This window comes from Myxocyprinus asiaticus, chromosome 37, assembly GCF_019703515.2.
Source record: "Myxocyprinus asiaticus isolate MX2 ecotype Aquarium Trade chromosome 37, UBuf_Myxa_2, whole genome shotgun sequence".
Classification (NCBI taxonomy): Eukaryota; Metazoa; Chordata; class Actinopteri; order Cypriniformes; family Catostomidae; genus Myxocyprinus; species Myxocyprinus asiaticus.
Window position 1 is genome coordinate 22,656,478 of NC_059380.1, and position 72,089 is coordinate 22,728,566.

At 38.1% G+C, this 72,089-nt stretch overlaps 5 protein-coding genes across 5 annotated transcripts; 2 read left to right on the forward strand and 3 right to left on the reverse strand.

Annotated features, from left to right (window-relative positions):
- Positions 1–16,695: 16,695 nt before the first annotated feature.
- On the reverse strand, positions 16,696–18,868 carry LOC127427688 (NADH dehydrogenase [ubiquinone] 1 alpha subcomplex subunit 11-like). The gene is made up of 4 exons (XM_051675428.1): positions 18,710–18,868; positions 18,196–18,288; positions 17,026–17,148; positions 16,696–16,887 (listed from the first exon to the last, which is right to left on the reverse strand). Exons 1-4 carry the CDS (start codon positions 18,786–18,788, stop codon positions 16,775–16,777), a joined length of 408 nt encoding a protein of 135 aa, XP_051531388.1. The 5' UTR covers positions 18,789–18,868; the 3' UTR covers positions 16,696–16,774.
- A 4,322-nt stretch (positions 18,869–23,190) lies between these two features.
- snapc3 (small nuclear RNA activating complex, polypeptide 3) lies at positions 23,191–27,007 on the reverse strand. Its single transcript, XM_051675375.1, has 9 exons — positions 26,765–27,007; positions 26,615–26,686; positions 26,419–26,500; positions 25,290–25,394; positions 25,029–25,178; positions 24,260–24,342; positions 23,957–24,115; positions 23,694–23,801; positions 23,191–23,599 (listed from the first exon to the last, which is right to left on the reverse strand). The coding sequence occupies exons 1-9, from the start codon at positions 26,995–26,997 to the stop codon at positions 23,452–23,454; spliced, it is 1,140 nt and encodes a 379-aa protein (XP_051531335.1). The 5' UTR covers positions 26,998–27,007; the 3' UTR covers positions 23,191–23,451.
- A 1,198-nt stretch (positions 27,008–28,205) lies between these two features.
- Positions 28,206–32,638, forward strand: LOC127427683 (vimentin-type intermediate filament-associated coiled-coil protein-like). Its single transcript, XM_051675418.1, has 2 exons — positions 28,206–28,691; positions 30,376–32,638. The coding sequence occupies exons 1-2, from the start codon at positions 28,501–28,503 to the stop codon at positions 30,728–30,730; spliced, it is 546 nt and encodes a 181-aa protein (XP_051531378.1). The 5' UTR covers positions 28,206–28,500; the 3' UTR covers positions 30,731–32,638.
- A 2,363-nt stretch (positions 32,639–35,001) lies between these two features.
- Positions 35,002–37,223, reverse strand: larp6b (La ribonucleoprotein 6, translational regulator b). Its single transcript, XM_051675374.1, has 2 exons — positions 36,324–37,223; positions 35,002–36,238 (listed from the first exon to the last, which is right to left on the reverse strand). The coding sequence occupies exons 1-2, from the start codon at positions 36,363–36,365 to the stop codon at positions 35,129–35,131; spliced, it is 1,152 nt and encodes a 383-aa protein (XP_051531334.1). The 5' UTR covers positions 36,366–37,223; the 3' UTR covers positions 35,002–35,128.
- Positions 37,224–41,551: 4,328 nt separating this feature from the next.
- LOC127427686 (growth arrest and DNA damage-inducible protein GADD45 beta-like) lies at positions 41,552–43,126 on the forward strand. Its single transcript, XM_051675426.1, has 4 exons — positions 41,552–41,758; positions 41,867–41,968; positions 42,070–42,289; positions 42,393–43,126. Exons 1-4 carry the CDS (start codon positions 41,715–41,717, stop codon positions 42,504–42,506), a joined length of 480 nt encoding a protein of 159 aa, XP_051531386.1. The 5' UTR covers positions 41,552–41,714; the 3' UTR covers positions 42,507–43,126.
- The last annotated feature ends 28,963 nt before the right edge of the window (positions 43,127–72,089 follow it).

The following is a 72,089-nucleotide window of genomic DNA, read 5'->3' on the forward strand; positions in this document are numbered from 1 at the left end:
CTTGAAGTGGCGTCTGTTCACTAAGTGGTGTTCTTCCCGACACGAAGACCCCAGAGATGCGCAGTCAGGTCAGTGCTTTCCTTTCTGTAGGAGAGGCTGGAGGGGCGGCTGTCCCCCTCCACTTTGAAGGTGTACGTGGCCACTATAGCGGCGCACCACGATGCAGTTGACGGTAAGTATTTAGGGAAGCACGACCTGATCATCAGGTTCCTTAGAGGCGCGAGGAGGCTGAATCCTCCCAGACCGCATCTCATCCCCTCGTGAGACCTCTTCGTGGTCCTTCGGGGCCTATGGGGAGCTCCATTTGAGCCCCTGGATTCAGCTGAGCTAAAGGCACTCTCCTTGAAGACTGCCCTCCTGACTGCGTTCACTTCCATCAAGAGGGTAGGGGACCTGCAGGTGTTCTCTGTTGGCGACACGTGCATGGAGTTCGATCTGGGATACTCTCACATGGTACTGAGACCCTGACCGGGCTATGTGCCCAAGGTTCCCACGACCACGTTTCGGGAACAGGTGGTGAACCTGCAAGCGCTGTCCCAGGAGGAGGCAGACCCAGCAGAAAGGGAGCGCTGTCTCCAAACAGCGGATCACCCACTGGGTCATTGTTGCCATTGCTTTGGCATATCACGCCCAGGATGTGCCGCCCCCCTTGGGGCTATGAGCACACTCTACTAGGAGTGTGGCAGCCTCCTGGGCTCTGACCAATGGCACCTCTTTAGCAGACATCTGCAGAGCAGTATGCTGGGCAACACCCAATAAATTCGTGAGATTCTACAATCTCTGGGTTGAACCGGTCTTGTCCCGTGTGTTGTCAGGTATGAGCAGGTAAATTGTGGGACAGCTGGCCGGGTGTACCCCTTGCATATAACGCCTTTCCCCTCCAGGATTTGAAGACGTGCGCTTTTTACCCCCAATCGTGTTCACGAAGTCGTGGACCCTGGATGTCCTTCCTCCTTAGCCATGTGGCAGGCGAGTTTGTGGAGAAACGTTGCCAGCCCAGTACGTGTGCTAACTTGGCCTTGTACAGGGGTAGGTGCTCCACATGCGCTGGTTGCCCATATGTAACCCCATGTGATGTATCTTCCGCGAGAAGGTTCCCCCGTTGGTGAACCCATGTCTTCCTTGGGCAGAGACCCCTCTGCCCCCAGTCGCTGTGTTTGTAGAGCTCCTCCCCCCCTGGGTAGGACCTACCACGGGGACTTCTCCACGTGAGACACTGCTGACAAGACTTGGTAAGACCATATGATGTATTTCCACACAATTTCCTCCCCCTCAGGTAGGGTGTGGTCTCTGCGGTGTCTTCCCCTTGGGAGAACCCCCCCACCCCCACCCCCCCAACGCGGATGCTATATGGCCTTAAAAGGTTAATATTCCTTTTAAGGAGTTAATTCTGCTTGATCTGGCCCATAAAATTACCTTCTTTGGTTTAACTACATGAAGTCAGATTGATTCAGCCATATTACATAATATCTTTGACTTGAATAAAATGTATTTATGTAATAATTTAAAGGTTACCTCATGAAGCTAATTTTTTAAGTAACTTGACCAAATATTGTTACAATGTGTTGTGGTTAAACTTTGAGCTGGGTGGTTTGATTCCTGCCAGGAGTGACCACTTTCAGAAATACAGTTAACCACAGGTTGCACCAGAGGGAATGTCCTGGTGACATGTGCACAAACTACAGAAATGAATTCCACCGGCCCTGGTTGTGTAGTGATAAAAACAAGCTAAAAAGGCTTCCTATGAATTGTTTGCAAATCTTACAGTGATAATCCCAGTTTCTGCATTATCTCACAAAACCATTAGAACCTTCTCTAGAAATCATGATTATATCTAAAGATGTTTTTTGGCTATTCATCTTCAACAGACTTCAGGCATTTTCAGAGATAAAATCAGATTTATAGAGATATTGTGTTGCAAAAGGGGTCAAAGACTCTGTGTTAGTCCTATTGTGAACAGCAAAAAACAGATGTTTTTGGTATCAGTGTTGAATTGCTTTGTCACACGAGAATATGATGACAGATTTATAATTATTTTAACACAAGCCATTATTAATAAGGCATTTCTTCAGGCAGAGTCTTTAAAAAGCACTTTGTACACCAATATAGCAATGATGAAGAATATATCAAATCAAATATCTGTTCTGCTTTAGGAACATTTTGTTCCATATTCCCCCTTCTATTAGTTGACAAATATTCAGAGATTTGTGCTTTGTTTCTAAATTCACAGTAATGTTTACATACACTGAAAGGATCCTCTTGGCATTTTTAAAGTATGCACAAGTTCATGCTGCCAGGGCAGCCAAAAGAGACAATAATATTGCACTGGCCTAGAAAAATCACTAAACAGGCTGCATGGAGAACAGTTGTAATTGTCTTTGGTAGATGTATGCATGGCAAATCTACTCAGTATGACCAAATGCATAAATTCTAATAAGCCAAACATTAAGGTGAGTTCTCTTTATTGCACGACTGAATATCATTTTACCTTGTGTCCTCTCATGTGATTACAAACTGATCTGAGGTGTTCTGGAATAGAAGTCTGCTTTCAGTACTGGATATACATATCTACAAAATGGCCTGTGTTTTCGATGCCTGAGATTGGGAAGAGAATCCTTTAAAAGAGCTATAATCTCACCCGTAGGGACATATGCCTCATCATTTTCTGCAGACGTTGCATCCCACATGTTTGTGTGTGAGGATATGTGCATTCAGATGGGTGTGGATTGTGAGTGGTCAGATTTGAGAAGTTTGGTTTCAGTGTATTGGATTCCCTACACTCAGCACTCTGTAAATTATTCAGCTGTGGCACTGGCTTGGTTTAGAGTTTTATTAGCTAAAGACCAATTTCATTATTTCTCACTCTTGAACTAAACAAACTCTTCTTTTATACCGAGATGTGGATGATTTTTGTTCTTTGGTAGGGTGGCCAGACGTCCCGTTTTCCCTGGGACAGTCCCGTATTTAAGCACTTTTTCTAGTGTTCCGTATTTTCCCCTCTCCTAAAATCTCTCTATCGCCTATGCGGCTTTCTCAGTCACAGTATTCTAATCAAAGGTAGCCAAGGATACGGCTTGTAAAACCAATAAAATCACACCATGTTAACAGAATCAGAATCAGAATGAGCTTTATTGCCAAGTATGCTTACACATACAAGGAATTTGTCTTGGTGACAGAAGCTTCCAGTACACAACAATACAAAAACAGCAACAAGACTTTTAAAAAAGAATTTAAATTGAATAAAAAATAGATAAAAATTGAAAATAAAAAAAAGTATATATAGAATACACAATATATATATATATATATATATATATATATATATATATACACACACACACACTTATGCTTTTATCCAAAGCAACTTACAGTGCACTTATTACAAGGATAATCTCCCTGGAGCAACCTGGAGTTAAGTGCCTTGTTCAAGGACACAATGGTGATGGCTGTGGGAATTGAACCAGCAACCTGATTACCAGTTATGTGCTTTAGCCCACTACACTGCCGCCACCACCCTCTATACATACATATACACATACATACACATATACATATATATGAAGTACATGAATGGATTAAACTATCCAATCATAATCCCCTATCAATAGATGTCCAGTAAGTGAAATGATTGAAGAGTCAGTTTGAAAAGGCACACAGATGATATTGGGGCAGGAAAAATGTCAAGGAAGCATGCATGTACATTTAATGAGGATCTTCAAAAAGAGTTTAAATTTCTAAAAAAGGAGCCACAGACTGAGCCTAGTAAAGTGAGGTGTGAGATTTGTGGAGCTCGCTTTTACATCGCCATGGAGGCCGCACCAAAATTTTGCAGCATGTTCATACGAAAAAGCATGTGAATGCTGCTAAAAGTAAGTTTGCCACACCAATTGTTAGCAATGTTTTTGTAAAGCAAAGTTCTGAATCTGACAAGGTGCATGCAAGTGAAGGATTTTTTGCTTATCATTCTGTTGTGCACGGCCATAGCTTTGCACATTCATGACCTGAGAAAAGTCTTGCAGGTCAGGCTGGAGGAATCTTTCATACCCTCTAACATTAAAAAGCAGTTGGATGCCCTGGTTGAAGCTGGTGACATGCGAGCGGATGATTTCTTTTGTGCAGTGAGAAACTTTTATTCAGCATCAGTGGATTACCTCCAAAATTGGAGCCGCTCATTGGAGAACACAGAAAAACTTGAGTGGGCCCTACTGAGAGACATCCCAGAGTGGAAAGACATTCAGAGTAGCCTCGAACACTTCTACTCCAGAATTCCCACTCTCAGTTTGATTGAAGAAACCATGCTCTTTGATGAGTGGGCTTGCGTGACAAACATTGTCACTTGTTGCATCACTGAGTGGAACATGAACAAGATGGCCAAGTCTGTCATGGACAGACATTTTTCGTGAGCTGGAGAGCAAGACCATCAACTTCGGAGTCTTAGCCAAGGTCGTGGAGTTTGTTTTATGCCTACCTGGGACATCTGCATCTGTGGAGCGTGTGTTCTCATTAATGAATGCAGCATGGACACCAGATAAATCTCGACTCAGTGTAACAGTCATGAAGGCAATGCTTTTCATACATCTTAATTTTAGGCTGGACTGCTCTGCATTTTACGATAAACTCTTGAAAGACAAGCGCACACTGAGAAAAATTGCTGCCAGCGAAAAGTACAAGGTGACAACAGTCACAGATGCGGATGAACCCTCTACTTCGCATTGACCTAGGTAAGGATACATCAATTTCATTTTTGCTGGGAAGGGGCTGTTTCGTTTTCCACAAGCAGGAATCTGGTCACCCTATTCTTTGGACAAACAGTGTAATTAAAAGCATAATAAATCAATGATATAATAACACTTAAAACCAAGTAAAGCCAAGTGGGGCTATGCTAAATCCACAAATGCCACAAACATGCTTATGTTTACTACAGCTGGAAAGCTCTTAGCATCAGTGACTGAAATTCCATTGCACAGATTCTCTGAGGTTTGTAGTAATGACATAATATGTTGTCTTCCAGTCAACAGAATTGTCTAGAATCTGAATGGGCTTAATCATAATAGGCTGGCATTTATAGTAACAGTGCCCTATTTTCTTATCTTTCACTGGCCCTTTGAGATGTGCACAGCCATTCATTCTCATTTGTCCTGTGAGGGACATTATTAAATGTTCCAATCAAGTCAAAGTTCGCACCTTACAGCTCTCTAGTTCCCATAGGTTTGAAACATACTCTACGCAAGGATATAAACACTTCTAGTTACGCAAGCTGAATTACATATGTTGTTCCATTCCAACATTTTTCAGAAAGCAGTAGACTCTTTGCTAAGTTAGTTGTTGCTCGCTCAGACAGGTTTTAAGGAATGTGACAAAAAATTAATTGGAGATTTCCACAAACAGCATTATTTTCAGTAAAATCTGCTCATAAAATAGAAGAATTGAATGTATATTAGGCTAATATTACTTTAGCTGGAATGAAGTGTGACATTGCAAAGCATTACCTCTTTTCTTCCAGAAACGATTATGCAGTAACATGATTACAAACTGTCCAAAACTGTCAAACATACACTAGACTTCCACAAACTTACATAAGACAAGTGCTTGTCTGATAATTTGGAGGATGGCAACAGTTGCTAGGGTAGGATTGGTCAATAATGTTTTTAAGTTAGGGCTTAGCATCATAATGCAACGCAAGTACCCATTGCAGGTAATTCTATCTATACCCTAATAAAGCAAAAATGGTCAATAATGGGGTCATGACATGTCATTTTTATCATTTCAGTGTATTCCTTGAGGTCATATATTTGTAAAACATGATCATTTTCCACCCTCATTCTGACCCACTGTCAGAAATGCTTGGTTTTGGTGCTGCCTTTCCTTTAAGACTTGACAGTAAATGCCCACTGTTATGATTGCCTCTTGACTCACCTGCTGTTCTTTGCCAACTCACTGCTTACTACTAGCTACAGAAGTGACAAGGTAAAGTAGGTGTTGATGTGTTGCAGTGCACACCTGAGATGCAATGGTCACTCCGCTGCGCCTCGTGACCGCATTAGCACCTCGGGTGTGCATTATTTTTCAATAATTCAACAGTCCGTAGTCAATTATTCCTTACATATATGATGCTTCAAAAGACAGTAAGTGCAAATTCCAGTATTCAACTGTGAGTGTAAATTTCAACCCAACTTCAAGTACAAATAAATATTAAAGGAATATTCCAGGTTCAATACAAGTTAAGCTCAATCAACAGCATTTGTGGCATAATGTTGCTTACCACAAAAATAAATTTGGACTTGCCCATCATTTTTTATTTGTATTTTAAATCGAGATTGCAGTGAGGCACTTACAATGGAAGTGAATGGGGGGCAATTTTTTAACATTTAAAATAAAATTAAAAAAATCTCAAAAGTATAGCCACAAGACAAACAATATTCATGCAAACATGTTTTTAGTGTGATAAAATCACTTACCTTTTCTGTGTAAAGTTATAGCCAATTTTTCAACTGTTGCTATGGTATTGTAATATCAACAAACCCTAAAACCCTCAAATGACTGTAAAAATGACCATTTAAACAAATTTACAGCTCAAATAATACATTAAATTAAACAGAATAATTAATGTAAGTGCTTTTATAAAATAATAAGCTTCCATTTTCTGCCTTTTAAAGAAAATATTTTTTTGTGGTAATTAACACTATGCCACAAATGCTGTCGATTGAGCTCAACTTGTATTGAACCCGGAACATTCGTTTAAGTTCTCAAATTCAAATCTACAAGCTCACGAGTTTTGCTTACTACTAGCTACAGAAGTGACAAGGTAAAGTAGGTGTTGATGTGTTGCAGTGGAGGTGGTCAGATGCAATGTACAATGAACTCTTATATGTCAAAAGATCAAGGAAAATTTTACTCCTCATGTCAAGACACCTTCAAAGGAATAGTTCATCCAAAAATGACCATATGACTTTCTTTCTTCTGTGGAAAACAAAATCTGTTTTAAAGAATGTTGCAATCCCCGATGTCCATACAATGGCAGCTGATATTCTTTAAAGCTTAAAAAAGTACTTAAAAGTTTCATAAAATAAGTCATATTTCAAGTCTCGGGTGTGCATTATTTTTCAATAATTCAACAGTCCGTAGTCAATTATTCCTTACGTATATGATGCTTCAAAAGACAAAAACAATAAATAAAGTGATCCAGCAGTGTCATGCAATTGTTCTGTCTTTCTGAATTGTTTATGACATTCAAGATATGATAGATAAAACGAATGTTTTTTTTTACTTTAGTTGATTATGAATAACATCACATTAACTTGTTCAAAAATATTTATTTCATGTTTTACTTATTAGATTTAATCTGCAACACATTGCGAACTTCACACATTCAATTGAGATAATGATAACAAAATATATAATTTTGGCTTACATTAAATACACATTACTACATATGCATCATACAGTATACTGTAAAACATCAGTGGATCTCCATAAGAAAGACCTGTGATCTTCAATGCCATACTGCGTCTTCTCTCAAATACAGTAGGAATCATTGTGGGGTAGTGTAAATCAAAGGAAATAATGAATGAATGACAGTAAAAATGAAATGAGGAATGTGTATGTCATGACAACTGTAACATGATTGACAGGTCGGTGTGGTCGTGCACGTGACAATGTGACCAAGCGGTCTTGTGGTTTCAAGACACAATTTTATGATGTGATAGCATGTCTCAATACTCTCTAGCTACACACTGTAGCTTGTTGTACACTCTCTAGCTACACACTCAAAAGTGTGCACCTTTACAAAACAAAAAAGTAGATACTCTAAGGGTGTAGTATAAGTAGGCCAATCGAGACACAGGGTGAGTGTCTGCCAGCGGGAGTTCGTTAATCACTTGACCGTCGGGACTCCCTGAGTTAATGGTTACAACAAGGAGAAAAAAGATCCTACATGAGAGAAAAAAATCGTTCTGTCACCGGGGTGGGCTCTTGTGTTCTATTCAAGTGACCAGTGAGCTTCTTCTTTTACTGATGAACTGACAAGACGCCAGGTTGATCTGAACATTTTCATCTGCGATCACACTCAGCTGCATATCATCACAAACGCTGATTGTAATCCATAGTGATTCTGTCACCAAGCGTTTTTCCACCCTAAAATGAGTAAAGAAATCAGAAAGTGGAGGCACAACATTCTGTTTTTATTAAACGTAATTTCTTTGCTCACTGAAAGCTGCATATGGACATAAGTGTGCTACGGCAAGCATCGAGGGGATAAATACACAATCACAAGCCTTCACAAGGTAAAGTTATTCCATGAATCACTTCCTAAATCACTCCTTTGCTATTGTTTATGCTCACACGGTACTCCTGTTTTTATTTCGGCGAGCTCCACGTGACAGGGAATCAGAGAGAGAGAGAGAGTTGAGGTGAGCTGGTATGTCTGTCACCCCCCCCACAATTCTTTAAAAAAGTGTGTCATCACTGCAAAACAGTCTGCATGAGTGACAACCTCAGCCAAAATCAAGTTGTTTTGAGGACATTGGACATTTGTGACAACTGCAGTGGAATTCAGAACACAGGTTTTTGATTATTGTCTGTAAGTGCAAATTCCAGTATTCAACTGTGAGTGTAAATTTCAACTCAACTTCAAGTACAAATAAATATTAAAGGAATATTCCAGGTTCAATACAAGTTAAGCTCAATCAACAGCATTTGTGGCATAATGTTGCTTACCACAAAAATAAATTTGGACTTGCCCATCATTTTTTATTTGTATTTTAAATCGAGATTGCAGTGAGGCACTTACAATGGAAGTGAATGGGGGGCAATTTTTTAACATTTAAAATAAAATAAAAAAAATCTCAAAAGTATAGCCACAAGACAAACAATATTCATGCAAACATGTTTTTAGTGTGATAAAATCACTTTCCTTTTCTGTGTAAAGTTATAGCCAATTTTTCAACTGTTGCTATGGTATTGTAATATCAACAAACCCTAAAACCCTCAAATGACTGTAAAAATGACCATTTAAACAAATTTACAGCTCAAATAATACATTAAATTAAACAGAATAATTAATGTAAGTGCTTTTATAAAATAATAAGCTTCCATTTTCTGCTTTTTAAAGAAAATATTTTTTTGTGGTAATTAACACTATGCCACAAATGCTGTCGATTGAGCTCAACTTGTATTGAACCCGGAACATTCGTTTAAGTTCTCAAATTCAAATCTACAAGCTCACGCGTTTTGCTACTTTTTTTTTTTTTACCTTCATAATAGCTTTCTTTTATGTGTTCATAAGTGCATGAGAGAAGCTCAATCACTCCACAGCTCAAGCTGTCTTATAGACTTCTTTTATGGCACTTTTGGCTTTTTTTAAGATTCAAAATTAGCCACTATCAACTGCTAGTGTATTGAAATCACTGACTGGAACATCCTTTAAAATACCTGCTTTTGTGTTCTGCAGAAGAGAGAAAACATTATGGGTTTGGAACGATATGAGGGTAAGTAAATAATGACAGAATTTTCTTTTTCTTTTTTAAAATCTGTTTCAAATGTTCTTACATCATTACAATCTATCTTGAAAGGATTCTACCTTAGAGGGGGTTTCTCTTTTAATTAGGAAGAGAATAGTTCATGGTTTCAGTAAATGTACACTGGATGTCCATTAGGTTAAGTAGATAGAGGACGTCAATAACTCTGTCCATCACACACTCACAGCAAAACTTCACCAGTAGACATAAACAGCTATAAATCTTTATTCTTTGTCAATAAAAGTTTAATTAAAGGCACATCTTGGACCTCTACGACTGTATGAATCAGCTGAATAAATGACTCTTGCTGTAATTATGAGGCCACTAGAGTGGCTTATCAACATACGAGCCATAATGGAGAGAACATGCACTGATATCAGAAATACTTCTAAATGTTCATCTCCTCCATTAATGCAAAGTGCGTATATCTTGGGTCAGGGTTGAGCAGACGTATTATGAAGAATAGACAGCCTGATAGAGCTCTCAGTGAATGCCACTCTCTCTCTCTCTCTCTCTCTCTCTCTCTCTCTCTCTCTTTCTCCTTTGATCTATTGTTTTCTCAGAGAAGTTTATTGCAACGAGAAACTGCAGAATCGGACCCTGACACAGAAGAATGATGCTCCTGATGCACAAGAGCTCTGGGTCGATGGTAACTGTTTTTGGTCTTCCGCTGAGACAGAAGGAGTTTCTACATTTAAAATGCTGAGTGAGCAGTTCTCTTGCATCTCCTAATGCACCAGGAGACGGATGCAGTCTTTCGGCCAAACCATGCAACATTTTGATTTGAAATTCAGCACTTCTGACAAAGATGAACCATTTCAACTTATGCTTTCATCAGAAGGGAATTCAAGCCAGCGAGCTAATCAATAAAAGCAGAGTGACAAAAGAAAGTTCACATCAGCTTCTTTTTCCTGCAAACTCATTAGAATGGAACAGGAGGACACAAGAAACTGCAGGACTGATCCATCATAAAACAGTCAGCTGCATGTGTACACAACTAATTCAAAGTTAGTTGTGTGTTCTGACAATTGTTGTTATTATTTTTTTTTAATAATTATATCATAGGAGATGTTATTATATGCCTCCATGGTTAAAAGCAGCAGAATCTTATTGTAATTTACACTTTTCAACAACCCACAAATGGCTTACTTATAGTTGTCTTTGCAAATTAAAACTGAGATAAGTATTTTAATACTGAAGAAATTAAATCACCTTTAAAGGAACAGTTCACCCCAAAATGAAAATTCTCTCATCATTTATTCACCCTCATGTCATCCCAAGTGTGTATGACTTTCTTTCTTCTGCAACACACAAACATATTTTTTTTAAGAATATTTCAGCTCTGTAGGTCCATACAGTACAAGTAAATGGTTGCCAGAATTTTGAAGCTCTAGAAAGCACATAAATGCAGCAAAAAGTAATCAATATGACTCCAGTGGTTAAATCCATGTCTTCTGAAGCGATATGATAAGGGTGGGTGAGAAACAGATCAATATTTAAGTCCTTTTTTACTAGAAATCTCCACTTGCACTTCCAGATTCTTCTTGTTTACATTCTTTGTGCATATCTCCATCTACTGGTCAGGGTTGGTCAAAGGTGGAGATTTATAATAAAAAAGGATTTAAATATTGATTTGTTTCTCATCCACACCTATTACATCGCTTCTAAAGATATGCACAGTGCATTCAGAAAGTATGCAGACCCCCTCATTTTGAAAATGCTCTCATCATTTACTCACCCTCATGCCATCCCAGAATTGTATGACTTTTTTTCTTCTGCAGACACAAATTAAGATTTTTAAAAGAATATTTCAGCTCTGTTGGTCCATAAAATGCATGTGAATGATGAACTTTGAAGCTCCAAAAAGTACATAAAGACAGCATAAAAGTAATCTATACAAATCTAGTGGTTAAACCCATGTCTTCATAAGTGATATGATAGGTGTGAGTGAGAAACAGATAAATTTGTAAGTCTTTTTTTGTATAAATCTCAACCTTTGACCAGCCCAACCAGTAGGTGGCGATATGCACTAAGAATGCGAATCGCCAAAAAACAAAAGAAGAATGTTTTAGTGAAAGCGGAGATTTATAGTAAAAAAAAAGGACTAAAATATTGATCTGCTTCTCAACCACTCTTATCATATCACTTCTGAAGATATATAAATAATAATAATAAACCACTGGAGTCATATGGATTACTTTTAAGCTGCCTTTATGTAATTTTTGGAGCTTCAAAGTTCTGTTCACTATTCACTTGCATTGTATGGATCTACAGAGGTACAACGGGGCTAAAGGCTCTGCGGGGTAAAAGGCTCCATTGATTTATTTTCTCCCAAAACACTAAATAGCAACAAAAACTACCACAGCACTTTTCTAAACACCTGTTTGTCACTATAAACTGGAAAATTTTCCTGTTCCATAAGATCTATGCATGTGGTGTCTATAGGTTGATATTGAGGCAATTAGATCTCATTTGTATTATTTTTTTAAATTTGTTAATTTATGTAGCTAATGAATATCCCTGGAATTTGCACATTTCTTTTGAGACAAAATACTTATTTATAATTTTCAGTTTTGTTTAAGGTCATTAAATAAAAAAAAATTTAAATTACTGTCTAAGTGAAAGGATAGTATTTGGAGTAAAAAGCGCCCCCTGTTGCAGGAGCTAAAAGCTAAACGCACATTGCTTTTTGAAGTGGGGCGAATAGATTTGTTATGAAAATTTTTTTAAATGGGCTCACATTGACTCATCCAATCATAATAGAGATTAGTTTGTTTATAGAATACTTGAGATGTAATAAAATGCCAAATGTGTTTGAAATTAACATGAAATAGTAGTTAAGTAGATATTTTGAGTAAGCATCATCTTAATTTACTATTCAAAAAAAGCATCTTGCTGTCTCAAAATTATTTGCATTAGATGAAAAATTGTGCCCTATAATTATTGTTTATAATAAAATTTTATAAGTAAAATTTTGCCCTATAATTATCTACACAATATCACTTTAAACCCCCTAGGGGCCTTTTACCCACACTTGGGGTAAAAGGCTCCAGCAGCACCTTTTTTTTTTTTTTTAAAAACTGCATTTTAATCAAAACAACCTTCTGTTATTATTTATTTTCACACAAATTATGTTGCTTCATCAATTTTCAATAAAAAAAGTTTTTTTCTTATTTTTTTAATGTGCCTCCTTTTTTTTTTTTTTTTTTTTTTTAAATGTTTTAACCTTGATACACTTTGTGAGCAGAAAAAAGCACATTTTCCTTAAGGGGTGCCTTTAGGTCCATTGTACCCTACACATATGGGATGGCCTGAGGGTGAGTAAATGAGAGAATTTTCATTTTTGGGTGAACTATCCCTTTAAACTCCTGCTTGATCTTCAGCTCTGTTGAGAAAGTGGTTTGAATTCTTTACATCGTGGCATTGGCAGTGTTGTTGGAGTTGTAATCTGCTCAATAAAAAATTGGAATTCAATAGTTTCCAGCTCATTAGTACAGTCACATGATGTCATGTTGTGCCAAATTTCATATAACAACCATAATTAGTCCCATGAGTGGAGCCATTAACACAGGGAGGTTGATTTGACAGGGCCTTTTTCAGCACTTCAGTTTTTTCTTTTCCAGATCTAACAAATTAAATTCATGTTTTCTTTTATTGTCACCTCACATTTCAGAAGTAGGCCTATGCCGAATTCAAACTGCCCAAACGTCTGTTAAGTGATTATAAATTGCCATTAGTCCTGGAATAAATATTATTATACAGAAGTGGTCCATTTGGGTCTGTATATGTTTGCTAAGCTTTCCATAAAAAGTTTTGCTCAGCAACTTCTGCATCATGATCAAATTATGAGCAAATTGTTTCGAAGGGCCCGATGAGGAAACGTCTGCTAATTATTACGCCATTTGGGTTTTAGCATGATGGTTGGACACTTTAGTCTCCGTGGTTGTCAACAGAGAAAATGCCAAAACAAACAAATCAACCTCCAAGATTCTTGTGTTTTTCCCCGCTTGTTCAAACTGCTGAGACCAAATAAACTGCATACAGCTGTTTCTCACATCTCATTAATAATTTTAAAGCCTCCCAGTAACCGCTGTGCTAATCACCTGTAAAAACGGTCCAGTGAACTCAACGGGTCTCTAATAAAAATCTAACACCTTGGAACAGTCTTCACTGTGGTGATAATTGAGCTGTGCGGGGTCTTTAAACCACACACGGTATATGAGGAGGCTCTCAGACACTGTTTGATTTCCAGCTCTGAGTTCCACTCACACACATCTTCTCTGTGCCAAACAAGACCACCCCAGAAACATGGTGTGTGCGTCATTATACATCCTCCATGAAGTGAACCAACTGAAACAGCTAAATCTCTTATGGAGGCTCAGACCCCTAATATGAACTAAATTTGGTGAATCATATTTCAGATGTTACCAGGTAATTAATAAGTAAGCCAGAGCAGAATACTAGGTCACAGCTTCACCTTGTGGCTGCAATAAGAATTCCCCATTGGGATGCGCTCCATTTAGAAGTTATCATCCCAAAGCCATATTCCTTTCGAAGACTTTACCCTCCACTGTGACAGCTTCGGTAGGCCTACTCACTTTTTAAGTCATTTTTATTTGCATTTCTGTTTGAGACTACCCTACAGTACTTGGCTACCATGATGGTTCTGGAACTAAAGCTTCCAAAAATTGGCCTGCTCGTTCAGAATAGACTTTGACACTACCATAATAGTCAAGTACAGACTAGTTGAGATCAGAGATGCAAAGTGCAAACACACAAGGGGTGAGAAGTGTTCCAGGGACATGTTTCCCAGGGTATTTGAACAAAATTTAATAGAATAAGCTAATTTCAAGTACTTATAATGGTTAAATGTATAATAAAATAACTGTCAGGATATGAGATTAGTGTGCCAGTAATACATTTCTCATAAAATAGCTATATAAAAAAGAAAAGTGCATTTCAATGACCACTTCCGTTTTACATGTGAAAACTGAATGAGGTTCAAGAAAATTTTATTTTCTGGATATTAATCATGACGTCTGTCCATGTTGAAGTCAGAAGTTTACATACACATTAGACAAATACATTTAAACTCAGTTTTTCGCAATTCCTGACATTTAATCGTAGACAACTTTCCCTGTCTTAGGTCAGTTAGGATCACTACTTTATTTTAAGAATGTGAAATGTCAGAATAATAGTAGAGGGAATGATTTATTTCAGCTTTTATTTCTTTGATCACATTCCCAGTGGGTCAGAAGTTTACATTCACTTTGTTAGTATTTGGTAGCATTGCCTTTAAATTGTTTAACTTGGATCAAACATTTTGGGTAGCCTTCCACAAGCTTCTCACAATAAGTTGCTGGAATTTTGGCCCATTCCTCCAGACAGAACTGGTGTAACTGAGTCAGGTTTGTAGGCCTCCTTGCTCGCACACGCTTTTTCAGTTCTGCCCACAAATTTTCTATCGTATTGAGGTCAGGGCTTTGTGATGGCCACTCCAATACCTTGACTTTGTTGTCCTTAAGCCATTTTGCCACAACTTTGGGAGTATGCTTGGGGTCATTGTCCATTTGGAAGACCCATTTACAACCAAGCTTTAACTTCCTGGCTGATGTCTTGAGATGTTGCTTCAATATATCCACATAATTTTCCTTCCTCATGATGCCATCTATTTTGTGAAGTGCACCAGTCCCTACTGCAACAAAGCATCCCCACATCATAATGCTGCCACCCCCATGCTTCACAGTTGGGATGGTGATCTTTGGCTTGCAAGTCTCACCCTTTTTCCTCCAAACATAACGATGGTCATTATGGCCAAACAGTTAAATTTTTGTTTCATCAGACCAGAGGACATTTCTCCAAAAAGTAAGATTTTTGTCCACATTTGCTCTTGCAAACTGTAGTCTGTTTTTCTTATGGTGGTTTTGGAGCAGTGGCTTCTTCCTGCTGAGCAGCCTCTCAGGTTATGTCGATATAGGACTCATTTTTCTGTGGATATAGATATTTGTCTACATGTTTCCTCCAGCATCTTCACAAGGTCCTTTGTTGTTGTTCTGGGATTGATTTGAACTTTTCACACCAAACTACACTCATCTCTAGGAGACAGAATGCATCTCCTTCCTGAGCGGTTTGATGGCTGCGTGATCCCATGGTGTTTATACTTGCATACTATTGTTTGTACAGATGAACGTGGTACATTCAAGCGTTTGGAAATTGCTCCCAAGGATGAACCAGACTTGTGGAAGTCCACAATTTTTTTTCTAAGGTCTTGGCTGATTTCTTTTGATTTTCCCGTGATGTCAAGCAAAGAGGCACAGAGTTTGAAGGTAGGCCTTAAAATACATTCACAGGTATGCCTCCAATTAGCCTATCAGAAGCTAAATTAGGTTTGACATCATTTTCTGGAATTTTCCAAGCTGCTTAAAGGCAAAGTTAACTTAGTGTATGTAAACTTCTGAGCCACTGGAATTGTGATATAGTCAATTAAAAGTGAAACAATCTGTCAGTAAACAATTGTTGGAAAAATTACTCATGTCATGCACAAAGCAGATGTCCTAAACGACTTGCCAAAACTATAGTTTGCTAATATGAAATCTGTGGAGTGGTTAAAAAATTAGTCTTAATGACTTCAACCTAAGTGCATGTAAACTTCTGAATTCAACTGTATAAACAACAACGGAAGTATGATAAAGAGGGAAAGATTGAACATGAAAAGCAAGTGTTGTTTTTTTTTATTAACATTAGATGTATTTTTATTTTAGCTTCCGACTTCACTGTACCTTATTTGTAGCTTGCCAACTTTACATGTACCCGTAGCTTGTTATTTTCATAAATTTTCTTAAGTAATTCAGTCATAACTTTTATGTAAAAGCACCATACGTGAGAACAACAATTGTGGATTAAAAACTAGAAATTTCAACCATTTGACAAAGTTATTGAGATTGATGGTGAAGTGCTTGCCACCATATTATGAGATAGGACATTGTTCTTAGACTTATAGAGACACTATAAGGTTGTGTGGCAATTGATTGTTATACTTTGGTCAAAGAGAGAATATTGAATAAATCAGTACTGATCCGGGAACAGTTACTACCACTGTTACTGACATGATGCAATGACTTCTTGAGAAAACACTCCTGGTTGTCTTTGTGTTTAAAAGATTTTAAAGAGCCAGAGGCAGTTTTATTTTTAACTCTTAATATATTTATTCCAGCAATATACAATATAAACACATCAAATCCAAGGGGACATATCAGAGATCACAGCTTTGGGAGTCCTGTTATTCTCCAGCCCTCCATTTTTCCAACCTTGGTGAGCATAGCCACAGTTCCCAGACCCAGACACGCTGTGGTACCAGTGATAGCACTGTGTGCTAAACATAAAAAAACAGTCAAAGTAATTAGAAACTCTTCATTTATGAACTTATGGCAACTGAGATGTTTTGTTAATGGACTAAATGATCTCAAATCATTATGAAGAACATGAATAGTGTTGTGTTTGAAATATTTACTCCGTGCCCCGAGGAAAACACCAGAAGCACATCCACCAATGAAATAGTTAGCTGGGTCATCAGGTGCATCTCTGGCCTGTGCGCTTAAACAGGTGGATATTCCAAAGATGGCACCCATAGCAGCTGAAAGGTAGCAAACAAGAAGTCAAATCAAGTCATTTTATCATGCTAAACACAAAAGTGTATCATCTATAGAGAATGGTGTAGCAGACGAATCTGGCTGTTCAAGTGCTGTAGAAAAACTCTTAATGCATCATGAAATGGTACTGAAAAACAAACATCAAAATCACGGCCCCGTAGTTTTGAAATTGCACACCGAAAATAAACATTGAGTGCATTTACATGCACACCAATACACTGATAACTCCCCAAAATCAACTTATTTAAAATAACAAAAGCAAAAAAAACGTGATTACATGAGATCTGAAATCATCGATTTAACCTCTGCTTTTGACATTAAACAGTGGAGGCATGCGCACAACAATTGCACACATTGGATGAGCCGGTAATAATGCAAATAAAGGTATTTACATGCAACAGGCAAAATTCTACCCGTTGGAATTGTTTTTTTTTTAAGCTGTTTCTGAACATACACAAATAAATAAATTTAAGAAAAGCTGTTTAATGCATTTACATGACCACATTGTCAGCTTAAGCATAATCGGTGGAAGAACATGCTAGTAAATGCGCTCACTGTGATATGTTTGGTGTCATCTGATATAACTAATTTAACAAACAAGAATCATATATATATATATATATATTTATTTATTTTTTTAAGAGCACTTTGACTAAACTTTGCTAACTGACCCTTCACAAATCTCCACCCCCCTTGGTTACGGTTGCTCGCTCTGACAAGCTCTGCAGATCTCAGAGCTTTTATCCAATTAATCAAAGAAATGATCAAAGATTAATCAATTATCAACATAATCACTAGTTGTAGCCCTAAATTTCACTTGTTATGATTTTATGAATTTCCAAGACTTTGTCCTTTTAAATTCCCTGCTATTTCCAGTTTTTCCAAGACCTATGGGAATCCTGTGCAAATGAAGCAGCTTTAAAACAGAGCACCGCAAATACAGGACAACAGTGACCAAATAGTATCTGATATGGCTAAAAATAATGTTTTGTGAAGAGCAGTATATCAATATAGGATATTTTCTCTCATACCCATGGTGACAGTGCCTGATGTTGCTCTGGTCAAAGCCTCAACAGCTGTCTCAGGTTGATATGCCACAATGTGGTAGGCAGAACCGACCAACCCTGCAGAACAAAAACAATTTTAAAGCCCATCAAGTTTTGCATGATGAAGACACCCACTCCCTCTTGATCACTTGACCAAATAAGTTTTAAATATGTATGAATATTCAGATGAGCAAGCATGACACATATAAACAACTGGATTTAACTAAGTCAGACCAGCTCTGGAGACCTATTTGCAACCTGAAGCCAGAGCAGCTCGTAATGAAACAAACCAGCTATCAGATGGGTTATGTTCAGAAAACGAGAATATTACAAGACATTAATGATAACAACAGTGTTATTGTATATTATTATAGTTTACAGGACTAACTACCGTACATGCTAGCAGCTTAGCCTTGTGGGAACACACGCCGTTCACGTTTCAAACTCCAATCAAAGGGCACGTTAGAAACACGGAAGACCAGATATACATCAGACTGACCGATAGCGGTGGCTACTTTCGTGGTGATCCATGTTTTGGCGATGCAGTCTTTGCCCTCTTCTAGATCCCAGTAGCCCATTTCTGCCACTGCATCAAGGACACGACTGAAATATCGCGAGAGATTGGGTCTTCCTCGCTGCGATATTTTGGATGTAGTTAAAGAGTGTTCTGTCCCCTCCGGTGTGGAATAGAAATACAATTCTTTCTTCTTCTTTCTTCTTCTTCTTCGTCTTCTTCTTTGGGTTTTACCGGCAGCTTGCATCCTTAATGTTGAACTACTGCCATCTTCTGGAGTTATATAACTCCTAAATTGTCCAGTGGGTCATATTCTCCCCATCAATCCTGTTCTTATTAGGAAGCTGTTCAAGCATCTTCTGCTTTGTCCATTCCCACCACACTCCAGTATACTCTTTACTCCTCTTCCTGATATTCCAAATCTTTCCATTTCTTCCATCATGTCATTTCTTTCTTTCTTTATTTTTTCCTTTTTAAACGCCATGCCAGCTTCAATGGCTATATTCATGGCGAGAGCCAGTTTAGTTATTCAAGAGTAAAACTAAAAGAGGTGTTTAAGGTAAATTTTTTCTAAAAACCTTAAAACTACATTTGGATTTACTTGATTGAAAACCTTTTCAAAAGTGTCAACAGAATAAAACAGGTTCCTCAAGTGTGTAGAAGCATTACAGTCCAGTAAGACATGTTTAATGGATAGTGGGCTCTGACAGGATGGGCACTTGAATTTTCTCCAGATAGTAAAAATTGGTGTGTGAGCCTTGCGTGTCCTATCCGGCATCAAGTATAAGTGACTTGATCCCAACGATTATTAAAAGGGAATACATGTCTTGTCCCAACAACAGGATTTATTTCCCATAATTTGTTGGTTAAACATTGATCCCATTCTGACTGCCATTTGTTTTTAGTGTATATGTTTTTAGGTCTGTGAATGGAATAGAGCATTTTACTGGTTCTGAGGATAATGCTTCTTTGGCAGCTCTATCTGCTTGTTCATTTCCAGAGATTCCTGAATGGCCAGGTGCCGAGCAGAAAATAATACTAAAATACTTTGATTCCAGAGATGACACTTTGTTTAAAATCTTCACAATTGTTGGGTGATCGGTTCTTATAGACTCCAATGCTTCCAGACATGATTTAGAATCAGTTATCATTAAAAAGGATTTCTGTGGAACAGTCTCAATGAACTTCAGTGCTAGTAATAAAGCATTTGCCTCTGCAGTAAAAACTGAACTTTGGTCGGGGATGCATATGCTTTGACACAGTTGACTTGTTGCAAAGGCTGCTGCTACTTGATTTCCAGATTTGGATACATCTGTGTATACTGGGATATATTGTGGGAACACTGCTCTTATATCCAGGAATTGTTGGTAAAATTCATTCGGATGAGTTTTTGATTTGTGGTTTCTTGTTAAATCCAGATGGATTTTGGGCTTTTTGAGATCCCATGGGGGGATTTCACAAAAAAAGTGTCTGCTCCAGAATGTTTAGATCCACTTTCAGATTCTCCAGATGGGTTTTTACACGTAGGCCAAATGGATGAATGTGACTTGGTTTTCTTTCATATAGTATTGAATTTTGAATTGAAAAAAACTGCTGGATAGGATGGATTTTCTCTATTTGTTTTCAGTTTGATTGCATATTGTAGGGTCAGCTTTAGGCATCTGATTTCCAAGGAAGGTTCATTGGCTTCCACATATAAACTTTGAATTGGTGATGTTCTGTATGCTCCTAAGGCCAGTCGAATACCTTGGTGGTGAACAGTATCTAGAAGTTGTATATATGATCTCATGGCTGATCCATAAATGATGCTTCCATAGTCCAGCTTTGAGCGAATCAAGGTTCTGTACAGATTCATAAGAGTTGAACTGTCTGCTCCCTGTTTGGTTTTGGATAAAACCTTTAAAAGGTTCATAGCTTTAAAACATTTCTTTTTCAGTAATTTAATATGAGGTATAAAAGACAGCTTGCTATCAAAGTTGATACCAAGGAACCTGTTCTCTTTAACGAGTTTGATGGGGACTCCGTCCATAAACAGCTCTGGTTCATTGTGCAACGAACAGAGCTGACAGAAATGCATACAGACAGTTTTTGTTTGTGAGAACCTGAAACCATTCTGAGTTGACCAGGAGTGCATTTAGTTTATCTTCAGTTGGATTTTTCACTCGATAGTATGCATGTACTTGCTTCTGTAGCAAACACAGATGTCATCTGCATATACACTACAATGAAAATCAGAACCAATGACTTTTGCCATGCTGTCTATTTTAATACTAAAGAGAGTTACTGATAGAATACTACCTTGAGGTACTCCAAGTTCTTGTTTATGTAGATTGGACAAGGTGTTTGCTATCTTTACTCTAAAAAGTCTGTTCGATAAAAAAATATCAATGAAGGTTGGCAAGTGTCATTTCTTTCTGCTTCATATTTCCTGCAATTGACAAGCACATACTCTACTGTTTCTGATACCTGACAATGATCACAAAAGCCGGTTGGATGTTTTCCTAAAATGTGAAGTGTACTACTCTAATTACTGTGTCCTATTCTTAACCTAGTCTTGATTGTTTCCTCTTTTCACAATATCAACTCTATTTTGAATGGAATATAAATGTCTTCCTTTTATCTCCTGATCCCACTGCTGCTGCCACTCTTTAATTATTTCTCTTCATACAATGCTCTTTCCTTCTGATTTTGAGATACTAATATTTGTGTCTGTTTTCTTTTTTAACAGCTTGTTTGAAATACAGTAATGTAACTGATCATCGACCTTATTCACGCTAGCGCCATCTTTGATTTTGAATGGAATGACAGCCCATTGAAGAGACTGTAAGTCTATCCCTCACAGCCTCCTTGTCATTCCCATTAAAAATCAAAGATGGCACTAGCGTGAATAAGGTCTATATACAGTATACATGTATAGGACCATTCTTTATTTCTAATCTAAATGCTGCCATACATGATGATCAATTAAAAAATTCTGTTTTAATAGTTTTTTTATGATGTTAAAATCATTGTGGATTATGGTTGTCTTCAAGAAATCACATTATTTTCTGAAATATTCATAGACAAATCGCTGAAATGTAACTATTGATAATGAATTCCATTATTGAAAGCATATAAAGTGAAAACATTATAACTGTAAGTGAAATAGTGTAAGATCATTTAAAATATTCACTGCAAACAAAGAAACAAATAATAAATATTGCTGCAAGCAGCGATTACGGGTCCAAGTTTGTACAAATACAGTTTATTATCTGCATACCCATATTAAAGTTGTTTTAAAAGAGCAATTTTCAGCTTGAATATTTTTAGTCCAGAAAATCTTTTGAAACCACTGTTTCATGAGCACATTTTTGTGCATTTACCAAAATAACTCTGATTAGCTTTTTATAGAGAGAATTGTAGAGATTACTCATCTTACACGTACAAAACAGACATCAAAAGTTCAATCTTAGAACTCTTTAGTGAGACTAAATAATTGCAGTCTCATATAAAAGCCTTTTTACAGTTTCCTGAATTAGCAACTTACATTAGTGATTTATTCTCAAAATATATTTGTTACCTTTACCTTACCTACAGTAGTGTAGCTGTAGATGTGTATATTTTAAATTAGTTTTAGCTTTGTTTGAAATTATTTTGTTTAATTTGATAAAAACAAGTTCAGGTTATCTCACTCATGTATGTGTGTATTAGCATTCATGCTCTAATAATGTTTTCATAAACCCTGCTTTGGCCATATTAATAGTATTTATCACAGAACTTCTACTTAGCAAAATTAAATAACACAACATCAATGTACACATTACTGAAGATTATTCATTTAGAGTGCACATTTCATAATATTATTTTTACCTTTGTTTATGTGCTATTACTAAGCTTATTTTATTATTTGCAAGAAAAAGACAAGACTAATATATAGTTAACTGAGGTACACCGAAATGAGTTTGATAAAAACTAAAGGACTATAATACTGTTATATCCCTAAAGAGAAAGGAATATATTGGACTAACGCATCTTTCTTAGAATCAGTATTCAGAAATCCCAAATCCCACATTTTGGAGTTGTCACATTAATCCATTATTATCTGCCAGGGAAGGACCACATTAAAAAATGTTAGTGTTTTTCACACTGTCTTGATTAATTTATTGCAAGTTAAAACAACCTTGATTTCACTGTTTCTCCATAGATCTACTGTATCTTAAAAAAAAATAAATAAATAAAAAAATAAAAAAAAACACAAACTACATTTACTTTAGTACTGGTTCAAATTATTTGATTTTTCAAACAAATTTAGATAAAGCATAACAGCATTTCAGGGGAGCAAGCCATTGCAATTTTACAAATTCCATGCAGCTATTGCTTTCAAAGCCATAATGTAAGGTATACTTGCTTTATACTTTAATTTGAGCAAATTTAGTCAAAACAGATATTCCTTTACCTGATGTTATACAATTGCATGGAGAAGGATGCCAAATTCATAAAGGATTTATTGCTTATTTACATTGTCATTTTTTTTATGAACTATTGATTTGCTGCACACAACATACTTCAATTCAGAAATCAAACAAATTTTTATTTATTTTTGAATTTTAGCGGTGAACGTGAAATGTCACAATATAATTACAAACATAAATTGCGCTATAACAGCATATGGAGAACACCATTTCTTGCACTGCTTGTTTAAACACTGTACAGCAGTAAATATAATTTTTTCTGTTAAAAGTATGGGATCAGTTAAACGTGCCTGGATCAACATAGGCATAGGCCAGGAAATCTCCTACTTTGTTCCCTTTATCATCATAATGAAACATTCGAAAGCACTGGTCACAAAACAAGCAGGGGTCCGTGGGGGCAAGACGATCATTGACTGTTATCCATCTGCCATACAAAGATAAAAGACTTCTTGTCAATGTGACAAAATTAATTAAATATTTGAACATTAAATAACAGGCATTTTAAGCTTACTGTTTACCTGCTGATATAAAGATGACACACAGAGCACTTCCGGGTCACAACTCTGTGCTTGTGGGTGATGAGCGGGTAGAGCTTTCTGTCTAAACAATCATCCTGATGGACAAGTCTAGGATGGAAACCGTATAAGACGGAAACAAATCAAGTTAACTCTACTGTTCATTCGCTATTAAATCCATGACAATGACTTTCAAAAATCTGTTACTTTGTTACACAGATTCCCAATTATCTTGAAAGAGAAGCATGAAATGAGAAAGGCCTGACCTGATGTCAGTGAGGATGACAACATGCTCACAATCGCCCTGGTGAGTGTAGAAATACGGGTACCCAATTTTCATCTTCAGGTCGTAGAAAGAAGTGTCCTCCATCTTAGCTGTCTTGAAATCTGGGAAGTCTCTGGTTCGGGCCCACTCACATGTGGTCCTTCAGCAAGTAGACAAATTATATATCTGTAAAAACTGCAACTGGCTGGTTTGAGAGAGCAACTGTGGTTATTTCAACAGTGGCTTTATTTAGAGTCTTATTCATTGTTTCAGTATTGTTAAACTACTTCACACTAGGTCTTACGTGCTGATGTCTCGACATTCTGGGAACCGTGTGTCATTGAAGAACGTTCCATTGAAGAAAAAGAAAGCAGACTTGTAATGATCCTGTGAAAAAAGGAAACAATAATAAAAAAATTAAAAAAAAATGCAATACCCTGCTTGTTTTTTTTTTGGGGGGGGCGGGCAGGGGATTTTTTCCCCTTTTTCACCTAATTTGGAATGCCCAATTCCCAGTGCGCTTTTAAGTCCTCGTGGTCGCGTAGTGATTCGCCTCAATCCGGGTGGCGGAGGACGAATCCCAGTTGCCTCCGCGTCTGAGACCATCAACACACGCATCTTATCACGTGGCTTGTTGAGCGCGTTGCCACAGAGACATAGTGCATGTGGAGGCTTCACGCCATCCACCGTGGCATCTGCGCTCAACTCACCACGCGCCCCACCGAGAACGAACCACATTATAGCGACCACGAGGAGGTTACTCCATGTGACTCTACCCTCCCTAGCAACCGGGCCAATTTGGTTGCTTAGGAGACCTGGCTGGAGTCACTCAGCACACCCTGGGATTCAAACTAGCGAACTCCAGGGGTGGTAGCCAGTGTCTTTTACCACTGAGCTACCCAGGCCCCTACCCTGCTTGTTTTTAATTTATCAGGAACACTTTTATGCTATATGTTTGCTATCTATGCAAATATCAATTTTGTCCAATTTAGGTTATGTTAGAATTATACTGACCACTGTGTCTTTATGACATCCTTTGTGTATGTGTGTGTTTGTGTGTCTTTGTCTTTAACCTTGCTGACGAACTGTGGCACCATGTCTGGAGTGTTGCTGAACTCTCCAAACACCTGGAGGTCACTGACGCAGCAGATGGCATCTCTAAGATCGCTGAGCCTCTGAGAGCCCAGCACATGTAGGGTCTGATATGCCCTCACATGCTTAAACTGGCATAAAAATAAACATACAGTCCAATCAGAAACACCTTATTAAAATGACTAATGCATATTGTTACATGAAATTAAACCTGTCTTTGTATTAATTTGTTACACACATACCCGCTGAAACAGAACGGGATACATGATATTAAAGGTTAGGATGATTTCACCCTCTGGGACCAGGGCTGTGAGATTATCTGGCTTCTTACCCACAGATATCATCTCCTGTATGATTAAGAATTGGAATAGGGGGTAAATGTTATATTCAGTCTGTGTATTTATGTATATGATTAAAGAAATGTTCCTGGTTCAATACAAGTTTAGTTCAATCGACTGCATTTGTGTCATAATGTTGATTACCACAAAAATTAATTTAGACTCGCCTTTCCTTTTCTTTAAAAAAGCAAAAATCTATTGATGCTGACTACCACCCCTGAAGTCGCGAGTTCGAATCCAGGGTGTGCTGAGTGACTCCAGCCAGGTCTCCTAAGCAACCAAATTGGCCCAGTTGCTAGGCAGGGTAGAGTCACATGAGGTAACATCCTCGTGGTCGCGATTAGTGGTTCTCGTTCTCAATGGGGCGTGTGGTAATTTGTGCGTGGATCGCGGAGAGTAGCATGAGCCTCCACATGCTGCGAGTCTCCGCGGTGTCATGCACAGAGAGCCATGTGATAAGATGCACGGATTGACTGTCTCAGAAGCGGTGGCAACTGAGACTTGTCCTCCGCCACCCAGATTGAGGTGAGTAACCGCGCCACCATGAGGACCTACTAAGTAGTGGGAATTTGGGAGAGAATGGGATAAAAAAAAAAAAAGCTAAAATCTGGGTTACAGTGAGGCACATACAATGGAAGTCAATGGGGCCAATTTTTGGTTTAAATACTCAATTTTTTCAAAAGTATAGACACAAGACATAAACAATATGTGTGTTAACATGATTTTAGTGTGATAAAATCACTTACCTTTTCTGTGTAAAGTTATAGCCAATTTTATATCTTCATTGCAATGACGACATAATGTCAACAAAACCTAAAATCCTAAAACGACTATAAAAATGACAATTTAAACAACTTTACAGCTCAAATAATACATGAGTTTTAACAGAAGAATGAATGCAAGTGCTTTTATAAAATTATAAGCTTCACATTTCTGCCTTTAAACCCTACAAAAATTGGACCCATTCACTTTCATTGTAAGTGCCTCACTTGCGAAAATGTTTTCACAGCATAGTTGTGTTAGCTGGACTCACCATTTCATTGGCATAGACTTCATGTCTGTCAACATTGTATCTGGTCAGAGTTTCTTTATAATCTTGTCTTCTCTTGCGTAATCTTTATATAAATAAATAAATAAATAAAAAACAGCAGCTTACGTGATATTTTAAACAGGTTTAAACAAATTAAATTAAATTAAATCAAATAATGGAAGAAGTAACTTTCACTTACTTCAATGTAGAGAGATGAGAATCTAATGGTACGGTGTTTGTGTCTTCATGTCCACTTCTGAGAAAATCAACACTGAGAGGACAGAGTACATCAAACAAAAATAACAAAACCTGATAAAACAAATATAAAATTACATTATCTCTATAATACCTGCAGATGCTCTTGAGTTCCTCCAGTGTCTCAGGATCAATGCCCATCTCTTCAATAAACTCCACGTCCTGTATTTCTGGGACTGTGTCACTGAATGAATACACATCCGGATTCAATACATCCAGCCACAAATCTCTACATCCACCAATGTGAAACTCTTTAGAGTTCACGTCCAAGAATTCATAAACAGGCACATTTTCATGTTTTGCTTTAACACCGCCGCCTTCCGCCATTTGTAAAACGTCATTGGCGCAGGCCAGGGATTGTGGGTAATGTTGTTTTAACAGTCAGTAGAGTACACGAGGGGTGCTAATTTTTTTTCTTTCTTTCTTTCTTTTTAATGCTTTATTACAACGTCATAACAACGTTTATCAACACAGAACAAATGTGAGATCAAACATAAAAAATAAAAATAAAAAATACAGAAGTAAACAACACGGGGTAGGCCTATTTGTTTTATTAAACATTTCAAATGTACAAAACATTTAGACTTTCAAAACAAACAGTACAAACTAAAACAAAGAAATAAAAGGGCATCACAAACAAATCAAATTTATCTGGCTTTCTTGTTTCGTGAATATTTTATAGACTCAACATAAATGACAAGGGCTGTATGGAAATGATCAGAACTGGGTTTTAAAGGTATAGTTCACACAAGAATGAAAATTCTCTCATCATTTTCTAACACGCATGCCATCCCACATCCCAGATGTGTATGAATTACTTTCTTCTGCTGAACACAAAGATTTTTAGAAGAATATCTAAGCTCTGTGGGTCCATCCAATGCAAGTTAATGGTGACCAAAACTCTGAAGGTCGTAAATGTAATCCATACGACTCCAGTGGTTAAATCCATATCATCAGAAGATCCATATCTTCTCACCCACACCAACTGATAGGGGTGGGTGAGAAACAGATCAATAGTTAATTCCCTTTTTTACTATAAATCTCCACCTTTGACCAGTCCCTACCATTAGCGATATGCATGAAGAATACAAATCGGCAAACAACAAAAGAAGAAGATTGTCAAAGCGAAAGTGGAGATTTATAGTAAAAAAGGACTTAAATATTGATCTGTTTTTTACCCAGACTTATCATAATCCCTTCTGAAGACACCGATTTAATCACTAGAGTCATACAGATTGCTTTAATGCTGCCTTTATGTGCTTTTAGGACCTCCACAGTTCTGATCACCATTCACTTGCATTGTATGGACCCAAACAGCTGAGATATTCTTCTAAAAATCTTTATTTGTATTCTGCAGAAGAAAGAAAGTCATACACATCTGAAATGGCATGAGGGTGAGTAAATGATTAGAGAATTTTCATTTTGGGATGAACAATCCTCTTATCTTTGGCAGCAGGAAGTGCCTGCCAACTCGCCGCTGCTTTCTAGTCTCTGATTGGTCAGCTGCTCTGAGTTTCATTTCCGGGTCAGCAGCTACAGGTTGCTGTTGAAGTTGGTGCAGATGACACGTCAGCTGGCTAGAAAGCAGCTACAAACTGCCCCACCTGCTAGAATACGAGTGTCATAAATCAGTGTGCTGCATTTAAACATACCTTCCATACTGTCACTCAATTACAGGCGCGCGGATTTACAGAGTCACGCATGTCGGCACTGTAGCATCATGCATGTTGAGATTGAGACTTACAGACTCATTAAATCCGGACCCAGTCGAACCAGCCCAGGGAAGATGAGTTACCGCGGGTGAAAGAGTTTACCGGACCGGTGTTTGACATGTCGTCCCCATCGCCGGTGCAGATCAGAGAGGCGAACGCGCATCTGGCTGCGCTGCACAGGCGGGTCACAGACATGGAGCAGAGGCTGCAGGACGCGGAGAAGACCGTGCGGGAGCAGGCGGAGAGTCTCATCCGCAAAGATGAGCAACTGAGAGCCGCCACGCAAGAAATCACAGAGGCCAAAGACAAGTAGGGAAAATCTATTTAAAGTCTTAGCACAGTAGTTTTGATGGATTGACCTCTCAAAGTGTTATCTGACATGGGAAATAGGGGTGGGAATCACAAAGTAACTGGCGATACGAAATACGCTATTTTTATTAAACAAACACCAATAGAAAATATAAACCTATCTAACATACATGTCAGCACATGGCTCCAGACTGAGAGCAGTGGCACTGGTGCCACCAAGTTCTACAGATGGTGGCACCAGTACCTGATTTGGTAGCAACAGTAAAAAAATGTATATATTTTTTTTGTCCTAAAAAATTAAATAATTAATGACAGAAACTAATAAAAATAGTGACATTATATATTTTATTTTATTTTGTACTGAAATGTACATCAGACAGTATTGCATTGATTTTGACTTGATGCAACAGTAACATTTATATATATATAGGCCTACCTAATTTATATAGGGCTAAATTGAAATATTCTGCGTGTGATCCTACTGATTAAGCAGTCATCTCTTTGAATTTCTGAAGGCAAACAAAGCCATTTACTTTTTCCTACAATCGAGCAGATTCTAGTACAGATTTTACACTGAAAAACTGATTGCTTGGTCCATAATAATTATGAAAAGTTGCCATAGTTCCTTCATTAGTGTCCATAATTTTAAGTGATATTTGTAACTAGATCACAGGTAGTCGCTGGTTAAACCAAGCATGGCTCCTTACTATAATAGTAAGTATCTTCAACAAAACTATGGCATTTTTGTTATGAAATGACAGAAACTATACATTTAGAAACTATAAAAACTAAATAGAAACTTTTTGGAACTGATATAATTGTAACAGAAATTAATTATTTAATAGGACTGTATAAATAATATACAAATATTTAGTATAACATATTGCACATCTGCCAAAACACCATTGTTAACACAGTAAGTGTTTACTATAGTAAATCAGTGTTTCCCATTAATTACCTAGACTGTGGCGGCCTGCTGTTTCATAATGAACCGAAAATATTTTTACACTTCTCATAATAACATAAAAGATCTCTAACGTTGTGTTTTGAGCCGTTGCTTTTTTTGGGCAATTTCAAACATTGTATAACCTTCATTCCTCAAAACAGTGATTGACTGACAAGTTTCTAGAGAAAGCTGTGTCTTTTTTGCCATTTTTGAACTAATTTTGACTTTAAGATATGCCAGTCTATTGCATACTGTTGCAACTCAAAAACAAATACAATGTTAAGCTTCATTTAACGAACCAAATAACTTTCAACTGTGTTTGATATAATGGCAAGTGATTTTTTTTAGTACCAAATTAGCGATTAAGCATGATTACTCAAGGATAAGGTGTTGGAGAGATGGCTGCTGGAAATGGGGCCTGTCTAGATTTGATCAAAAATAACTTTTTTCAAATAGTGATGATGCTGTTTTTTTACATCAGTAATGTCCTGACTATACTTTGTGATCAGTTGAATGCCACTTTGGTGAATTAAAGTACCAATTTCCTTCTGAAACAGCAAAATCTGTACATTATTCAAAACTAATATATATATATATATGTGTGTGTGTATATATTATATATAATGTGTGTGTGTATATATATATATATATATATATAATGTGTGTGTGTGTATATATATATATAATGTGTGTGTGTATATATATATATATAACAGTATATCTTTCTTTTTCATTTAGAGAGATTTCCTTTCTCCATGAGAAGCTTTGTCAATCAGAGGAATCAATCCATAAACTAAACCAAACCATTAAGGAAAAAGATTCCCTAATCGGACAGTTGCAACATCGATGTCAGCTGCTGGACAACATCTGCAAAAGCCGTCCATTACTGGACAGCATGCTGACTCAGATGGCTGAAGCAGAGAGAATGGGGCCTGTCAGTGACTTGGGGAAGCCCACAGCAAACAGCTCTCTCATGGACGGAGAGTCCAACTGCAGCCCCAGTCGCCTCTCCAATCACAAAGAATTTTCACTCAGTGAGGACGACTCTGATGATCAGGAATTAGATGGGGTTGTGTTTGGGACCACAGTTTGAAAGTCACAACTGAACTGGTCCTTGTCTCAGGTTTAGTGGCCTGTGTTTTGTTGATGGTTACAACTAATTCAGTGTCTCGAGACACCATTTGGTAATATATCCATTTTAGAGTAATACAAGTTACAGCGGTGTGGATGTGAATGGAACTTTAGTGTGCAAAGAGAACGCCTATACTCTGGCTGAGCCTGCAGCATATTTTAGGTTTGCACCTTACACAGTGTTTTTATTTTAATTGTATTTTTTGTTTTTTTACTTTAAATTACCAGTTTACAGATCTGTAGTTTCAGCCCAAAATATTTTTTTTTATATAGTTAACTTGATTTACTTTAAGTTTTTAAACTTGCATATTTTGCTGATTTTTATATCTTACCGATGTCAGAAAAAAAAGAAAAGTTTTTAAAATTAACATCCAGTTTAAGTAATGGCGATTTATTGTTACATGCAGTCTGCAGTGGTATATTGTGATAGTGGAAGTTTAATGTTTGAGACATTAAACTATAGTAATAATGGAAAAATAATTTGTAAACAATAGCTGTTTTGGACAATGATCCCTGTTTGGATCACTTCAAAGTCATGTACTTTTCAATTTTGGTCTATTTATTTAGCCGTTTTGTTTGAGCTTCGCGATACCTAATGACCAATTTTAACAGTCATCGATGATGTACCATAAATCACAGCTTACAAGTTATGCATGTTGGTTAAACTCTATTCTATCATGTGTGTGATTGTTGACCTCATCTGCTGTTCTGGTCATAGAGCTGGTTATAATTGCATCAAGTGTCACCTGTTGCATACACCCCATTTATTATTATGCTTTGGTAACTGAGCAGCTAGACATTGTTTTACATCATAAGACACATCTGGCAATTGAAGTACAATGCATACAGTATTGTGAAAAAGTTTTAGGCACTTGTGAAAAATGTTGCATAGTGAGGATGTTTCAAAAATAATTACATAAATAGTTTTCATTTATCACTTAATGTCATACAAAGTCCAGTAAACATAAAAAAGCTAAATCAGGTTACATCATATTTAATGATCTGGGGAAAATCAAAAGTAACACTGCTGAATCATCAGAGCAGTCCATGAAATAGGAGTTCTTGAGATGTCCTACCACCACTGTGCCCTTGAGCAAGCACTGAACCTCATGACTGCTGAAGTGTGACATCAGAGTAGTGGTGTAAACTACAACTGCATATAATTAAGTGATCTATGCAGTTAAGTTGTTCTCTGAAAACCCTCTTAATAAAACAGTTATTGCAAAAATAGTGCTCCAACAGATAAACAGGTAGCAATTTCCAACAAAGCTCAAGCTACTGCTAATAAAATTACAGGTCCAGGGTTGAGAAGAGAGTCTAAAAGCTTTTGCTTTTATTTTAATTATTTTGGTCAATAGCTATGTAGCTGTTTGTGTACAGGGAATGGTGAATAAACCATGTTACATAGGTGTATAACAATGGTCCCTATATTTGCTATCAGTTCAATTTTACTGATAATAATGTGATGCTAATACGGTACATATAGATATGAATCTTTCTCAAAGTTCATTTTGTTTGTTGTTGTATAATTTGGCTTAGCAAAAAGGTCTATGCAAGTCTGTTGTATTTTGCCATATTTATTATATTGAGTTAAACTGTGTGATAATTGCGTAGGCAGCCATAATCTATTGAATTGGATTGTACTGTTGATGGGCATTTTTCATGCAAGTTTTCATGTAAAGAGTGCAATTTATCCCATTGGTGTGATGGTTACACAATTTTCATGTTAGTTTTTACAGTTAAATGTTGTACTGCATTACAGCATGGTACTAGCATATTGGGGCATGTCATATCTGTCTTGCTAATGCCCTGTGTAGTGAGTATGGTACATTTTTTCTTTACAGATAAAAGTAAAACAGTGCCTAAAAGACTCATGGTTATTTGGTCAATTAAATTATTTATTCTGAAAGATTCTAATAAAATATTTTGTTATTCATCAGTGCTAAATCTCAATTGTGTGCTGCTTCCTCAGAAACTCTAAGTTGACAGGGATTAATTCGAACTGTAAATCACAGTATTAAAAGGATAGTTCACCCAGAATGAAAATTCATAATTTACTCACCCTCATGCCATCCCAGATGTGTATGACTTACTTTCTTGTGCTGAACTCAAATGAAGATTTTTATAAGAATATCTCAGCTCTGAAGGTCCAAATAAAGCAAGTGATTGGTGATCAGCACTTTAAAGCTCCAAAAAGCACAGACAGTCATAGTAAAAGTAATCCATATTACTCTTGCTCGAGCACTGCAGAATAGAAGCGAAAGGGTGAGATTTGCCTGGAGGAGCTTTTTTTTTGTTTTTTTTTTGTTTTGAAAGTCAGGACATCAGCATTTCGTTGCTCTAGTACCACTCAATCACGAGCATATGCTAACATACTCTAAAAAAAGAAAGATGGATTGTCAAATAGGTCTATAATAAGACAGCCTGATCACAAATACAAAAAATTACAGATGGAAATAAAGACTTGTGGCCTGAAAAATGACAAACTTCTGCTTTTACATAGGGGGAAAATTAAAAAGTTGGGTTATGGTACGTCTTTCTCCTCTTTTTAAATTAGTAACCTATAGGCCACGCAAAATTTCGAAAATTCATATGGGGTGATAATATATCACGCTTGCAAATGCCCTATGGGTAATGCACAAACAGGACATAGATTCCTAGAATTGTATCCAAATGTATCTGCTGATTTGGATTAAACAGTGTTTGGTAAGTTACTCTAAAAGAGTAATTAATTACTAACTACTAATTACATCTTCAGTGTAATTAGATTTCTGTACTAATTACTCTGTCAGAAAATGTATTGCATTAATTATTACCAATTCCTTTCTAAAACCCTGATCAACCTCAACCAGATGAAAAATACAAGGATAGACTTGAAACTGTTATTTTAATTCTTTCAAATAAATCAAAATCAAATATATTATTCATGAACTGGCCAAATAATTTAAGGGTGCAGCGTTAAATTTGAAAACCAAAATATAATTTAACATTAGATGTTTAAAACTATTGTTTTATATAGAATTGTTCTAGTCTATACAGAATTTAACGCAATTACATCAGAAGTAAATGTAAATAAATTACTGAAAAATTTAGTAATCCCTTTTTCAATGAAAAAGTAACTACAGTAATTAATTACTTAGTAATGCATTACACCCAACACTGGGATTAAAATGTCCCATAAATACTTACCAATTTAAATTGTTCAAACAAGTAAAATAGTAACTAAAGTTGTAAAGAAAATGCATGATAAATGTAAAGAAAAACATGTTAAGATAATGCAATCATTTATTTATTTTCGTGTTGTATTTAATTCAGGGAATAATGCTTTCATGTTGTTGAAGTGTTACACTTTTCTGCTTAGGGCATTTATCTATCAAAACTTATTTAAAATGAAAAGAAGAAAAAACACTGAAAGAGCTTGAGTGATAACTGGGCACAAATGTTGCTATGGTGCAGATGCGAAGCAGGTTTCTTTCCAAGTGAATTGGGGTGCGAGAGAGGATGTCTCATATGAAAGCAAAACCAATTAAGCTTGTGAACAGCGTTCTGTTGTAAATAAACAGAGCTGCACTTCTGGTTGTATCTCATCAGTTCTCGCATGAACGTGCTAACACGCTTTCGTCATGTGAGAGTCTGAGTGTGCTCGGTCCTCTCATGAACATGCATTGGAAAGCGACTGGAAGTAAACAATTATAGTGAAAAGGACTTAAATATTGATCTCTATCTCACCCAATGCTATTGTATCACTTTAGAAGACATTAATTTAAATATATATTGGAGCATTAAAAGGTCTGATCACCAACCACTTGCACTGTATGGACCTACAGAGCTGAGATATTCTTCTAAAAATCTTAATTTGTGTTCTGGTGAAGAAAGAAGGTCATACACATCTGGGATGGCATGAGGGTGAGTAAATGGGTGATCTATCCCTTTAAGGGTTTATACTAAAAACCTGCTTGAAACTGCAAAAATGCCACTAGACAATTACTGATATCATACAAGACTGTCTAGAAGGGTTATTACAGCACCACAGAACTAACTGCAGCATGCAACAACACTAGGTCATGTCAAACAATCTGTGGAAGTAAATAGTAAATATTTTAGTAGTAAAGCATAAAAATGTAAGAAAGGGGCAATTATTGTTTTAGTGTGGAGTACAAATTCATCTTTATTTATTCAATATTTAGTTAAACATTTTACATGACATTAATTTATTTCCCTTTTCATTAATAGGTAAAGTTAGGCATATACATGTCAATAAGTAATTATGTTGCATTAAAAAGTGCCATCACCTTGTACTGCAGAATACAGTTGTTAATTCAACAGGACAACAGACTTCATAAAGCACCCATGGTCGGGGTCACTGGGGCAGCAGCACCTTTCCTCTACCGATGCAGTTGTGGAAACCTTTGGTCCCATCGGGTCCAACAGGCTGGCGCACAACCAGGACACTTAAAGATCTAATTATCTGGTTGGGTGACAAAGAATCGCCCATCTCTGGCTGAACGACCTGAGAAGCATGTTTACGTCGCTGGACCCACGGACTGCTCATGAACCCCATGTCATCTGGAGAGAGATCACCTGCACTTTTGCACCTACTGAAGGGGGAGGTACCAGCTGCATTGGGGGTACTGCTGTAAGGATGTGTGGCCAACGGAGAGGTCATCTGACTGCAAGGAAAAAGCTTGCGAGGCAAGAGGGGGCTACCCACAGGACTGCCAAGGGGATTCCTGTAAGCGTCAGAGCGGAAAGTCGATATCCGTGGAATAGCAAGTGGGCTGCCATATAGGGCCTGAGGGCGGGAGACACTGCGGTTGGGCCGGGGCGAGGCAGGGGCAAAATCAGACTCGGAAGAGCTGCAAAGGGCAGAATCTTCTAGGGAATAAAGGAACCTTCTAGACTTTCTGTTAGGCTTTTGACAACAGCCAATGTCAATACCTTCTTCTGATTCTTCCACCATTAGGCCTTGGCTCCACCCTGGCTTACGAGTTCCACGACTACCCAACAGGGCCACACAAACGCCTCTTCCTCCTTGCAGCAGCTCTTCTGCCTTTAGGGCTTCAAAGGCCCTACGTGCACCCTCCAGATAATCGTACTCCACCACAGCACACACTTTGTGCCCAAGTTCAATGTGTATCTTAGTGTAACGTTTTAGTTCCGCAGGAATCTCTTTTCCTGGGCGCAGAATGCGGAGGGAGGAAATGGTGCCGTAGGGGGCAAACACCCGCATGGCAGCTTCCATGACGCCCAGCTGCTCCACACCAGGTGACCCACTCACCTCACCCTTGACTGCAGGAACACCATCCAGCAAGTTCCAGGCCAGCAGCAACTTGCTTGTGGGAGTGCACAGGAGCCAATCAGGCACTGGGGTCATGCGTCGCACCTTGGTACCAGTCTCGTTCACTTCCAGCTGCTGAGAGGTTCGTGCAGCTGCCAGTGTGGTGCGCCAGTCACGAGTGAGATCTTTAATCTATCAAAGAAACACACCGCAAAGTGTCCATAAATGATGGTACTTCAGCTGATCAGATCAGGAGGAGTTTAGCATTTCTTCTCACCTTTTTGAAAGATGTCAATAGTTTCAAACTAACATAACCCATCTTGTTCCTTTGGACATGTTTCAGCAGAAAAGCATCATGAGAGAGATTTTCATCAGAAAGGTAGTTCTCAAGCTGGGCAGCAATTTTATGTCTCAGATCATCATTTGGTGGCGTCCAGAGTTCATCCTCATAGCATTCTTCCTCAAACACATCAGTCAATTCAGTCAAACTCCTAAAAAATGTTTTTACTTAATTATTTGAGAGGTGGGTAGTTGATGCATTACATGAACTTCATTTTTCTACAAAAGTCCAAATTTAAGGTTAAAATTCTTACAAATGTATGGGGAAAATTGTATTTTACAGCTGCTGCGAATGATCAGCATGCAGTTTTTAATTGTTCAAAGTTTTAATCACCTATTTGCCTTCACAACAAATATTCTATGTGGTGCTCTAATTAATAGGAGTGCATGTACAATAAATATACAAGAATCAGAAGGTTGCCATTTAAAAGGGCTTTACATGTGTACAGCACACCACACTGCTTGACAAATCAACTTCCCAAAGTATTTCATGTACCTAGATACATGTGTGGCATTACTTTGTTCCTTTTCAATAAGCACAAATATTATTCATTTTCACAGGTCAAAAGTTTTTAACAACAACTGTTAATTAACCGGTGTCTTACCCGTCCAAACTGTCATTTAGCCCGTCATCAGTGTATGAGAACGTCCCTTTTGAATGCTGAGGCGCAGTGTCTTCACAATGAAAGATGTCCGTAAAACTGGATGAGGACATGCTGTTAACACATGTGTTAACTTACTAACATTGACAAGGACTTACTTTTAAAATGGATTATTCCACAGCAACGCTGAATGCTTAAAAGGAATATCGGGTTTAATACAAGTTAAGCTCAGCTGACAGCATTTGTGGCATAATGTTGATTGCCACAAAAAGTAACCGACTCGTCCATCGTTTAAAATATAAGAAAAAAGCAGCAGCAGCAAAAATCAAGGTTACAGCCAAGCACTTGCAATGGAAGTAAATGGGGCCAATTATTTGAGGGTTTATAAAAAAGGCAGAAATATGAAGCTTATAATTTTATAAAAGCACTTACATTAATTCTGTTAAAGCTTGTGTATTATTTGAGCTGTAACGTTGTTTAAATAGTCATTTTTGCAGCAGACTATAGAATTGCCGAGATTACGGTGTTACATGGGCATTGCAAACAAAGTTGTAAAATTGGATATAAAATTACACAGAAAAAGGTTAGTAAGCAATTTTTCATCACACTAAAGTCATGTTAACAAGCATATTGTTTATATCTTTAACGTTTACAGACTGGCCCCATACACTTCCACTGTAATTTTTTTTTTTTTTTTTTTTTTTTTTAAGGAGAAAGTCGAAATGAATTTTGTGGTAATCTATATTATGCCACAAATACTATTGAATGATCTTCACTTGATTGAACCCGGAATATTCCTTTCCCTATCTGTCGAAAACACTTTTCCAATCCGTTTTCCAAAGAAGCAACAAAATTGATGATGCATTCTTGACATATAAGCATTGAACTGCAGATGGCGCACCAGAACAGTGAATAGATTCACTTGATTGAGCTCATCTGAACAGCTATAGAGAGAGAAAGAGAGAGAGAGCAGTTCGACATACAAAAGCATTTTAGAGATGAAAAACCTCAAACTGTTTTGAGGAAATAACCCGAAAATGTCTTGAGGTGTGGTAACTGTGGTATAAGCAGAATAATTGACTACTGACCGCTGAATTATTGAAAAATAGACTACTAATGTACACTTAAAGTGTAGTCACCTGTGCATTATTTGCTCAATAATTCAAAGGGCCGTCGTCAATTATTCCGTACTTAAATTTTAGTTGCTGAACTGAGTAGTAAGCAGCCTACCTGACGTCTTCCCTGTCTGTTCCCCGGTATACCGCCACACCTGAAGGCAGGTGATCCCTTTTAGGATACTGATTAAAACCTTTCTACGTCACAATTGAGAAAAGCTGTCTATTGGGTGACACCATACACGTTCTTTAACGAATCCTCCCCCAGTTTTTTTTTTTTTTTTTTTCCCTTTCCTTAAAGAGTTTGAACACTTTCCTGATCTTCCAGACTGTATGGGTACCTACAATCCCCCATAAGCCACATTTCGTCATTTTATTTTATTTTATCTGTGCTAGCATGCAATTTTTATATGAGAATGAAATGTAAAATGGGTGAATTCTTCTGTAATTATTAAATCTCGCCTAATTACTCAATTACACATCGTTTAATGAGTGCGTGTAATGAGCGATTTGATCCATGGATGTTTGGGCACTCAGACGTTAGAGCCAATAGACATTAAGCAAACCACCATGGGCTCGACTTATTTGTGTAATGGGGGCATGAGGTGTCAAGATAAAGTGGAAAGTGTATTCCTAATGAATGAGTACCACAGGGGATCCGTGAGACAGTGTTAATGTCAGTACTACTTGTGAACCCCCTAGTCAGCTTCCTGTATATTAACATCCCCTGTGTTACGGACAAGTTGTTTCCCACTTGGGTGACATTCTTCAAAGAGCACGATGAAGGTAGTCTGAAGTCCTGCTAATTATCTAACGTTATTCACAGCCAATAAACACACGATCATGTGTACCCAAGCATATTATAATAACTGTTGCCTGTGTAGACGTGACTCAGTGTGACGGGATTTACAACTGATTACTGATCAGTTGCACGCGGGCACAAAATCACAATGTTTTGTGAACTACCAGCAACTATACTGCACGTGCACAAGCATAAATAGGGTGGTGGTCAGGGTCTTTCCCCAGTCAAGTGGGCATATGTATTTTACTCCTTTGACAGCCAAACTACAGAGTAAATTGTTGCTCTAAAAGACCCAGTAGAAAATTGCAACACACACACATATGTAGGGTTTTCATGTTTTATGAGGACTCTCCATAGACATAATGGTTTTTATACTGTACAAACTTTATATTCTATCCCCTACCCCTAAACCTAACCCTCACAGAAAACTTTCTGCATTTTTACATTTTCAAAAAAACATCATTTAGTATGATTTATAAGCAGTTTTCCTCATGGGGACCGACTGATTGTCCCCACAAAGTCAAACATTCCGGGTTTTACTATCCTTGTGGGTATTTGGTCCCCACAACGTAAGGAATATCTGGACACACACACACACACACACACAAACTTGTTTTTATATCATTGTGGGGACTCTCTATAGACTTCCATGCATTTTATGGATTTTATACAGATCTAATGATAATTTCTATCCCCTAACGCTACCCCTAATCCTAACTCTCACAGAAACCTTTTAGCATTTTTACATTTTCAAAAAAACATCGTTTAGTATGTTTAAAAAAGCCATTTCTCTCGTGGGGACCGCTGGCTGGGCCCCACAAGGTAGGTGATCTCAGGTTTTACTATCCTTGTGAGGACATTTGGTCACCACAATGTAGTATAAACATGTAGGCCTACACACACACACACACACACACACACACACACAAACTAACAAGCAATCGTGGGGAAAATGGTAGCGATAAACCAAGAATAACGGCATGTCTTTGTAATTTTACTTCATTTAATTTATTGTAAAATATGGCTCTGTGGTTTCCCACTGGTCACAATTTCGAGTGCTTACACGTTTACTTGTCCTGCAATCATGATTTATATGAGGCAGAGCAATCTTATCAGTTAATCAACAATATACCCTTTAAACATTATATGTACAAAATATGGTATTTGTATGTGTATTAATGCAGGTCTTGCTTGCTTCCTTGGAGCTTTGACACTCACATCATCTTTCAGAGGAGCACAGTGAAAAGTATGGCTCTGGTCACTCGTTTAAAAAGATTCACATGAAATCAAGACAGTCTGCACATTTATTTATATTTAACAACACCGTGTAAAATACATCAACCACTATTTTAGACCCTCCAAATTTTAAGCTAAATATTTGATCTCAATTGTAACCGGTGGGATCCAATGGGTTTTTACAAATGTACCGCAATAACATTTTTCACCAGTAGGCGGCACTCGTCGATAGAAGATTGTACTGATCGCTGAAATTCTTGGATTGAACCTCAAAATACATGCAACGTGACACTCTTAATTGAGGATTTAAGTTATACTTTTATTACAACTAATTCAACTTTTACACAAACTTTCATACCACATTTCAAACCTTTTTTTTTTTTTTTTTCCAAAGGAGCAACCTTATGATGATGCATCGGTTGACATATAAGCGTTGAACTGCAGATGGCGCACAAGAACATTGTATAGAGTCGCTTGACTGAAATTGATTTGATTTATTGATTTATTTGAAGGATTTCATATTCAGCAATACAATTCCAGATTCTTAAAAGACACATAAATGCACTCACACATGCAAGGCATATTTTAAAGTATTGCTCTTGGGGTAGCCTACATGCACAATTTGGTACTTTTAGCCAGAGCTGATTCTTAAGGTTTTTATTTTTTTTTATTTTTTTAATCACACGATTAAATCGGTCTAACAATTAAGCTCCCCCTAAGATGTTGCCCTCAGTGTTTATGCATCGCTGCCCGGCGGTGTGTTTCGTAACTCGAGCACAAAACAAAGATCCCATGACAACATCAACAGCTCCGATCCTGTGACTGTACCGTCTATAATAAGCCGGTGGAACTGGAACAGCCTGGCTGATGAAAGTTCCAGGTAACAAGGCGACAGAGACTCTACTGCCTTCTAGAGCGTCTGCTGCAGACGACTTGTGTTAAGATTCAAACACGCCATCCATTTATAATATTAATGCATTTTTTGACACCTGCCCAAATGATTCGATTTGTGCTTGTGGGAAACATAAGCCAATCACAATTCCTTTCCCATATCACTGGCAATTGCAATTCAAAACTGAGTTTACTCGTTTGCTGCATTAACTCTGTGCATGATGCAATGGATTCGGATTTAACTGCAACATGCAAAGCGAAAGCAAATGGGAAACTCCATTATTTCCATTAGGAAATTCCATCGGATGGACTCCGTAGCCAACAAACAAATTGAAAGCTACCAAGGTGCATGTTGTGCTAGTTGTTTGGTTTGGTTCCGCGAAGCAGCCCACGTGGGGTGTAGACAGGAGTTCCCCCGTTCACCAATAGCTAAGGGACGCTTGCCGAACCATTTTAACCAATGAGAGAGAAGAGAGCGGAGAAGCCTATGCTGCAAGGCTATATATATAGCGAGTTTCGCCACTCATCGGCAGAAATAACTCCTCTCATACAGCGAAACGAACGAAGGAATACAACAACCCCAAGCAATAATTGGATTAAACTCTTGACCACACACTTTAACTGGATTTTACCATTTCGGAGCTTTTCTGGAGACTTGTGGATTACTATTATTTGCAAGCAAAATGACCCTGGAAGAAGTCGTTGGATGCAATATTACTGATAAAAAGTAAGTTATTTCCTTGCATGCCTGCATAACCAATGCTGATCATAGTGGTTCTCACTGTAGAAAATCATAAGCTGGTCTCTTACCAAATTCGCATGTTTTTCTTAACAGAATGGACACCGTGAGCCAAGCATTAGAGGAGCTGCTGGTAGCAGCACAGAGACAGGACTGTCTTACAGTCGGCGTTTATGAATCTGCCAAACTAATGACTGTGTAAGTATAGAACTCGACTGACTTTTACACTGCAGACCGGTGTGACTGATGCGCTCCTTGTTATGCACATGAGGCTGATTGCATTTCATTTTGATTCACAGGGATCCTGATTGTGTCGTACTGTGCGTTCTGGCCACCGATGAGGAGGACCAGGATGATATTGCGCTGCAGATTCACTTTACGCTTCTTCAGGCGTTCTGCTGCGACAACGACATCAACATCCTGCGGGTGTCCGGTCTGAGACGCCTTGCGCAGGTGCTCGGCGAGCCAACCACCTTAGATAACAGCGAGCCGAGAGACTTCCACTGCATCCTAGTCACTGTAAGTACACTCAAGCTAGCATTTGCACAATCCATTGCTCATGCAATATCGAACGCTCTGATCATCGGCATTGGCTTACGTTGCATTTGATGCTTTTTCGCAGAACTCCCAGTGCCAACCTCTGAAATGCCAGGCTCTGAAGGACGTGGGCAACTACTGCGAAGAGAGCCGTTGCAAAAACCAGTGGATCCCTTATCTGTCCCTACAAGAACGCTGAATAACTCGCGATGCCATTGCTGCAATAAAAGAATGAAGTCATTCTATACGAATGAAAGCAAATGAGCTCTGCAACAGCCGCCGTTGACTGCTGCGTCATGTAAAGGGGCTGAAAGAGAGAGTGGAGCTCTTGGAACTGTGCGCACGGTACATTCCACCCTGCCCCTGCATCTTATCCTCCGTGGGAAACAGTGGTTGTCTTGGTAGCGGATGAACATAGTTGTCTGGTGGCACGAGCTGTGTTGGAAAAACTTGCAGGCGGCCCCCCACCCCCCGGTTTCATATGTGCAATGGGTTGGAAAGCCACCTTTAGTTCACTATTGCTGACTGAGGGACTAACGCATTTTGAAACGCGGAAATATTCCGTTTATGTGGACATTAGTAACTATGAACTGTAGTAGCCTTTATGTCAAGCTACAATTGGACTGCAATTGCAACTGTTGAGAAGTGTTGTGGATTAAAATCAATATTGTATTTATTTATTTGAGTGACTGACAAATACATACTGTGAACTGAATTGATGCAAGTTAATTCTAGTAATTTAAATAGGAGTAATATATGTATTGTTTTGCTCTTGTCAAATGCAACATTGTTTCAATAAATTTTTGATTGAGAATTGGACACTTCTGACTTTTTGTTTTGTTTTTGGGGGGTGAGGGGAGGATGTTTCTTACAGATCACAAATTGACACTCCAGCTTCAAAACCACATTACTGGGCCTGGGTAGCTCAGCGAGTAAAGACGCTGACTACCACACCTGGAGTCGTGAGTTTGAATCCAGGGTGTGTTGAGTGACTCCAGACAGGTCTCCTAAGTAACCAAATTGGCGCGGTTGCTTGGGAGGGTAGTGTCACATGGGGTAACCTCCTCGTGGTCGCTATAATGTGTGGTTCTCGCTCTCGGTGGGGCACGTGGTGAGTTGTGCATGGATTCATTAGAGAGTAGTGTGAAGCCTCCGCACGCGCTATGTCTCCACGGTAACGTGCTCAATAAGCCGTGTGATATAAAATGCACGGATTGACGGTCTCGGATGCGGAGGCAACTGAGATTCGTCCTCCACCACCCGGATTGAGGCAAGTCACTACGCCACCATGAGGACTTAGAGCGCATTGGGAATTGGGCATTCCAAACTGGGGGGAAACACATTACTATAATATACTGTACACCACCAGTCAAATGTTTGGGCACACTTGGCTGAATTTGTTCTCATGATCTTAAAAATCAGTTGACATTTGGAGGTTTATACTTAAGTTTTTGGACAAATATAACTTTGTCTAAAAAGTTATCAGCCCATGTAGGAATTCCTTTGCAAAACTGAACTTTAAATAATAATGCAGCCAACAAGTACCCTTATATGTGAACTCCTTTAATGTTATCTCAGGTGAATTCCCTTATGAAGCTGCATGAGAGAAAGCCCAGACTGTGCACAGCTGTAATCAAGGCTACTTTGAATAATTAAAATATCAGATCGTTTTTATTTTTAGTCACTGCATAGTTCTCATCAGGGTCAGAAAGTAATGGGAGTTTGGTGCGAAAATGCCACCAAATTAATTAAATTCAAGTATTTTACATAAAAAGAAAACATTGTTTTATTTCTCTTAATGCCTTATAAGAATTAAAATACCCCTAAAAATCTAATCCCAGTGGCAAATATTGCCCTATAATAAAAAATGTAATGTCTAGCCCTGATTCTCATGCTTCCATAAGTCTGATGATTTTACTATTATTCTAAAATGTGTTAAATTGTAACAATTAAGAATGAGTATATGTATCCAAACCTGCTATTGTTTACAGATTTACTCAGATGATCAAAAATACAGGGAATCCTGCTTTCAGTTATAGCACAGAAATCAATAGGCATGAAAAATTCTGAACTGAAGAATAAGGACTTTGCAGGGATTGCACCACTTACAGTAGGCGTATACACATTTAGTGGAAATGTTCAAAAAGAACTAGAGCACTCAGAATGCGTAAGTGACTTGCAGGGTAAACATATCACACAGTTTGCCAAAGGATAGTCTTCATATCCTTCTCTCCTGGAATCTACGTCAAATCCTACTGATATCAAGTTTATTACGACACTGCACTGACAGGAATGCTTGAGTTCTGTGTTGCACCACTCCATAAAGAGACTGTAATAGAACTTCTCTATTTGATAACAGGATCCATACAACAGCTTTTCAGCAAGTGTTTTTATTTATTATTATTATTATTATTATTATTATTATTATTATTATTAGAGATCTCCAAATCACAACCAAATGGAAAAAAATATATATATATATACTGTGTATACACAATCAATTATTTGTTAATTTTTTTTTTTTTTTTTTACTAAAAAATTCAGCTCTCTCCAGTTGTTGTTCTAGTCAGGTTTGGAGACTAAGGTGGTGAACTATTGAGACAGACCAACAGCAGCTGCTAAAACAATGCATCCTATGAGGGATTCTTCCATTCTGACATTTACATGTCATTAAAATGATCGGAAATATTCATTCAGAATCACAAGCAACTTGCTGTGACATCCTCTGAGAATTTTTGTGCATTTGCCCATAATCATCTGAAGCAAGAAAGGCTTCCAGACACGGTCAACGTGTAGGCTAATATAATTATAAAAGTAGACTTGTTATCAACGACTATTAATATATACAAGGAATTAGAGTTGCTAAGATTAGTCTCATTTACGATGAAAGGCACAAAGTATTTTTTTGGTCATTCCCTGTGCTGATTGTGCGTCTGACGTATCAAGTCTCCGATTACGCATTGGTATTCCGGAAACGTCATTGACCATTTACGGGCAAGTCTGAGTTATCAAAAGCGCCGAGCATTTTATTCACGCGAAACACTAGCGCTAAATATAATCATTTAATCCCTGTTACCGTTGTAACATTATACATGCTTCTTTGGAAAAGGCATCTCTTAACTGCTGTGAGACCAACCCAGCGCTCTTGCCCCTGGTATGCGAGGAATGCGGAAATAAATGCTCTCTGTTTCCGTAGAAGTGCAGCGTGAGCGCACGAGCTGTTTCTCACATGGCGCGAGAATGAATCAGTCTGTTTTGCCCATAGTGAGATGTTAAAGCAGTTGTTTCAAAATTGATATCCAATTGCTCTGATAGAAATAATTAGTTCTGATAGAAAAGTTTAGCTTAGTGCCTTTGAAGCATAGCCTTCAACATGAACTTGCACAGATATCTGGGGCAGGGGCTCCAAACCTAGTTGATGCGCGTGCTGCCTTACTCTTTGCCCCCTCAGAAAAAGTGGCAGTGGATCTCCATAGGAGGGGCACCTCATCAAAGGAACACTGTCTTGAGCCCCTAGACCCCTCCACCCCCATGCACGTACCTGACCTACAAGAATACAGAAACAATTTTTTTCAAATCAGCAGTGCAAATTAGGACATAATATAGGCAGGCCTACTGTAAACAGGTTTTGCTTCAGAATGCAAATTTGACATGGGACGAAACACATTGAGGTCAGCAGCACAAATCATATTTATCCTTGTTCCAAGTAAATCTGTATTAAATGTAGTCTGGGTTATATTTTCTTTTAGGCTACCTTGTGTAATTTTGCCCATGGTTTTTTAGGATGACGCCATGTCACACAGCCCATTTATTGGAATCGGTCTAATCTGACAAACTTCTACCACATTACAGATTAATTTGCAGCAAAATACTTAAGATATTGATTGGACACACAACCTTTGACAAACACAACAAAATATACTTACATTATGTGAAGCGTTTTTAGAACAGTGCATGATTAAAGGGATAGTTCACCCAAAAAGGAATATTCTCGCATCATTTACTCACCCTCATACAATGCCAGATGTGTATGACTTTCTTTCTTCTGCAGAACACAAATGAAGATTTTTAGAAGAATATCTTAGCTCTTATGGTCCTCACAATGTAAATGAATGGTAACCAAAATTTTGAAGCTCTAAAAATCACATAAAGGCAGCATAAAAGTACTCCAGATGACTCCAGTGGTTAAATCCATATCTTTAGAAGAGATTTGATAGGTGTGGGTGAGAAACAGATAAATATTTAAGTCTTTTTTTACTATAACTCTCCACTTTCACTTTCAGAATGTTAAAGTGAAAGTAGAGATTTATAGCAAAAAAAGGATAAAGTTTGATTATATTTTGATCTTTTTCTCACCCACATCTATCATATCCCTTCTGAAGATATGGATTTAACCATTGGAGTCTTATAGATAACTTTTATGCTGCCTTTATGTGGTTATTGGTGCTTTAAAGGTCTGGTCTTCATTTGTGTTCTGCCAAATAGAGAAAGTCATACACATCTGGGATGGCGTGAGGGTGAGAAAATGATGAGAGAAGTTAATTTTTGGGTGAACAGTTAGGTGCATTTTATTTGCATTTAGCATTGTTTTATTTGTTTTAGAAATAAATGTTTTATGATTGCATTTTCTTTATATTCGACCCATAGAAGGAATATACACTGTGCACACTGTATAGTGCTTACTGTTGAGAAACCAATCAGGGCTGGAAGCAGGATGCGATGGGGGTGCCCCCCTCCCCCCCAGACCCAACCATGGTACCAAGTGATAAAGTTGCAGTAAAAAAAAAGAAAAGAGAATTGCCTAAGGATACACAACTATACTTGTGATTATAAACCTCAAAGCTGTTTTGCTGTTTTAAACAGTATGGCCAAAAGAGAACTACATATACAGCAATAGGCTTGAAACATCTACACATATTGGCAGAAAAAGCAAGAGAGGGAAACTAGTCCACTATTTCTAGAGAAACTCATAGCCAAAGGGTCCGGGCCCCTGAAGTTTTCCCTTTCCATAAAGCCTTGATCGTGTGTGAGTTGTAATAACTATGTGCCACCCAGTCTGTTTCTGTTTGACTTTCGTGTCTGAGGTCATCAGGTACATGCAGCCTGACAGTAGTGCTTCTATAGATCCGCACCCACATGAGCAGCCAGCCACAGCAAGACAAAATAAGGTTGGCAAGACGTGATTCTTGCCAAATTTATGACCCATCCTGCAGAGTGCAACAAATGAAACAGACAGTAAAACCTTAGCTTGTGAATGCTTGTATTTTCATTGCACTTTGAGAGTCTTTAATCAGCGCTTTATCTAACCCCTATAAACCCATTGCTCATGCTTAATTAAAGCTACCAATGTCTGGGTTACAGCATATGTTAACAGTTGTTTTTTTTTTTCCCCCTTTTTAAGAGAGGGGCTTTATAGCTCGTCAGCTTATAAGGAACAAGGATATTGCTAACAAAAGCTCTCAGGAAATGAATGACAAATAAGAGATAAGTAAAAGGAAATAAAAAAGTTAGTTTAAAATGCTTGTCGCAAGTTTTTAGAAATGTAAATTTGTATTAATGTTGGTTTCACATGGTTTTCAAAAACTTTTATTCCATATTTAGCCTATACATTTTAATTTCTCTAAAAAGGTGCAGTACAGTGGTACAGTAGGCATATATTTCTTAAGAATTGTTAACATATGAATTTTGAATAATGTGTATCACAATATTTTCTGGGGGTAATCCATTTGACATTTGACAAACTGAACTAACTTTGCCATGCCATAAAACAGAACAATTTATCTGATATACAGGTGCATCTCAATAAATTAGAATGTCGTGGAAAAGTTCATTTATTTCAGTAATTCAACTCAAATTGTGAAACTCGTGTATTAAATAAATTCAGTGCACACAGACTGAAGTAGTTTAAGTCTTTGGTTCTTTTAATTGTGATGATTTTGGCTCACATTTAACAAAAACCCACCAATTCACTATCTCAAAAAATTAGAATATGGTGACATGCCAATCAGCTAATCAACTCAAAACACCTGCAAAGGTTTCCTGAGCCTTCAAAATGGTCTCTCAGTTTGGTTCACTAGGCTACACAATCATGGGGAAGACTGCTGATCTGACAGTTGTCCAGAAGACAATCATTGACACCCTTCACAAGGAGGGTAAGCCACAAACATTCATTGCCAAAGAAGCTGGCTGTTCACAGAGTGCTGTATCCAAGCATGTTAACAGAAAGTTGAGTGGAAGGAAAAAGTGTGGAAGAAAGATGCACAACCAACCGAGAGAACCGCAGCCTTATGATTGTCAAGCAAAATCGATTCAAGAATTTGGGTGAACTTCACAAGGAATGGACTGAGGCTGGGGTCAAGGCATCAAGAGCCACCACACACAGACGTGTCAAGGAATTTGGCTACAGTTGTCGTATTCCACCTCCTGAACCACAGACAACGTCAGAGGCGTCTTACCTGGGCTAAGGAGAAGAAGAACTGGACTGTTGCCCAGTGTTCCAAAGTCCTCTTTTCATATGAGAGCAAGTTTTGTATTTCATTTGGAAACCAAGGTCCTAGAGTCTGGAGGAAGGGTGGAGAAGCTCATAGCCCAAGTTGCTTGAAGTCCAGTGTTAAGTTTCCACAGTCTGTGATGATTTGGGGTGCAATGTCATCTGCTGGTGTTGGTCCATTGTGTTTTTTGAAAACCAAAGTCACTGCACCCGTTTACCAAGAAATTTTGGAGCACTTCATGCTTCCTTCTGCTGACCAGCTTTTTAAAGATGCTGATTTCATTTTCCAGCAGGATTTGGCACCTGCCCACACTGCCAAAAGCACCAAAAGTTGGTTAAATGACCATGGTGTTGGTGTGCTTGACTGGCCAGCAAACTCACCAGACCTGAACCCCATAGAGAATCTATGGGGTATTGGCAAGAGGAAAATGAGAAACAAGAGACCAAAAAATGCAGATGAGCTGAAGGCCACTGTCAAAGAAACCTGGGCTTCCATACCACCTCAGCAGTGCCACAAACTGATCACCTCCATGCCACGCCGAATTGAGGCAGTAATTAAAGCAAAAGGAGCCCCTACCAAGTATTGAGTACATATACAGTAAATGAACATACTTTCCAGAAGGCCAACAATTCACTAAAAATGTTTTTTTTTATTGGTCTTATGATGTATTCTAATTTTTTGAGATAGTGAATTGGTGGGTTTTTGTTAAATGTGAGCCAAAATCATCACAATTAAAAGAACCAAAGACTTAAACTACTTCAGTCTGTGTGCATTGAATTTATTTAATACACGAGTTTCACAATTTGAGTTGAATTACTGAAATAAATGAACTTTTCCACTACATTCTAATTTATTGAGATGCACCTGTATTTAAGAGACTTATTGACCTTGACACACCATCATTAGGGTCTACAGGGGTCCTCTCTGTAATGTCATTTTCTATTTTATGGGTTTCTTGCCACATAACAACAAAATGCCTTCTTGCATGTTGGTTATACCTCCCTAATTAGATTTGGCAGGCAAACACTTTTCAGATATTATTAATATTTTAAAACAATGTTGCTTTACTACTTATTAGAAATGTAAACAGTCTGATCTCACAGTGAAATCAGAAATGGTAGGTTGACATCTCTTTAGCTAAAATCGGTCTGTGCTTTCAAAAATTTAGAAACAGTAGTGGATAAAGCAGTAAGCATTGTTGGGTGTATGTTGTGAGAGCTCCACTTTCTGGGTGTAATGTCCACAGAGGGGCGCCAAAAGCGAGTTGTGAAGTGAGTTGTTTTCAGCTGTACAGGCTGTAATACAGTAAAGAGGAATGCATATCATATAAACTGTACCCCCCAGCCTAAACCTAACCATCAGTGGAGTAAAAATGTAATGTTAGAGGGAAAAATGCAACCTCCGAATCACGCTCATCACTAATTAAGTGAACATGATTGCTTCCTGGTTTCAAAGTGGGAACCGAACCCTGGTCTCCCGGGCTTCCGGTCGCACCGCAAGGGAAGGTAAACAGTGGAGCTAATGCAAAAATGTCTGAAAGGAGATGCCGCTTGTCAGTGAGTCGGCATAATGTGGCCGATCTTAGAGTACCAGAACTCATGGAAACAACATACCGACTTCCCGTGTGATCATTTTGATTTAAAACATTTTCATATTCAAGTCATTGTATGAATAATGTTTATTTTTTTTTATTTTTATAAATTCATAGTGTCACGTTATTGATCTATTTTCAGTTTTTAGTAAATATTGCACGTCATCTCAGAACAGTCATTTGGTGCTGCTTTGACAAGCACTATCCAGACAGGTTCTCTAAAGACTGATGCGGCTCACATGTGAACTTGATTGTTGCAGGAATTAGCTGGTTAAGTGGGGGCTTTAAGGTCTGTCGTGTCACTTGCTGCGGTCACAGTGGAAACAGGGAGTATGTGAGCTGTAAGAATACGTGCTATTGTACAGCACACACACAGGGCAGCTGACCAGACAATAGCTAGCTGTGTTTCTCTCTAGACTGGTGGAAAAAGTGTGCACACGTGCTCAGCCCAAAAGGCGTCACTCTGCAGCACAATAGCAGCACCAGTTAGTGGCTTAAAAGACTAAATTTGCCTGAACGAGACTGGTGACTGGAATCGAAAGTGCTGGAGAGTTCAGACGTCAAGCCCAAAGGGGGGGATGGTGGTTGTGTGATAGAAACAGAGAGTCCTTTCTTCCCTTTGGCAATAGCCCTGTTTGATTTAGAGTTGCTGACATTATTTTGCTCAGACGGCAAGGCTATCTAGCCCTGCTAGAGTATTTTTAGTGCTAGAGGGCTATATTTATATCGAAGGGAGTGGTGGACTTGTAGATAAAATAAGGGGCTTCTTGATTCTGTAAATGACATAAAAACCCCAAACAGATTATCTTTCCCTTTCTGTGGTTATCCTGCAGTGGCCTGTGACTTTTTTTGCCTTGATGTAGTGCCTGACAGGGGCTCTCTTTTTCAAATTGTGTGCAGTCCTGGATGGTTGCAGCAGTGGTTGCAATAGACAGCAGACTGTACAGTTCAGCCACAATTATAGACTTGTTTTACAACCACCCAGTTTACCCCAAACTGTAGCCACCCCCTACATCCACACCCCCAACACACTATATTAATTGATATGTCAGTTTTCCCCCTGAAAACAGTGTTTAATTCAATAATACTGTGCCATTTTAAATGACCTCTCAGTTCTGCAGAAGATAATTTAATGCTTTAATGATCATTTAAAAAGTTTTGTTTTTAATTAAGCAATTAACCAAAAGTAAACTTTGGCTGAGGGAACTGTGGCTAAAGGGCATTGTTAGGCACAGCAATGCATTGTTATGCAGCATGAAGCATCTACATGTTTGCATTGATCATGGTATAAATATTGGGGGGGGGGGGTTGTACTTGCTTGTTTTGATTATTGGGGGGGGTACCTCCCCCATCCCCCCTGGAAACTACACCCCTGAGCAGTGCCTGGAATTATTTGCACTAATTAGTGGGTCGACATGGTCGCAACACTCATAATGGAGCCGCTGCTGTTGCATAGAAGTGCTAGAAGTAATCACCACTAAACAACAGGAGAGGAAGGTGAAAACAACAACACTGGATGTGCACATCAATAACCCATGTTGAGGAGGTCAGGAGATACCTGCATTTGTTAAACACTAGTCTGAAAGACTATAAATACACCTTTATGGGTCTAAACTCCTGTAGAGAAATAGTCCAGTATCTTATGGCTGTAGTAGCATGCATGCGCCAACTGCCTGCATATGTGTGCACAGTCAAATTGAGTACACTTTGAAAGACTTAAAAGACTTTGAAATCTTATTGGCCCAAAATCTTGGGGCATTTATGCATTTATTTATACATCAGATAATGATTGGTAATTATTTTGCTGTGTCACACAGATTTTTCACTTTCAGTATGGACAGACAAATTGCTTCTCGCTGGAATCTTGTCATGTCACCAATGGCGAATTCTCAGGGCCAGCAAAGCCTTCTCTGCTGGCATAACATGACAAATAAATAAATATTTTTCATCCTTTCATTCTCAATCACCTTTTTGCCTATGTATTTTTGATCGCTTTCCACTGTTAATTAATCTACAAACAGAGAAAAACGAAAAGTTTATCCAGTCAGAATTTATTCCTTGATGCTTACAAACAAAGTGTGACAGCTGTTTCACAAATCGCATGCTCGAAGCAGCACGTGAGTTTGAGCTCCACCTTGTCAGGCCTTCAGAATTTCCACAGAATCCCTCAACAGTGTAAGTGAATAGGCATCTAAAGTCAGATTGTCAGATTGATCAGCCAATCAGATTGATTTATTTGTTCTTGGTGGGTGTGATCTTTAGGATATGTCCCGGTCGAGGCCTTTCTAGCTGGCCTTCGAGTCTTCTAGAGATATCAAGTAGGAATATCCCACATCCAACTTGAATAGAACGCAGCATAACCATGTACCCTGACAAAACTAAATATATTGCAAGCAACATTTAAATATAAATATAAGATAGATTTTTCCAGGTATTATGGACCTCCTAGGTAGATTCATATGAAAAATTATGATTTTTGATGTTCATTTCACAAAACAATCATGCTGCAGTTAAAATTAGGCTTGCTTGAGCATTAAGTTAATGTCAATTGGTATTACTAGTTGACTGCCACGTAATGTATGATAACACATATGGCGTCTTATTCATTGTGAAACTGTGTTTTCTTAATGGCATAAATCACACTGAAGGCCTAGACTTCAAATGCACGGCCCGCGGCTGCATGTCACACATGATTAGGACACAGTGTAAGGTTAATACTTGGCCCCTGTGGGTTCTATGCAGTGATATACACAGAATTTAGGCAAACAGGCATTTTGTCAAAGTTGTCACTGTATAATGTTGTAGAGCCGAGGAGGGCGGGGCCGGGCTGGAATGAGACACACCCGGTCCCCAATCAGCCTGATGGGGCGCGCGAGGGATAAAGGCGGCCGGGGACGACAGTTCGAGAGAGAGAGAGAGAATTACAGGCAGCTGTACTGTGTGTTTTTGGTTGTGTGTTTGGTTTAAATTGTTTATTAAATTATTATTTAAGTTGTCAAGCCGGTTCTCGCCTCCTCCTTTCCACTGAACCCCCTTACAAATGTATTTAAGCACAGTTAGAACGCTAAAAACCACCAATTGACCAATCAGCTTCCTGGAACTGTCCATTTTAAAAACCACAACTTAAAACAGAGATGTGAGCAGTTATAATTTTATTTTCTATATCTATTGATTGTGGTTTTTCATTGCTCCAGGCTAAGTCAGGCCGACTGCAATCTTTGAATTGTTGTGTTAACACTGATGAGAGTGCTGTAAAGCCTCCTATTATAAGCCTGCACTTCTAAGGCCTTAGCGTTGAGAGGGCTGCTGCTAATTTGGTCTTCAATCTAGAAGCATCGGCGGATGTCTGACTGCAAGCACTGCCCATCATCCTTATGACCTCCTTCAAAGCTCAATAGATTGAGCCTTTACTGCCATTTGAACTGTCAGACCATCCACAGCAGAGACACCAGTGATGCATCAGGAGAACGTGTTGTGTAAGATTTACAGTTCAGAATTGCCTTTTCCAGAATCTCTATCAGAAAGTGTGATTGCATCCAGCTGAGATTTCTATAAGATAAGAAATCTAATCAGATTTGGACCTGAATTTGTGAACCTCATGCACTGACTCAGAAATGACAGTGCCTACATGGACACCAGAAAGCACTTATTGAAGAGAAAGTGACATTCCCGTTTATATGCACTGTGTTATCGACTTTCTCTTCACTCCTGTATACATGCTGTCACAGTCTGGGCCGGACAGTCCCTCCTGTCTGTCTGTCATGTCGTGTGTTGGTGTTTGTGCCTGTGTTTCCCTCTCTCTCCCTCTTGTGTTTTGCAGGTGCCACATGGAGAATGTCAGCTCTGTTACCAGGATGACTGATTGTTTCTCCACCCAGCTCGTCACCAGCGGCACTTGCCTCTAATCTGGGCCGTAGCCAGTGGGGTGAAATGTGGTAACGATTCCAGTGGCCCAAAGGTACAGGGGGGCCCAAACCAAATTTTAAACTGTATTTCTTTAATAGGTAAGGGGCCCAGAGCAATATACAGTCAGGGGGCCCAGAAATCCTTGCTACGGCCCTGCCGCCAATGACCAGCTCCTATATATTCCCTCCTTTGTTTTTCTGTCTTAAAAATAAAAGCCCTATTCTGCCTTCCTGTATTTGGGTCCTTCTCTCAGCACCACATACCATGACACATGCGGCTCGCTCAGCAGCTTTCTCCACAGCAATGTAATATTCCAGTGACACTTGTGTAAATAATAAGCATGGCATCCAAGGAAGACTTTGCTATTTTATTCTCAGTTGCTTCACTTTATTTCCAGATATTCCAGAATTTTTTCCCTTAACTTTCTATTGCGACCTGCGGTGGAATTGTGCTGCAATAGTGGGGTTTTCCTCTTATGTAAAACTCTGGGATTCCCCCAGTGTACATGCGCACACAGACATGAGGGACACTCGATATTTTACATTGGTGTGTATAAATGGGTAAAGTTTATAGTGGATGTGGTTCTCCCACTGTACTCCCAGAAATTTTGAATTCTTTCTGCTGTGTTGAATTTTTGTTGGGGTCATCCTATGAAGTTTGTTTTCCGGTCTGTTCAAGCACATGCGCACTCCTCAAAAACCTGTAAGAATACTACTTATGCATTTTCATATCCATAAGCCGCATTCTCTGGGAGAAACCTGGGTTTGTTGAACCACATACTCTTAATCCCATAAACTGTGTAAGAAAAACTGCGTTCTCATTTACATGATGTTTCAGAACGCCGCTTTCTGCCAAAACCCTGGAATAAACCGTTTCCTTAAGTGCATGTAAACGTGGTCAATGTTAAGTGTAAAGTCTGGCAAAAGGGCTAACTATTACAGTCGGGAATGGTTTTAGGCGGTGTGTATCAGAGAGTGATATCATGGTAACAATTAAATGAACCTTGGATCATGGGTGGTCTCATTTAGTGTTATAGGCAAGTGCTACCTAAGAAAAATAATTGTGTTCTGTTTAAAGTAATTTACAGTGGGGAGATCAAGGGCAAAACCTCTCTCCTGGCAGAGCTTTTATTCAAAGCCTTAACAAGCACAACATGGCAGCATTTTCTACTGGTAATGGAACTGCATTTTATGACTTCACACTTCACTCAGCCTGAAACATTTAGCACGGGGTTGCAGTGTTGTCATAGTTTGAGCTTTTAAGCATTTTCAGGCAGTGGGCTTTGTCAATGTTGAAGAAAAAAAAATTCAACCATTGTACTCTTCATGCCTCGCAATAGACCTTAGTCAGGGTAGGCGAGGTATTTAATGTTTCACGATTGAAAGAGTAGAATCTGTTCTAAAGTGTTCACTTTTAAATACCTTGGTGTCGATCGTTTAGCTGATGAAGCATTAAAAATATACTCCAAAAAAATTCAAGTGGACAAAGAAAACTGAAAAATGTGTTATTATGATAATTAGAGGTGATTTGTGAAAAATTATATATTGTGTCTACCCTGACAAAGGTCTATAAGCTTGCATGTTGTTTTTCATGCATTGCATGCCTGCATTTCATTCAGTATGGGCTTGTAGATTTGCTATTGTTTAAGTATATTAGTCTTTGCAAGTGATGGGCTTTGAATGGTGACAAAGACAACCAACATGTACGAAATGATTCTTCATGGCTCCAAAAACGTTGCATGCTGTTTTTCATGCATCACATGCATACATTTAATTCAGTATGGTGTTTAAGCTTTAAGTATTGGCAACTGATGGGCTTTTCAATGAGACAAAGAAAACCATAATGTACACTCTCCACGCCTTCCAATAGGCTTGCCTGCTGTATTTCATTCATTGTATAAATGCATTTCATTCATGTAGAAGAAAACATTTATGCATATTTTTCTATTAAATAAAACCCTCAAACTTTATTCTTTTGAAGTTTTTGACCATCAAACAAACACAGCATTCTGTCATGCACTTAAATGACACAAATGTAATGCACTTTAAGTAACGTCTTCGTTCTCTGTAGTCTGCTGAGGTCTTTCTCAGTTAACTCAAATTAACTAACAGTGGAATTTCACGTCAGGCTTCACTAACACAAGAGAACCCATTGTTTGGCCCTATGTGCATGTGTCTTTGTTTGAGACAGTAGTTAATTGAAAGGTACATGCAAAAGAGGCAGGAAGCATTAAATGACGCTAGGCCTTCATGTGGACTTTTCAGAGTGAGGTTTACACTCACACCAACAGGTCTGATTGACCAACAGAGTTGAAAGGGATCTTTAAGTGCAGCCCATTTGAACTTCACCCATCCCAAACTCCAACCACAGCAGATGGGTGGTTGGAGGGGTTGGGTAGGCTGTGGGATGGGGTAAGAGAGAGAGGACAGAAGGAGTTGCAGGGTGTGGTGACTAAACTGTAAACTTCAAAAATGGTGTTAGGTGTTCTTCTTAATGTCATTGGTATTGCCACTGCATTTGAGACTAACGTGCTTACACAGACTTAAAGAAATAGCATTCCTCAACGAATGGAAAAATGACCCCTGTTGCCATTTGTAATTATTCAGCTGTAGTAAAATAAAAATAGACAATCTCTCCTTCATGAGTTACAAATATTTGAGCAGGTTTAATAAAACTGGCTGTTTAGAAAACTTCACTCGCAAACAAGATTGAATAAATGATTTTTTTTAACTATTTAACTTTATTTCTTGTATTATTAATAAAATGAGTGAATGTCAAGAAACCTGTAAATAACACCAATTGTTGTGACCATTTACATTTTTTGCATTGTGACTTTCATGACAATTAAGCACTTTGTCTCCTCAATTCTCATTAGAATAATGAAAAAAAAAAAAAAGAACATATTATTTAAAATTGTGAAGTATTTATACATCATGGTAGCATTTGTTGTGCTGCTTTTATGTTAATTTAAGTAAACATTTTTTAACATTTTTTAAACTTTTAAATAAAAACATACTGTATTAAAGTAATGAGAATTTAATGAGAATCACCACTGAGAATAATAAATATTACAAATTCACTCAAAAGTAAAATGTCCAGATGTACAGTATTAGCATGTCACATAATAATATCACAAAGTAAAAAGAGTTCCTAAAAAGAAACTTTCCCCCTTTTTCTCCCAATTTGGAATGCCCATTTCCCAATGTGCTTTTAAGTCCTCGTGGTCGCATAGTGATTCGCCTCAGTCCGGGTGGCGGAGGATGAATCCCAGCTGCCTCCGTGTCTGAGACTGTCAACCCGCACATCTTATCATGTGGCTTGTTGAGCACGTTGCCATGGAGACATAGCACGTGTGGAGGCTTCACGCTCCACTCACCACACGCCCCACAGAGAATGAACCACATTATAGCGATCACGAGGAGGTTACCCCATGTGACTCTACCCTCCCTAGCAACCGGGCCAATTTGGTTGCTTAGGAGACCTGGCTGGAGTCACTCAGCACACCCTGGGATTTGAACTAGCGAACTCCAGGGGTGGTAGCCAGCGTCTTTACCACTGAGCTACCCAGGCCCCCCCAAATTGAACTTTTTGGCCATAATGACCATTGTAATGTTTGGGGGAAACAGAGTGAGGCTTGCAAGCCGAAGAACACCATTCCAACCGTGAAGCATGGGGGTGGCAGCATCATGATGTGGGGGTGCTTTGCTGCAGGAGGGACTGGTGCACTTCACAAAATAGATGGCATCCTGAGGAAGGAAAATTATGTGTATATATTGAAGCAACATCTCAAGACATCAGCCATGAAATTAAAGCTTGGTCGCAAATGGGTCTTCCAAATGGACAGTGACCCCAAGCATACCTCCAAAGTTGTGGCAAAGTCAAGGTACTGGAGTGGCCATAACAAAGCCCTGACCTCAATCCAATAGAAAATTTGTGAGCAGAACTGAAAAAGCATGTGCGAGCAAGGAGGCCTACAAACCTGACTCAGTTACACCAGTTCTGTCTGGAGGAATGGGCCAAAATTCCAGCAACTTATTGTGAGAAGGCTACCCAAAATGTTTGACCCAAGTTAAACAATTTAAAGGCAATGCTACCAAATACTAACAAAGTGAATGTAAACTTCTGACCCACTGGGAATGTGATCAAAGATATAAAAGCTGAAATAAATCATTCTCTCTACTATTATTCTGACATTTCACATTCTTAAAATAAAGTAGTGATCCTAACTGACCTAAGACAGGGAATGTTGTCTATGATTAAATGTCAGGAATTGTGAAAAACTGAGTTTAAATGTATTTGGCTAAGGTGTATGTAAACATCTGACTTTAACTGTATATATAGTATATATTTAAATTTAATTTATGTATATAAACTTTGTCAAAATACTGCATGTAATTGCACCCATGCTAGTTTTTGATGCTCTTTGCAGATGAGCCAAATGTCTTTTTTGTGTGTGCCTTTTACTGCTATCAGTCACCCCTCAAAAACTATACACAGAAAAGCACATTATAGTACACGAATAAAACAAATAACCATTCATTCTTACATAGGCTATATATGGTAATACAAGACAATGTGTTAACATGAACACACTCATATACTGTAAGCTATACAGTGCTTAACAGTTTATTGCGTATTATGTATGTATTAGTTTATTAGTATTAGTTTATTCATAGTAGCCTAATGAAAGGAACATTAATAAGACTTATAAATTTAAATACATATTTAACATAAAGCTACCATACCATGGTTCTCAGTTCTTCTATACGTCATGCCAGCAAGAAACTTACCCTGATATACAGTACATTTTGTAAATTCATGTGGGACTCCAATTACAACAGCCAAACTTTTTTTAATGGAAAATATATATACACTGGCGGCCAAAAGTTTGGAATAATGTACAGATTTTGCTCTTATGGAAAGAAATTGGTACTTTTATTCACCAAAGTGGCATTCAACTGATCACAATATATAGTCAGGACATTAATAACGTGAAAAATTACTATTACAATTTGATTTGATTTTTACAAAGTGTTCTCATCAAAAAATGAGCTTTGCAGATCCTTGGCATTCTAGCTGTCAGTTTGTCCAGATACTCAGGTGACATTTCACCCCACGCTTCCTGTAGCATTTGTCATAGATGTGGCTGTCTTGTCGGGCACTTCTCATGCACCTTACAGTCTAGCTGATCCCACAAAAGCTCAATGGGGTTAAGATCCATAACACTCTTTTCCAATTATCTGTTGTCCAATGTCTGTGTTTCTTTGTCCACCCTAACCTTTTCTTTTTGTTTTTCTCTTTTAAAAGTGGCTATTTCTTTGCAATTATTCCCATAAGGCCTGCACCCCTGAGTCTTCTCTTTACTGTTGTACATGAAACTGGTGTTGAGCGGGTAGAATTCAATAAAGCTGTCAGCTGAGGACATGTGAGGCATCTGTTTCTCAAACTAGAGACTCTGATGTACTTATCCTCTTGTTTAGTTGTACATCTGGGCCATCCAGATCTCTTTCTGTCCTTGTTAGAGCCAGTTGTCCTTTGTCTTTGAAGACTGTGGTGTACACCTTTGTATGAAAAGCACTGTATAGCCTTCAGTCCTCAAAACAATGATTGACTGATGAGTTTCTAGAGAAAGCTGTTTCTTTTTTTTTTTGCCATTTATGACCTAATATTGACCTTAAGACATGCCAGTCTATTGCATACTGTGGTAACTCAAAAACAAACACAAAGACAATGTTAAGCTTCATTTAACGAACCAAATAGCTTTCAACTGTGTTTGATATAATGGCAAGTGATTTTCTAGTACCAAATGAGCAATTAAGCATGATTACTCAAGGATACAGTGTTGGAGAGATGGCTGCTGGAAATGGGGCCTGTCTAGATTTGATAAAAAATTATTTTTTTTCAAATAGTGATGGTGCTGTTTTTTTACATCAGTAATGTCCTGACTATATTTTGTGATCAATTGAATGCCACTTTGGTGAATTAAAGTACCAATTTCCTTCCGAAACAGCAAAATCTGTACATTATTCCAAACAACTGCATGTTTTTTTTTGTTTTTTGTTTTTTTGCATGTTTCCTTCAGAAATTCACAGTATGCCCACCTCTTCAGAAACTACTACACAACTGAGTTAAATGTACAGCAATGCAACACAAAATGCAAGATATGCTTTTCTTTCATAAACAAAAATGGCAAGACGACAAAATTGCAGCAAATAAATTTTTATACTTTTCTTTTGAATTGGTAGCTCTGTGTCCACAGTTTGTGAGTTATAATTATGATCAAAGGGTTTGAGCCCCCGACCTCAAGTGCAAAGCTGACTCAATGTGTCTTACCGACACTAAAAATAGAAACGACCCCATTGCCATGCACACACACCCTCTTGTTATCCCTATTTTCTGACCAACAAAGGGAAGATGGTAGGGGCAGTGTTCATGTGTGTGTGTGTGTATGGTTTTGTATGGGGGGCCTTGGAAAGTTGATTCACTGAATAGGCCCACAATTTCTACTGCTGCCCGAAACTCTATCATCCAGCATCCAGAAACCAGAATCCCTCTTTCACTTTTCAGGATATTTCCAACAGGTCCCAAAAGAGAGCTGCTCACTGGAAGGAGAGGAATATTCAAAACAGATATGCCAGAACATTCCAGACAGGTTTGCGTACAGGCTGGGAAACATTTTAATCTCATTATTTATGGATGCTTCATACACAAAAAATATCCCTGGCTGACTAACTCATGACACAGGCTTGGAAAAGCATCTGGACAAAAATTGCTCCCACCCGAACATCATAACAGTAAAAACCACCTCACTACTGGAACTAAATAAAATTCACACATACACACAGAGACTTGAAATAGAAATGGGTGCTTGGCTAAAATAACCACAACAACACAACCATCCTCTAAGTCAATAGATGTGGTGAGAAGCTCCATATTTAAATAATTTTGTCCGTCCACAGACATCGGCTAAATCCAGATCTCCCTAATCATCTACTTGGAGCGACACAATCAAACACACCTCAGAAAGGCACCGATTTTAATGTAGGAACATGTGTGCAAGTCTGACCAGAGAGCTTCTCCACCATTATCCATATATAAATATATGCTCAAACGCTGATCCCACATAAATGTCACAGGCTTCTAAATTAGTACTGAACAGCATACTGAAACAATCATTTCTGAAAAGTTAACTGGATATTTCAGTCCATAACAGCACATTGTGCAGTGGGTATAAAACTCAGCAAAGAAGGAAATGGTAACAAAAGAAAAGCTGTTTCTTGAATGGTGGCACTAGTTTAGGCAAACATCAACATTACAGTACTATTGCTTGTACTTTGTTACTCTAAGTATTAAACTTTGGCATTTAACTTATCCCGTTTGTGCTACAAACATGAATGATACCTCAAATCATGCAGTTTGTTGAAGAGAGGTGTGCTATTACTTTTAGAGCATTTGAACATATGATGATAGCCTACCAGTTGATCAAATGTGTGAAATAATCTCGTAGGCTGAAGCCTATACTTCGATTTTGACGCAAACGCTTAGCGTCTGCATACAGGCAAACGCTCACCTTTCAAAGTATACTTCTGACTGTGCGCACATACACATGCTGTGGGCGCATGCACTATAACTGCTGAGATACTGGAATATTTCTCTTCTGGAGTTTAGACCCATTGTTACATACGAAAGTAAATTTTCATGTGTGTGTCTATGTACCTATGTATTCACTGATGTTGTCTTTCTTAGATTTTCACTATCACTCATCATTATACACTGACTTCATTTCCGGTTCATCCCAGCCAATCCGATTCCATCAGTGTTAGACAAAGGCAACGTCATTTTCCCCAGATGGAGCTTCGTGCTCACAGTCTTGTTTGCTATAAAGATGTCTGTATAGCCCTTCAGAATCGAGTTATACAAATGCAAGTATCTCCTTACCTCTTCACAAACACGCTCTTGACGTATACATCCACTGTTGTTATTTTCACCTTCGTCTCCTGTTGTGTAGTAGTAATTACATCTTCTTCTAGTGCTTCTTTGTGACAGCAGCAGCTCAACTGTGAGTGTTGCCACCTTGTGGACCCACTTATTACTGCAAATAATTCCAGTCGCATGCACATACTGCACGTTCAGAGTACGCGTGGTTAGAAAAATCGGGCTGCACGCGTTCAGTGCTCGAGCACTCTGCTGATGACGAAATTTGCATCACGTGACCTGTACACAAACGCCTAGCATTCGCGTCTAATCAAAGGACACTTTGGGCTTTACAAAGAGGGACCTGAGCCATATCTAGAGACCAGAATATCAAAGTGATTTGGGGGTGGGTTCTTTTGACTAGGGCCAGTACCCACTTAGCAACCCCCCAGAACACCTTAGAAACCACCCATAACACCTTAACAAGCTGCAGTAATGCACTAACAACCACTTGGCGAAACCTAAGAAACCACATAGCACTGCCCTGGCAACCACTCACAACATCCTGGCATCATGACAAAAGTTTTGCACGGACATCACCTCTCACGTTTTTCAGAAAATGTTAAAATCGCTATTTTATTTAAATCTCTGTTAAAGGTGCACTAAGTCATTTATCGTCTACGTTTCTCTGACCATTACGACAGTGGTCTTTGGACTTCATACTGACACCTTGCAGTGTGAATGCATCATAACACACATTTAAAAAAGTCACAGATGCTATTGTAGAAATAGCCTATTTGCAGGGATATTTTTCACCCACCATTAACTTATTCTGCAAACTAAAGCATGTCAGCTAAAGTGTGTAGAATTCGGCTGGTCATGTGATATCAACATGGTGGCCACCATGAGTTGAGACCACTCTTGTGTAAAATAAGCTAAAATAGCTTTTTCTAAGCTACTGGTATGGCTGAAATCTTCATCCCATTTGAATGTTTATTTTAAACATATTTGTCAAAGTATTATTCATTTCTTTAGGTGCAAAACTTCTTTACAACCGAAAAAGTTCCTTATTGCACCTTCAACAGATATTTGAGTTGTTGGTGTCTGGAAATTGAACTCAGCAGTGGGTTCAAGGCAACTGAAACTCTCTGAAAGTGAGAAAGTCACGTTTACATAGAGATGGGAACTTTCAGAAAACCCACATTAGTTCAAATTGAGAAAATTCAAATCGAAAGTACCTAAAATGACTTCTGAAGTATCAGTACATGTATCTGTGAGTTTTCCTATGAATGATGAAACTCAGACTTGTGCAGAAAAAAGAAGTGAGACAGAGAAGTGCCCTGAACATTTGCATTGGGGTGTATAGTGAGGAGCAGCAAGAACTTCATCACCCTAGATAACATCTTAGAGCTAAAACGTTATCACCACCAAACAGTACAGAATGATGAAACCTTTTTTAACAACATAAGTCTAAATAGTTCCAAAAAAACATTACCACTGAAATTAATAGCATTGTCTATAGGCAGGGTGCAAATTATGACACGTGGGGGTGGGGTGGGATGGGAGGGCCTGATACCCCTAATCAAGACTTACACCGCTTCCAAAGAACGTCAAAATAAAAGGTTACATTAGACAAAAGTGAATGCACTAAATAGATTTAATTGTATATTACAGATTAAAAATTTCAATAGCATTTAAAAAATTAAAAAATGTCAGTAAACAAATGTAAGTCAGAGCATGTAATTACACCTGCTGCCAAACAGACATTTGCAAACTGAAGTTGCATTTGCCTAAGGAGGTAACCACCAACAGTAGGCTTCTTGAGAGCTTGCTGTTAGGATCACTATCAAACAGTACCTCAGCAAAACATAGGTAGTCATCATTTATCACTTTAATATAGATTCACATATCATATGTATATATATATATATATATATATATATATATATATAAAAATTGTAATACAATGTGGTTTGTGCAAGATGAGCCTCAACCAGGGGAGTAAAGTAGTTAAGTAAGTATACTTAAGTATTATACTTAAGTATTATTTTTTTGGATTTGTACTTTACTCGAGTGCAATTTAAACGGAATACATTTTTCCAAAGGAAAAATAGTACATTTTACTCCTTACAATTTTATTTAAACGTGACATTTTTGCAGATCATTTTCTTTCGCCTTACTGGACTGAAGCTGCCTTTTAAGCTGCATCCGACAAACAACAGATGACAGACCAGAGGTCAGTCATTTCAAATGTCACACAGCGGCTGTGTGTAGTTCTGACCATCTGCAGAGGCGGAATTTTGGATCTGATTTGAGCTTTGGTTACGTTGAAATATTTGTGCAACTAGACCTTATGTGACCACCCAAACGTATGTGATGATTTCATTCAAAACCAAGAGCAAGAAGTGAAAAAACAATGACATTTTTTGTCCTAAACTTTATTCTAAATGCCTGCTACTTCTACAGATTTGACAGTTATGAAGTAAAAAATGATAATTCATGTTGCAAATAGATATATAAACAAAAGACCTTTGTAATTAAATGTGTACGTCATTTATTTCTACACTTACCTTCATATTTAAATCATATCTGTGAATTACTACTCCCAATTTGTTTAATTTTTATTGTTATTGTTAGGCAACTATTCATTATAATAATAACTATAAAATCAGTAATGATAATTATGATAATAATGACAATACAAATAATGGAATCTGAGTAAATATTAATTATGAATTTGATTGAATTCTTCCTTCTGCTCAACAGCAAGGTTTGGAAGCAAACCTCAGAATACAATTCACAAAACTAACAACATTACTAACTTTCTTAACAGCTTATTTTGATTTTTAAAAATCAAAATGTATGTCTCAAGGGGCTGGGTGCTCTGACGTCGCAATTTGTGATTGCCTTCTCCTATTCAGTGAACACTGCATGACTGTGGCAATGTTTTTGCAAAATAAAATTATGTGGTTCATTACACGTCTCAGGGGCAGTTCCGAAGTGAAATGTCCACTGTGTGGCACTAAAAGTGAGTGAAATCTTCTCCCAAGCAAATGAGGTTTTAAAGGTTAATGCAAAATCAACAAAACTGACCTCCTAACCCTAAACCTTCAACCTAAACCTAACCGACAGTGTCAGAAAAAGCAAATGTGACATTTTGTGGCACTACTATGATACTTTCGGCTCACGTGTCGACTCGCGTGCTCTTCAGGACTCTTACCCTGATCTTTGTATCGCATATGCAACACTCTATCAGTTGAGCTACCACGCAATTTGATCACACTTCTAAATGTAGTTTAATATGTAATACAAACATTAAAATGAGTAAAAGTGTTTAGATGTCATAAGAGGAACAGAGCAAAAAGTGTTTATAAACTGATAATCTGTTTTACTCGTGATTTGAGTGAAAGGGGATAAAAGTCATTGTTGTTTCAGCGCCTCTAGTGTTCATTCCACCAGGAAATTGCCATGTTACGTACCACAGGCCACATAAAAATAATTTTGCAAAACTCTAGTTGTTGTAACATGATTTTATGACCAGGTTGCGAATGCCACTGGGGGAGAAATATTACAGTCGTCAGAGACATCCTCTCTCACACAATCTCCTCTCTTGATTTCATTCTAGCTAGGAAATAGTTACTTTTTAATTTTTTAATACTTAAGTACAATTTAATGTCAATAATTTGTTACTTTTACTCAAGTATGTTTTTGGCTAGACTTTTAATTGAGAAAAATTTTCAGTCAGTACACATACTTTCACTTAAGTATAATCTCTAAATACGTTTTACACCCTGCCGTCAACAAATCACATCTGAAAATTGCCCAAATACATTTCTTAGAAATAGTTAACCCCCTGAAAATCACCGTAGTCACAGTCAATATGCAAATTTGAATAAAACATTCCGTAAGCAAATGTAAAGATTGTAAAACTTATTTCACAATCTACATGCAGATTTTGAAGGGGAAAAAAGAACAGAGGTGAAGAAGACATGGTGTAACTGTTTGGTTAGGACCAGGACAACCAGGTGTGACCAAATCTGATACATCCCATTTTTTAAAGAAGACATGCAGCTGTTGTCATTTAACAGTGCCACTTTGCAATCATACCTGCTGCTGACCACACACACACACACACACACACACACACACACACACACACACACACACACACACACACACACACACACACTGATCTACTTGTGCAAGTCAACAGAATCTCAATGAACAGTCATGCCATGACGGTGCAGATACCAGACATCAGCTTTCTCACAACCAGCAGCATGTTTCCAACTTCAGAGTTTTTTCCAAAGATGCCTTGATGTTTTACATACTAACTGTCAACGACTAACGTGGAAAGAAAATGTATAACTTCAGTCAGTGAATCATTATGAGGAAATACTGCTCTCTTAAACTCTTTACAAACTCTTTAAACTCCACACATTCAGCTACACAGAGAAAGCTATTAGCACTGAGTGCATGAACGTTCCACACTTAGTTATTGCATTTTATAGGTATACTTAGAATATCCATAAAATAGTACAATCAAATTAAAATGTACTATTCTACCCAATTTTTGTGTTTGTTATGCATTTTTGCGGTATCACAGCATTAGCTTAGCAACATGCTAGAAACAAGCTCTATTGAAATCAATTGAGTCTCCCATGTGCCTCACGGGAAGAGCGCTATTTATATGAAGTGCGGAGTTGCTGGCTTGTTGCCTATGCAGAGTATTCCAAATCTGTTTCATATGAAGTTCCATTTCAGTTAAATACTGTCTACATCGGACATGTCCATTTACGCAACATGACATGCTGCAACGGCTTGAGGTAGTCTGCACTGGAAGCGTTGAACTGAACATTCTACATGACGTGCAGACAGCACAGACCAATAAGCTGTGAGCTCGAATAGATTTCAGCAATGGTTAAATGGGAAGATAACCAGTTTCCTACTTTTAATTCAATGAAAATCCAGTGGTATAAACAATTAATTTTGATAATTAAATATTGTAATATTATTTTATATAGTTGTATTAGTAGTATTATATAGTTGCTTAGACTGCATATAAATGTGGTTAGAAACAAAAGATTATTTGAATTAGTAGACCAGAAACATCATGATCTAGTTCCATTGTAATAGTCAGAACTAATTTAAATATTTAACAAATACAATTCATGGCAAAAAAGATTCACACGTCTTACATTACACTTACATTTGGTAATTAAAATCATTTTATTTCAGACAGATGGGATATTAAAGCAGCTGGAGTAGCTCTGCGGCATGTCAGTTGGGACAGTATGAAAAATGCTAAGAAAAATAAAAAGTAGTGATTTGTAAATTATATTCACCCTTTGCTACATTGAAAGCATAACAACTACACACTATATGATGTTTTACCTTGTCAATTTTATTGTTTGTTTTTTAATGTACAGTAATTTCAAATCAGATGATTGCAACACACTCCAAAAAAGTTGAGATGGGCAATTTAAGACTAATAACAATTTGATGAGTTAAAATAACAAGGCAATGTGAAACAGGAGATGTTAAACAGGTGAGGCAATCGTGTCATAGTACTGTATACTGTATAAGGAGCCTCCAAAAACAGCCTAGTCCTTCAAGAGCAAGGATCGTTCAAGACTTGGCAATTTGCCAAGAGATGCTTCAGCAAATAATCCAGCACTTTCAGAACAATGTTCCCCAAAGACAAATTGGAAGGATTTTGGGCATTTTACCCTCTACAGCGCACAATATAGTTAAAAGATTCAAGGAATCTGGTCAAATCTCGGTGCATATAGGGCAAGATGAAAACCACTTCTGAATGTGCATGATCTCTGATCCCTCAGACATTACTGTCTTAAAAAGCGTCATTCATCTGTAATGATATCATTAACATGGTCTTGGGATAACTTTAGTAAACCTTTGTTAGTCAACACCACTCGCTGCTGCATCCACAGACGCAAGTTAAGACTTTACTATGCAAAGCAGAAGTCCTACAACAACACTGTCCAGACGTGCTGCTGACTTCTCTGGGCTCGGCCTCATCTTAGATGGAAAGTAGAACAGTGGAACCGTGTTTTTTGGTCCGATGAGTCCACATTTAAAATAGTTTTTGAAAAACACAGCCATTGTGTTCTCCGTGCCAAAGAGGAAAAGGACCATCCAAGCTGTTATCGGCGTCATGTCCAAAAGCCAGTGTCTGTCATGGTATGGAGGTGTGTCAGTGCCCATGGCATGTGTAACTCGCACATCTGTGAGGGCGCCATTAATGCAGACAGATATGTACAAATTTTGGAGCAGCATATAATGCCACAAGCACCGTTTTTCCAGGGACATCCTGGCATTTTCAGCAGGACAACTTCAAACCACATACTGGCCGAATAAGCAGAGAGTGCAGGTGCTAGATTGGCCTGCCTGCAGTCCTGACCATCTCCAATTGAGAATGTGTGGTGCATTATGAAACGCACAATACGGCAACGGAGACCCTGTACAATTGTGCAGCTGAAGACCTGCATAATGGATGAACGGGGGAAAATTCCACTTTTTAAACTTAACAAACTAGTGTCTTCTTCAGTGCCTAAATGCTTAATAAGTGCTATTAAAAGAAATGGTGATGTTTTACAGTGGTAAACACTCGAATGTCTCAACTTTTTTGGAGTGTGTTGCAATCATCTGATTTGAAATTACTATACATAAAAAAAAAAAAAAAAGAAAAATGAAATTCACAAGGTAAAACATCATATAATGTGTAGTTGTAGTGCTTTCAATATAGCAAAGGGTGCCTATCATTTACAAATCACTCCTTTTTGTTTTTATTAGCATTTATCATACTGTCCCAACTTTTTCGGAATTGGGGTTGTAGAATGGGCATCAGTCCACTGTCAGTGCAGCGTGACGCTACGCAGCAGATGCTTCCAGTGTAGACAACATCATTGATTATAATGGGAAAAATGTTTCTTTTGACATAACGCAATGTGCTGCCCGCGTTCACTGCAAACAGGGTGTTAGGATTCTGCCAATGTAGGCAGCTACAAACACCTCGTCCATCTTGGATGAATTGTTTCACTTTTGGAACTCTTGAAAATGCTTTTGCATCACTGTTTTATTTATCATTTGGTTTTGGAATAAACCTAATTTATTTTACTAAGTAAACTGGTCAGATCTTAAATACAGAAACCCTTTTAAATACAGTACAACAAAGACAGTAAATAGACAATGAACATTTTCACAGCAACAACAGACATCTGATTGTGGGTAATCTTCCCAAAAATAATAAAATCATTCTTGCAGTGCAGATACTCATCAGAAACACAGTATCCCCCCGGACAAGACACAAACATTTCGTTCTAGCTTTATACTGTCATACACAATCTTCAAAAACATACATTTAAGACAGTTAAGACAGAACTTTACTGGGAACATTGACTCAGAATTGGCTGTTATGTAATCAAACAAAAGAAGGTAAGTCGTGGTCTGCTAACACAGACGGGTGTGTATAAGTGTGCAGGATGTTTCATACAAGATGATAAAGAGTGAAACATATTCAGACACTCTTTGCATAACCGATTAACTGCAAACTAAGGGTGAGAAATGGTAATATACAGCTTTTAATCCTTTTACTCCAATCTTTGGGGAAATACTCTAGTAAAAGCCCTCAAGTAAGAGTGACATTGCATTCACAAGAAAAAAGCATTTGCAAAATATTTGCATGTGTTTGCATGGTTCAAGACAGACCCGCCTGGTGCATGTTTCTCTGTCTGTCTGTCTCCTCCCAGTGCACCAGACTGCAGCTCAGCCCTGCAACTCACTTTAGCATCTCTGTCTCTGTCCCTTCCTTGTCGGCACACCCTGGATGGCTGAGCGAGTGGGTAAGAGAGAAAGAGAAGAGACGGTAGAGGGGAGACAGAAAATCAGTCAGTGGTGACTCACTAAGGGAAAACCCAGACTCTTGTGCCAGAACGGCTGAGAGGAGAGACTTTCCAGACAGTATAAACAGGACTCAGACTGTCCCAGTAAAAAAGAGGATTCTATTAGGCTGTCTGATCTTTCTTCCTCATGGTCTCGACACTAAGGCACAGACTGTTAATGACTTTCAGACATGGATTTCTGTTACAGACGTCAGATCAGAATCTGCCCATCTGTGCTGCCCTGTATCAATTTCTCAAGATGTTCACCTTTAGTGAAAGTCCCCAGCAAATGCTTTACATGCCAACAACTCAGAAATTCCCAAATATCTCATTCTATTTTTCATCTGTGGAGAGTCAGGGGCAAATTCACTAAACAGCTATGGTACTTTTGCAAGTGGTATTTTAGCAAGAAAATTTGTCTTATCCACAAATTAGCTGCAATCCAGTTTAACATGTTGTTATATGTGCAGAACCATATTCCAGTTAAATCGTTGTCATTCTTTGCAGTGAAAACGCACCTTCTTTCAATCTAAATTAGGATATTATATAGATTTATTAAAAGTCGATTCAGGTACTGGGTTTGCAGTGGTGGACTGATATTGTACAGTGAAGTCCCAGTAAAATACAACAGATCATGTAAGTCTGCTGCATCTTCCACAACTTAACACTCAGAACCGGCCTGCAAGATGGAGAATAGATTGCAACAGTGCATGCCCACTTTTTCAACCATCCTAATTCCAGAGGTGTTTTCCCCATTCATTTTTTTTCCATAGAGATTTAAATAAATCCTTCATAACTGAGTTCTAAGCCATGAACCAAATCAACCAGCTCCGAGGTGAAACACAACAGTACAAACTTTGATTTGAAGAAGTATTTGAAAAGTGGACAAAAAGACAAAGGTACAAGACCATGTACTTAATGTCTTTCATGAAGGCATGAACTACAATCCCATGAAGCATTGCGAATGAAATAATTAAATTAAAATATAAAACTATTGATTTAAAGTTGAATATATTTTTATTTTTACTGCACAATATTCATGTATATTGGGCTCTTTTGCTGTAGTTTGTTTGCCGTGATTCTCTGATTGGTGGATCTTTGCTCTTCAGCAGCATAGGCAGTGTAATTTTTTTGTTTTGTTTTTTAACCAGGAATTCAGCTATTACACATGATTTTTAAAAAGTGATGTTGAAATAGCATGGACTGATTGCTTAAACCAAAGCATATACCATCGATTAACAACCTCGTAGCTTAAGGTAGGTCTGTTTTTAAAATTTTTCAAGATGTCGTTAAAAATTAATTTGTCTATTGAGCAAATGTTTAGGATTTTTACTTATGGAACCTGACTGTTGCGCTTTGTTGCGCTGTGCTAATTGCATTCATTACCAATTGGACATGTTTGAGTTGTAACCTGATTTGCATAATTCTTTTAGTGAATGGGGTGCTAAAACAACACGGACAGTGCATGCAAATAATCAATGCTTAGTGAATTCTTAGTGATTTCCCCAGTCAGTTAACACCTAGGGTCATCTTGTCTTAACTAATGTCTGGAATTTGAGCAGTAATTTTGTATGTGACATTTTGTATTTTCTCCATTTTGATGAGACATACAACAGCAGACAAGAGAAAGCACATCACAAGAGATGCATCACCTTCCACTAACAGTACCAGCTGCTTATACAAGGATTCTGTGACTGTGACTAAATGATTCATCAGATTTTATTAGAGTTATTTTCATCAAACAAACACAAAAGCTCTGGCTGCACTGCTATCATCATTAGACAAATAAAAACACCACAATGGTTGAAATTTGGCAATGTAAACAGATACATACACATACAGAGAAGAAGAAAAAAAGAATTCCAAATCTCACTCAGTTTAATGACTGTTTAATATAACCTTCAATCAGTGACACACCACACAGTTACAAAGTGAAGCAAAGTCACATTTCTTCAGAGCTTTATGATTTAATTATCAGT

Bases quoted from the DNA above. Each gene is read 5' to 3' on its own strand.
- LOC127427688 (XM_051675428.1), bottom strand. From the start codon at position 18,788: ATGGGCTACTGGGATCTAGAAGAGGGCAAAGACTGCATCGCCAAAACA. The intron at 18,289-18,709 runs GTCAGTCTGATG...TTTGTTCTGCAG, and splicing joins GAAAGTAGCCACCGCTATCG to GGTTGGTCGGTTCTGCCTAC. The intron at 16,888-17,025 runs GTAAATATTTCA...TTTTATGTTTAG, and splicing joins TGTTTTCCTCGGGGCACGGA to CACACAGTGCTATCACTGGT.
- snapc3 (XM_051675375.1), bottom strand. From the start codon at position 26,997: ATGGCGGAAGGCGGCGGTGTTAAAGCAAAACATGAAAATGTGCCTGTT. The intron at 24,116-24,259 runs GTAAGACCTAGT...TACTTGCTGAAG, and splicing joins GAATGTCGAGACATCAGCAC to GACCACATGTGAGTGGGCCC. The intron at 23,600-23,693 runs GTAAACAGTAAG...TTTGTATGGCAG, and splicing joins TGTCATCTTTATATCAGCAG to ATGGATAACAGTCAATGATC.
- LOC127427683 (XM_051675418.1), top strand. From the start codon at position 28,501: ATGTCGTCCCCATCGCCGGTGCAGATCAGAGAGGCGAACGCGCATCTG. The intron at 28,692-30,375 runs GTAGGGAAAATC...TTTTTCATTTAG, and splicing joins ATCACAGAGGCCAAAGACAA to AGAGATTTCCTTTCTCCATG.
- larp6b (XM_051675374.1), bottom strand. From the start codon at position 36,365: ATGGGTTATGTTAGTTTGAAACTATTGACATCTTTCAAAAAG. The intron at 36,239-36,323 runs GTGAGAAGAAAT...TTTCTTTGATAG, and splicing joins TATTGACATCTTTCAAAAAG to ATTAAAGATCTCACTCGTGA.
- LOC127427686 (XM_051675426.1), top strand. From the start codon at position 41,715: ATGACCCTGGAAGAAGTCGTTGGATGCAATATTACTGATAAAAA. The intron at 41,759-41,866 runs GTAAGTTATTTC...TTTTCTTAACAG, and splicing joins TGCAATATTACTGATAAAAA to AATGGACACCGTGAGCCAAG. The intron at 41,969-42,069 runs GTAAGTATAGAA...TTTGATTCACAG, and splicing joins TCTGCCAAACTAATGACTGT to GGATCCTGATTGTGTCGTAC.